At 43.3% G+C, this 57,486-nt stretch overlaps 2 protein-coding genes across 3 annotated transcripts; both read right to left on the bottom strand.

Annotated features, from left to right (window-relative positions):
• Nucleotides 1-868: 868 nt before the first annotated feature.
• On the bottom strand, nucleotides 869-49,451 carry PARP4 (poly(ADP-ribose) polymerase family member 4). 2 transcript variants are annotated; one of them, XM_081001731.1, is made up of 38 exons: nucleotides 48,685-49,451; nucleotides 44,846-44,985; nucleotides 44,245-44,473; nucleotides 42,600-42,693; nucleotides 41,953-42,025; nucleotides 41,670-41,777; nucleotides 40,610-40,759; nucleotides 40,007-40,144; nucleotides 39,316-39,486; nucleotides 37,984-38,135; nucleotides 37,062-37,199; nucleotides 36,081-36,179; nucleotides 34,819-35,011; nucleotides 33,976-34,120; nucleotides 33,234-33,358; nucleotides 31,080-31,211; nucleotides 30,867-30,953; nucleotides 29,435-29,599; nucleotides 29,140-29,186; nucleotides 26,832-26,913; nucleotides 25,507-25,644; nucleotides 24,337-24,535; nucleotides 23,582-23,652; nucleotides 22,334-22,521; nucleotides 20,932-21,031; nucleotides 19,587-19,757; nucleotides 18,330-18,410; nucleotides 17,225-17,305; nucleotides 14,333-14,428; nucleotides 12,069-12,200; nucleotides 11,816-11,881; nucleotides 10,610-10,720; nucleotides 9,357-9,581; nucleotides 6,573-7,244; nucleotides 6,147-6,251; nucleotides 5,044-5,146; nucleotides 3,774-3,903; nucleotides 869-1,857 (listed from the first exon to the last, which is right to left on the bottom strand). In XM_081001731.1, exons 2-38 carry the CDS (start codon nucleotides 44,975-44,977, stop codon nucleotides 1,683-1,685), a joined length of 5,304 nt encoding a protein of 1,767 aa, XP_080857857.1. In that variant the 5' UTR covers nucleotides 44,978-44,985; nucleotides 48,685-49,451; the 3' UTR covers nucleotides 869-1,682. The 2 variants fall into 2 exon arrangements, with proteins under 2 accessions (XP_080857857.1, XP_080857858.1); XM_081001732.1 differs by having other exon boundaries at nucleotides 11,831-11,881.
• Nucleotides 49,452-49,831: 380 nt separating this feature from the next.
• On the bottom strand, nucleotides 49,832-52,235 carry LOC308475126 (disintegrin and metalloproteinase domain-containing protein 21-like). Its single transcript, XM_081002048.1, has 2 exons — nucleotides 51,488-52,235; nucleotides 49,832-49,994 (listed from the first exon to the last, which is right to left on the bottom strand). Exons 1-2 carry the CDS (start codon nucleotides 52,091-52,093, stop codon nucleotides 49,896-49,898), a joined length of 705 nt encoding a protein of 234 aa, XP_080858174.1. The 5' UTR covers nucleotides 52,094-52,235; the 3' UTR covers nucleotides 49,832-49,895.
• Nucleotides 52,236-57,486: the final 5,251 nt, after the last annotated feature.

The following is a 57,486-nucleotide window of genomic DNA, read 5'->3' as shown; positions in this document are numbered from 1 at the left end:
GACTAGATAACCCTCGGGGACCCTCTACAATTATATATATGAGGCTTTTGAATGAAACCAAACCCAAGTGGATGTCCCCCGAGGGAGCAGTGCTGTAGCAGAATGACATCCGGTGGGATGGAGGAATCAGTGTAGGAGTCTTAAGGTGGGAGTGAAGTTGAAAAACGAACCTCCAGAGAAACAGGGCGAACCCAGTGTTTGTTAAAACAATCTTGGTGCCTTATATGGCATTTATATTTGTTTTTGCTCTGGTTTAGTATTAGGCTCCCCCCCCCCTTCATTGTACTAATATGTGTTTGTGGAGAAGCAGTATTTATAAAGTAATTGGGACCAGTAGGGGAGGCATTTAATACAATTAAACATGGCATCCAGCCATGTCTTAGTGGGATAGGCCTTGGAGGCAGTGGTATCACTATGAATTAAAAGCTGCAAGGAAAGGAGTCTAGTTCAAATGAAGGTTATCACCGATATTTCTTCATATATTTCCTAAAGAATGATGCAAACCTGACCACCAAACCATGTTAATTTGCAGCTAAGTGTTGAATCTAATGATGCCCATCCACAAACATCCTCTTCCGCCCGCATATTTATTTAATCTTTTATTCTTACACAAGAAGGTCTTGCCTCTCTTCATTGGACTGTACTGCATTTTGCACAATTAACCTATAGAGAAAGTGTCTATACTTCATAGGGTCTTATTTATGGCTAACACACATGACCTTTTCTGAAGTGTGGGACTATAGGAACATATGCACTGGGCCATTTCCCTTTTCCTCATTCCAGCATTGCTTTTCCTAGCTGAATCTTCACAAAAACAAAGTAGCAAATAAATTCCCATGATTTGCAGGTAGAAAAGAAGGCTGGATAGTTACTGAGCAGCTTAGCGTAGTTTATTTTCATCAGGTGCAATTATATTTGAAAAATTATCAGAATGGTTATTCACACAGAAAAAATATTTGTAGCTGGGTAGATGTATTGATTTAGTTCAGAAAATAACTGTTGGACTAATGTGTCTATAATGATTACTTATTAATTTTTAAAGAGAGTGTTTACAAATCCAAACTAAATGCAAACTATCCCAATACATTCTTACATCCACTCTGATAGCACTTTCTTTATCAGCTTATGGCTGAAGGAACCTTTTTCTGCTTTATACTTAGCTACCATGTTGCATTCATTCTTTTGCCAGCATTAACTACCAGAGGCAATAAGATTTGGGAACATTTTCATTGAATCTGTTACACTGATGGAAACCTGTTTAAAAAAATAAATACTACGCAGTCAATCTCCAAACAGTTTCCATTCCCACAAACTTGTTTAAGCTTCTGCCCCACTATTTGCTTGTCAATCTTTATATTTCACTTCCCCATAACTACCAGGTTCATCAGCTAAACTTTTGACATGAATAGTACTGAGCCTCCTGGTCAGAATATCTCCTAAAACAGAAAACCATTTTGTAAAACAAAATGAACCCCAACCCAAAATGAATACTGAGAAAACAGGTCATAATATTTACTGTATACTATTTTTTTGGTGTTTTATATTCTTGGTTACAATCTGGAGTATCAAAGTTCCATGATCAAATACATAGATAGAAAACCAAAAACTTAATCAGATAAAATCAACATATTATGATTAGAGACAAGCAAATAGATGATGATGCCATATTTCTGTTAGTCTGACTAGATATGAGGTGGGGAAACAACAGTGATGCCAATCCCAATCTCTTCAATATGCAGCAGCTTCTTCGTGGCAAAATCCCAGTCTTTCCCCAGATCAAGACGCTGGCAAATTGCTGGAAATTCTCGTTCAGTTCTCCTTGCCCACTCAACTGCTTTCTTTACAGGTTCAAATGCCCTGTGAACAGCGGAGAAAGGAGTGAATGAAATGATCGTGTCGAAATGAAACAGCAACTTGACCATAGTGTCAAGAGGGAAAAGACTTGTTCTGCTGCCCATAGAGGACAGGACTCTATCTCATGGGCCCTGTGACTACAATTGCATAGATTCTGGCTCCACATTAGGAAAAACCTATTAACAGACCAGTCTGAAAATGGAACCAATTGCCTAGTTGGCAGATTTTCCTTGGCAGAGGTTTTCAATTAGAGGTTGGATGCTCTAGCTCTGGATTCTTCACATCAAGGAGGGGGTTGAACTAGATGGCCTAGAAGACTCCCACCAACTTTACCAATTCTTCCTTCATTAAAACAAAGAGGGCATCTGAAATCAACATTGTACAGATTTGTACGCATGAAGGGCTCGGTGGTAGCAAAACACATGCCTTGCATGCAAAAGATCCCAGGTTTGATGCCTCACATCTCCAAATACAGCTGGAAAAGATTTCTGACAAACTCTGAAAAGCTCCTTATCAATCAGCTTAGAAAATACTGAGCTAGATGGACCAATGATCTGATCTGTGTAAGGCAGCTACTGACATTCCTAAGCCTCTTTTATTCCAGTGAAACAAAAGAAAAAAATCCTTCCAGTAGCACCTTAGAGACCAACTAAGTTTGTTATTGGTATGAGCTTTCGTGTGCATGCACACGTCTTCAGATACACACAAAAGCTCATACCAATAACAAACTTAGTTGGTCTCTAAGGTGCTACTGGAAGGAACTTTTTTATTTTGTTTCGACTGTGGGTACCTACCTGTAACTTATTCCAGTGAGATTTATGTGGAGGTTTCCAATGGATTGCGAGTACCCTTAACATAGCTGTACCACAAACTAATTACAACAAACTGTAATTCAGGAAAACCTAAGAAAAAAAAACTTGCTACAGCCTCCCTAACGATACAGGGGATGGGTATCTGTTGGGGGTTGGTGTCATTCATTCTCAGAAAGCAAGAACATTCTGTGTTGCTGTTATCTGTGAGAAGCTAGTTTCCAGAAGCTGCTAGCTTGGACAGCTACAAGGTCAAAGAAGGAGGTAATCTGGGCATGTGCAGCTTCTGGGGAGTGACGGTGAGAACTCTTTTAAGGAGTCTGATCTTAGCCATCAAACTGGCTGGATGTAATGAGACCTCTGCCTGGAAAGGCAGAAGCAATGAACTCTTTGTAAATAGTGTTTGTAACCTTCATGCTTTTTATGACTGGCAGTGAAACTACTTTTCTGTCTGAAGCTGGAAATCTGTGATATATTTGCGTCTTCTCTCTCTGAGCTCACCCTGGGTATCCTTCACCCTGGAAAGCTACGTTTCTCTGCTAATTGGGCCAGCTATGTGGGAAGCGCCGCTGGTCCCATTTTGAAGTTTTTACAACGGCATCAACCCAGGTAGAAGGTTTATCTCTAAAGTTAGCATTTGAAATGGATTTAGTTACAGACTGGGTGGTTAGAACCTCAGACTCTTGATGAACTTAGCCTTCTCCTAATGTTGGACTTGGTCAGTCCTCTTTTCCAAAGACTAAAGTTTCATATTAAACAAGTTATTATTATTTGAAATTCAAGTTACTGTTTAATATGTGTTTTACAACCAGAGGAGGGCAAATGGCAAATGGAGCACCAACCTGCCTGCCCTCAGCCAGTCGCCACCTTTCCTGCTTTACTTAAAGGCAGTCAAAGTGGCTCTACCTGTCAATGGTGCAGGATACATTTCTGGTCTCCCTGACTTCCACCTACAAGTCTCAATGGTCCCCAGCCCCCCGTGTTTACAACCTCAGTTTGCTTTGACTCAAGGAAGTCCTACTACTACAGATTAATGCCTACAACTGATTTAAACGCTTTAGCTTTTAGAGAAGAGTTGCCTGAAATGTTAAGTCTGCTTACAAAACATACCACGATAGGGGAGAGTCATTCAGTGTTGTTAAAGATCTGAAGACGAGGCCTTCCAGTTGCTTGAAACGTATAACCTGTAGCACCAGAAGTGTAGCAATCAACCGCAACAGCTTCTCTTTTCCTTTGGGGCCTGGATGAATAGAAACAAGCAGTAGCATTTAACTGTCTGTGTTTCATATTGAAGAATTAATTCTTAAAAGTACTCCTAACTAAAGTGTTAGTGCTGTTGTCAAGCAGACTGGTGGTACCCTGAATATCTAAAACTTGAGTATCAAAAGATTTTCCCCCTAAGAGTGCATGGATCCCCTCTGCCAGTTTGCATTTCTTAGTACAGAAAGTATTGATCTGATGTGTAGAGATATTTCCTATTCTAATTAATTCAAGAGGGTTCTGGAAGCTTCTCTGGTTGAAAGAAACAAGCAGAAAATTCATGATGTTTGGGTTATTCCTTCAGAGCAGCTGAGTACAGCTGGCTTAAACTGGTTCTGTTATCTCTTTCAGTCAAGGTCATGCTGACTATAATAACAAGGCCAGAAGGAGCCCGGGTTTCTCTTTCTATCTCTCTTCCTTCTGGTGTGGCGTTCTGTACATAATATGCTTAGTGTGGAGGTTTAGTCTTATTATAAGTCATTGTAAGTTTAAGTTAAGTCTGCTGCAACTGGATTTCTTATGGATAGTGCCAATCCTAATCCTGAATGTACTGGATTTGTGACCATTATGCTCATTTGCCTTCAGTAGCAGTAAAGTTCTGCTGGATGAAATATAATTGCCTCTGGTCTATTTTTGGGGAATCACGCAACATGTTTAAGTTTTTACTCTGCAAACTATACATTGGGAGTTCTGCTCTGGATCATATTGAGTAGAATTCCATGACACCCTCACTCCCAAATCCATTCCATTGAGCTTTTATTATAGCTGTAAATAGTATTTGTGAAAACCAGAATATCTAATTATATTAAAAAATAATTTGATTCCCACTGGATCATTTACTGTTGTTGAGTGGCAGGCCCACAGTTTGCTCATCTTGCCCTGCTGCAGAAGCGGAACTAAGTCTGTATACAGCCATAAAGCAAACATTAAAGCCTATTGTTTTCAGTGGAACCTAGGCATAGTATTTATACAGCTACCCATGTATAAATACTATGCCTAGGTTCCACTGAAAACAATAGGCTTTAAGTTAGTCATTACCGACTTTTCACAATGCTTTCAGTGGGAATAAGCATTTCAGAAGTTCGAGTACACTGTATAAAGGAAGTAAAATGGGATTTACCAAGTGAATTAATTCCCTTTTTTGCAAGTGAAACGTTGACAAAATAATCCACATCGAAATCCAGAAGAGTCCCAAGCTCAGGGATCAGCTGCCAAAAACCATCCTGGAAAACACATTCATAGAAAATAAAATGGGGGAAGAGGAGAATTGTTGTGTGAAAGCTATTCTTTTCTTTTTTTTAAGGAAAATAAACACATGTAATGAATGGCTCTATAAAAAAAGAAAGCAGGCAGCCTCTTCAACACAGGTGAGGCACAAATGGGCAAAAAAGGTAAGGTTTCTCATGTAACAGAAGTGGAAAATTTGTCTTCTGGATAGGGCTGCATTTCCCTGGGGGTAATCTGTTTAAGGCTGCACACCAGGAGTGGCAGGGCCAGAAGCAGAAATGGGGTGGGATGCCCCTTTTCTGTTTTTGCTTTCTCCCTGTTTTTGCCTTTCTTTCCATCTGCATGAAATTAGGCCAAATATTGTGTGCAGCCCTCAGGGTTTAGGTTGCCCACCTCAGTCATTAACATACGAAGAGACCGAAAGTTTCCTCCCTGGCTATACTTTGTGTTTTCTGTGATATCTTACTCTGAATTTCTTTCTGTTATTCTATGCTATGTTTCATTTTCATTTTAATGTCTAATTTGCTTGACGCCCGAAGAACCTGTGTATTGAGGCATCTAGGATATGCAAATACATAAATAAAATTCTGCTTCATTTGGGAATTTCTATACCACCCCATCAATGGTATCCTCTCTGGGCAGCTCACAAATGTAAATCAATAAAATATAAAGATAATCATAAAGCTGCAACAACAAACTCTATTTGTCAAAATGTCCCTTCCCCACAGTATCAGAGGGATAGGCCCTCTGTTTCTGCAAAATAATGGTAGAGTCATGGGCGTAACCAGGATTTTTTTGGGGGGGGCAGGACTTTTGTTAGGGGGGCAGAACCGACGTGATTGGTCAGTTAGTTAAGTACTTCTATTGTTTTACTTTATCTGGGGGGGGGGCAACTGCCCCCTTTGCTCCTCCTGGCTACACCCAAGGGTAAGCTCCATTTGTCTGTTTCCCCCCCTCTTTTCTTGCAACAGTTAGAGAAAAAAAGAAGGTGCATACCTGATCCTGGAGTTTAAAGAGTTGAGGCCAGGATACAACCCTTAGCGGCTTTTGTGCAGGAAATGATTGGCGCCTTTTCATTTTGTGCATCTCCAGGAGAGTATTCTTTAAAGAGAGAGACAGACAACAATGTAGAGTGAAAAATATCCCCCAGAGCTAGTCCTCAAGGGATGTGAATAATCACAACCTAACCCAGCACATCTAAAAGCCCTGCTCTCTAAGGGTAGGTGCTCCATCAAAAATAGTAGTATAGGCTAGAGAAGCAATAAGAACAGATAAGCATATATACTGTGTGTGTGTGTGTGTGTGTGTGTGTGTGTGTGTGTGTACACACACACACACACAAAATCACCCAACCTTCACCAGAATGTCCCAGGGTGGATTACAATTAACATACAGTTTTAAAAATAGTTAAAGACATCTTACCCCCTGCAAGCTATAGTGCATCTTGTGAGAAGCCTCAGAGGTTTCCTTTGAGCACTGCATTTCTGGCACTCTGCGAAGAGGGCTGACCGACTCCTGTGCACTTCCTTGCACAAATGCTTTTCCAGGTGCTAGAGAAAGCTTAAGAGCTTGCACTCTTTTAGGTGGAAGCGCTGGAAGTAGAAACGGATCCTTCTGTTGAAGCATATCAAATTCCCTCAAGCTAAAGCTTTGGGGGATTGCCTGTGAATCAAACGAACCAGTTGCGGGTGATCCAAAAGTAGAACCAAACGGACCAGTTGCAGGTGATCCAAAAATAGAACCAAATGGACCAGTTGCAGGTGATCCCAAAGCAAACATGTTGAGGCTGCCTCTAGGCAGAGGAGGTGGGGGAGCAGCAGCGGTGCTTATTGGAGCTTGGGGAATTGCCTGTGAACCCAAACTGGGACTGGAAATAGAACCAAACAGACCAGCTGCAGGTGATCCAAAAGCAGGTGAGCCAAAAGCAGAACCGATCAGACCAGTTGCAGGTGATCCAAACTTGTGGATGTTCCCATATAGAGGACTAGGAGGCGGTGGAGGAAGGGCGCTTATCGGAGCCCTATTTTGGATTCCAAAACCGAAGCCTAAGGAGCTACCCTCAAGCTTGCTGCCAGCAATAGGAGGAGAAGGCACCTATGGGGTAAAAGTTGTTATTTTAGACTCAGATTTGGTTCACACACATTCTGCTTTTCCTACATTAACTACCACAGCCTTGAAAAATCTGCTTCTGAAACCCCTCACACAAAACTCTTGTAATGTTAAGGTATGCCTCCCACCAAGTTGTACAACTGATTTAAAAAAAACCCCGAAATGTCTGCCTTGGGAGAACTTCCTCAAAGGACCTTTGGATTGTTGCGAGATTGCCGTCTAATGGGATTGCCTGGCAGCAGGGGTGTCTAACCAGTGGCTATGAGATGTCAGTAGACTCCAATTCCCACCACCCAGCATGGTAAACAGTAAAAAAATGATGGGACTTGTAACACAGCAACATCTGGAGGGCCATGTACAAGCCACCCTTGCCTTGGAGTATTCCCTGATCATAACTTGGGATTTAACAGAAGAATATTAGCATTTCCTAGTGGTTCAGCATCTTTACAAGAGTGAATTGTGAGAAGATAGTTTCTTAATCCTTCTTGAATGTTTGGGGTGGGAAAAGCAACCATTGCTTGGAAAAGGGGACACACCCAACTGTGTGTGTGTGTGTGTGTGTGTGTGTGTGTGTGTGTGTTTATGCATAACGGAAAGTTTTGCAAGGGGAAGAAGCAGAGTTAGCTGTGATCTGAAGGCAATTGGTGGTATCTCTCTCTGGGGACTGGATGCGAAGGGGTAGATCAGCTGCATGGCAGGACAGCATATACCAGTTGCCTTCACTTGTGTGCTCCACTTCTATATTTGTAAACAATCCAAATATTACAAAAATGCTGTAGGTATCCAAATAGCACGGCTGCCCCTGGAATTTCTCGCTGCTTGGGAAAGCGGTGTGCATTCCACATATGATCAGACTAGGAGGCTTTCAGAATTACCCACAAATCAGAGCTGGGATTGGGACGAGATACGTCAGCTAACGGCAATGCAGCTGCCGAACAGTGAGGGGAGAGAAATCGGGAGACTCTGTTCGTTGTTAAGTTTACTGGAGAAGAAATCTCATCTGCTAATTCAGACATGATGTCAGGTATGGAAGTATCACTCAACTATGAAGAAAAATCCATTCATTTAGACTCAAATATGGTTCACACACGTTATAAGGGATGCGGGTGGTGCTGTGGTCTAAACCACTGAGCCTCTTGTGCTTGCCGATCAGAAGGTTGGCGGTTTGAATCTGCACAACGGGGTGTGCAGATTCTCTTGTTGAGCTCCTGTTGCTCTGTCCCAGCTCCTGCCTACCTAGCAGTTTGAAAGCGCGCGAGTGAGCATAGATAAATAGGTACCGCTGCAGCGGGAAGGTAAACGCCGTTTCCATGTGCTCTGGCTTCCGTCATGGCACTCCATTCTGCCAGAAGCAGTTTAGTCATGCTGGCCACATGACCTGGAAAGCTGTCTGTGGACAAACGCTGACTCTCTCAGCGCCGCAACCCCATAGTCGCCTTTGACTAGACTTAACTGTCCAGTGGTCCTTTAGCTTTAACTAATGACACATGTTATGTTTTCCCTAAATTATCATTCAAAACCCTTGAAAATCTGTTTTTGAATCCCCTCAGTGTTTAGATGTGCCTCCCACTGAGTCATACAAGTGGTCAAAAAGTTCCTCAGAATTTTTGTCTGAAGAGAACTTCCTTAGAGGAATTTTAGAAACGCACACCAAATAATGTTAATATTTCTTGGAAGTTCAGCACAGCCAGTGGATGTGTCTTTTCTGAGAGCGCATTGTGAGGAAACAGTTTCTTGATCACCTTGGAATGTTTGAGATGGAGAAGCTATGAATGCCCAGAAACAACTCTGTGTGTGTGTGTGTGTGTGTGTGTGTGTGTGTGCGCGCGCGCGCAAAGGAAAAAGGGAAGCAGTTTTTGGTATCTTTCTCTGGGGACTGGATGTGAAGGAGTGGACTGGCTGTGTGGCAGGCATACACATGCTGGTTGCCTCTGTTTTGGCTCTACTATATGTGTAAACAAACCAAGTATTACAAAAGTATTCTAAATGCCCAGTGCTCTCTTCCTCCAAAAAAAGACACCTGTGTGAAGTAGTACTGACCCAGGGGAAGTGGTATGCTCTTAGCATATGCCCCGGCTAGGCAGGTTTGGGGATTACCTTCAAGTCAGAACTGAGAAAACAACCGCTCATGCCACCTGCTGGCGTGCCACCTGTAAATTCCTCCAGCACTGACATACTCAAATTCTCTGCCTCAGTACGTGGAACTGCTTTCTTAGGTTGCTTCTTAAGAAATGACATCCGCAGTGGAGGAGCAGCTGACATATATCCGCTCTCATCTTGAAATGCTTCAGGCACGTGGTCAGCCATGGAAACCACAGACTTCTGCGGAGTAAAATTTATTCTTTTAGTCTCACAGCTGGGAAAACACACATTGTTTTTATATATCATTATTCACAATGCTTCTGGAAATATAAACTATAGGCATCAAGCATTAAAAATCATTTTTACTTAAAGGGGAAAAAAACTATACTAGATCTGTAGTCAACCTAAACTGTAAACAATATAATCTGGGACTAAGCACTGAGTACTTTTATTGCTTTAATGCTAGTGCCACAGGAAGTTACTGATTCGTTAATTGATCGCATTCAGCAAAGTTACTTCTAAGTAAACATGAATGGATCACGACAATGGAGGAAGGCATTGTCGGATAATTAAGCTCTATACCAGAGCTTCCCAAACTTGGATCTCCAGCTGTTTTGGGACTACCTAGCAAGACTCAGTAGTCAGGGATGATGGGAACTGTAGTCTAAAAACAGCTGGAGACCTGAGTTTGAGAAACTCTGCTCTGTACTGTGCTGTGTAGAGCTACCATTTTAATTCAAGCTGACTTAGTGAAAACCTTACTTCTGGGCTAGCATGGATAAAATCTGTGTCCCCCCCCCCCCCCCAGAAATAACTACATCCTCACAAGTATTTGTCTCCGCTGATACAGATAGGCTTCTTAGGAAACAGAGGCAGCTCCTATGTTCCAAATAGTTGTGTGTACAACTTATGATTAACTGAAGCTTGCGAGTGTTTTCATGACACAGGTTTAACTGAAAAGTTTCATCTTGGAAAAAATGCTTTCTAGAAGTGAATCAATGAGGCCTTTGAGTTATGTTAGATTAGTTCTTAATCTTGTCTAATGAATACCAAGATTGTATCAATTATTACACTTATTAAAAGGGATTTTAATACTGAGTTCAATGGGACTCAAAGGTCAGAAGGTATAAGACTCCATCCTTAAACTTGTGCAATGAATTAAAAAAAATCTCAAAGTGTGCAACAGCTCTAATTAAAATGGCTGACCAATAAACTGCTTCATGTTTTTTCTTGTATTTTTTGCACCAATGTACCTCAGGTTCCCTTACCATTTTTCTCCTTTTCTTTTTTGTTTTCTCCACAAATTCTATTTCTTCCTTCTCAATAGCCACTTCTTCATAAACTCCAAGATCTTCTGCTAAATGAAAGCCAAGCATCGGCTATATATGAGTGGTGAGAGGTGGGGTGGTAGAATAGAAGAAAGCATAATTAGTAATGATTATTGTACTAGTAATAATAAAACATGTCAGGAGTATAGTTGGGATCAAGACTGTGATACACAGAGAAGTTTTTTTTTTAAAAAAAAAACTCCCCCCCCCGCCCCGTGCCATATCCCTGACAAAAAAAATGCCCTCAAATGTCAGTACAGTGGTACCTTGGTTCTCAAGCATAATCTGTTCTGGGAGTCCATTCGACTCCCGAAACCGTTCAAAAACCACGGCATGGCTTCTGATTGGCTGCAGGAGTTTCCTGCAGTCAAGCGGAAGCCACGTCAGACATTTGGCTTCCGAAAAATGTTTGCAATCCGGAACACTTACTTCTGGGTTTGTGGGAGCCTATTTGTTCGGGAGCCAAGCCGTTTGACAACCAAGGTACCACTGTAAAAGTTTTCCTCCCCGAGCAAACAGCAATTTCTTGGGAGTGGGGCACAATTCCTCCCACAGTGTGTCCCCTTCCCCACCTTTGAAAAGAGTTGTGGAGGATGAAGAGCTCTTAGAATTTGAAATGCAGAACAGTGTCTTCAACCCAGCCAATGTAGTGCAACCTATATATTTTGGATCATAACTTTCATCATCCCTGACCACTGGCCATGCTGACTGGGGCGGATGGGAGTTGAGAGTTCAAAACATCTGGAGGGCACCACATTGGCTACCACTGTTTTAATTTCACTAAATTACATTCCAATGTCTCAGTGTTCAAGACATTTGCAAAGGAAGATAAACAAAGGCAGAATAGGCAAATTAAACGGAATACTTCAGTTCGCTAAGTTAGTAAGAGGGAACTGACCCATCAGATGCGCCTTCCCCACTGAAGTATAGCTCTTGTTTTCGTCTAATGAAATGTCAAGGTTGTATCGAAGTATAATTACACTTATTAATATGGATTTTAATACTGAGTTCAATGCAATTCACAGGTCAGGACATGTAAGAGTCCAACCTTAACCTCATACAATTAAGCAAAGGCAACAACCTTAATTAAAATGGCTGGCCAACGTACAGTGCGGTTTCAAGTATTTTATCTTTTTGTCAACATACTTCACGGTCTATTACCTCCTCCTCAAGGCCTATTCCCTCCTCCTCAACGATGGAGGCTCTTGATGACTGGAACAAACACACACACACACACATATATAGAGGTGGTGGGGAATGAGATAAAATAGGGAAGAAAGCAAAATTAGTAATAATGAAAAGTGCATTTTACCATGCCAAGGACCACAGACCACTTCATGAGATGCATAAAGTGGAATGCATGAAGGGAGAAGAGGACCAGAAAGTGTTGGATACATACAAAACTTAGGGACTCGCAAGGAGCCGTCTGTCCTTTTGACTGATATTCCATGTAGGGTAAGATGTCTACATCCATCTTGGCTACAAGTTCCAAAACATCCAGAGTATCAGCAGTCTGGTCTTCATTTGTATCCTGAATATGGGGGGCGGGGGGGGGGGTAGAATAAAAAGCACCACAAAAATAAGTATAAAAAAGCAAGGTTATAAATTACGTAAAATAATGTGCATGCTTCAAGATACAAAAATGAACACTGGAATTAATCTGAACTGGGATGGGGAAGTCCTAAGAAAAACATAGAAACTTTAAGCCAGAGGTGGGGAACCTGTATACCTGAAGGAGCGTCTCCACTCCCATCGTTCAGCCTGGACATTGAGGTCCAGCTCTGAGGGCCTTCTGGCAGTTCCCTCACTGTGAGAAGTGAAGTTACAGGGAACCAGCAGAGGGCCTTCTTGGTAGCGGTGCCTGCCCTGTGGAATGCCCTCCCACCAGATGTCAAGGAAATAAACAACTATCTGACTTTTAGAAGACATCTGAAGGCAGCCCTGTTTAGGGAAGTTTTAAATGTTTGATTCTATTTTAAATATTCTGTTGGTAGTTGTCCAGAGTGGCTGGGGAAACCCAGCCAGACGGGCAGGGTATAAATACGTTGTTGTTGTTGTTGTTGAACTACCATACCTAACCATTGGCTATGCTGGATGAGCCTGATGGAAGTTGGAGTCTAACAACATCTAGAGGGCCGCAGGTTAGCCACCCCTGCTTTAAGCAGATTCAGCATGTTCTCCATCATGTGCCGCTCTGCTTGGCTGTAGGAAGCCCCCTCAGGCAATGTTTTCTTCAGTTTGCATTGGTCCATGCGTAACCCAGAGTGGAGCTCCTTTCAGGTGAAGGATGCCTCCTCACCCCACAGATGATGCGACATGCAAGTTTGGTGTTTCACACTCAGGCATAAATGATGTGAGCAGTCCCTCTGTGCAATGGGATGGAGCAGCCAGTTTATTATGTTACATCATCATCATCATCATCATCATCATCATTTATTTATACCCTGCCCATCTGGCTGGGTTTCACCAGCCACTCTGGGCGGTTCCCAACAGAATACTACAAATATGATAAAGCATCAAATATTAAAAACTTCCCTAAACAGGGCTGCCTTCAGGGCTGCCCACCACACCTTTGACGCACCATATGTTGCTGAACTATGGTCCCCATCAGCCACAGCAAGCATGGCCAATGGGAAGGGATGATGGGAGTTGTAGTTTAACAATATCTGGAGGGCCAAAGGTTTCCCACACCTGTGTTACATCACCTGGCCTGCCCCAATTTTGCAATGTGTCCAAGCCATGAGATTAACAATTATGCTACTTTGAACAATTGTTCAATGGCGAAATAATCATCTCAGTCAACAAGTTAAACTGGGTAACCAAGTACACTCCCCTGCTTGTTCTCCAGAATGGAGACCCGTTGAAAATGCAATGCATTTTACAGCTGTTCTGAGGAAAACAATGCCAAGGGAGAGAGGGAGAGAGAGAAGGGTAAGCAGAGAAGCAGAAGGAAGAATAGAACAAAGATAAAGCTGTTTTGAAAAAAAGGGAAGAAAATAAGTGAAGGTGAAAAACAAGTGAAATAGCATCTTTAGATTCCAGGGAGAAAAATAGTATTTAGACTAGACACGAAGGTTTTCAAGAGATGAGATGAAAGAAAAGCACTGATTCTGGGGAAGGCTTGAAGGGGATCTGGGTGGAGTCTCCTGAGCAGGAGTATAAAAGGATTCATGGATTACATGACCCAAGTGGTAAAAGGATACAACCCATCTTTGGGTGCTTCTTCTTCCCAGCATCTTCTATATTTCTGGTGCTTGGTAATAATAAATTCAGTCATTAATATTAGGTCAATAAGAAAACTTGCCGATCAGAAGGTCAGCGGTTCGAATCCCTGCGATGGGGTGAGCCCCTGTTGCTCGGTCCCAGTTCCTGCCAACCTAGCATTTCGAAAGCATGCCAGTGCAAATAGATAAATAGGTACTGCTCCAGTGGGAAGGTAAACGGCATTTCCGTGCGCTGCTCTGGTTTGCCAGAAGCGGCTTAGTCATGCTGGCCACATGACCCAGAAGCTGTACGCCGGCTCCCTCAGCCAGTCGGCGACTGGACCTAACAGTCAGGGGTCCCTTTACCTTTACCTTTAAGAGAACTGATGAAGTATGAACGGTGGGCCCAAGGATTAAGTGACAGCTCATGCGTACAAAGTACCTCAGTGAACACACGTACCCTTTTCTCAATTGCCACAAAACTTGTAAACTGGGTCACAATGGAGTTCTTCAGACTGAGCTCAATGATTTGGGACTTCAACAGCTGCTTCTTCATCTAAATAGGTAAGACACAGGCAGATTGTTATTTCAAAACAACACAGAGAGCTCTAATCAAAGCAGGTGAAGTATAGGGCTGAAAACAGTGAAGAGATGCTTCTCTAAATGGTGAACCAAATAAGCATTGGCAAACCACTCCCACAATAATAAGGTCAGTATAGCTATATTGTGACTGCTGAATATAAAAGCTGGCTACAAAAGCTGTGAGGTTTTATATTTGAGGGCATCTGTCTTGCTCCACATACAATGACCCCTAGTCCCCTCCTTGCCAGAAAGGGATTCCTTCCCTCCCCAAAGTGTAACTGAAAACAAAGCCGCATACTAATGCATTTATTCTTGGATACAATAAAGGAACTGGAGGCCCCTCGACTGTCCTCGGGTCCAGTATTGGACCACTTCAAACGGATATCCCCAGCCGATGTGGACAGACTCCTCCGAGCTGGAAAGCCCACCACCTGTCCTCTCGACCAGTGCCCATCTTGGCTGATTAGAGCGTGTCCAGACGAGGTGCGGGCCCTCCTGGGGGATATCATCAATTTGTCCCTTGGCACGGGGACATTCCCAGGGGAACTGAAGGAGGCAGTGGTGCGCCCGCTCTTAAAGAAAACATCATTAGATCCTTTAGATCTATCCAATTACCGTCCGGTTTCGAATCTTCCGTTCCTGGGTAAGGTGATTGAGAGAGTGGTTGCTGAACAGCTTGGTGGGTTTCTGGATGAAACATCGGCTCTGGATCCATTCCAGTCCGGCTTCCGTGCTGGTCATGGGACCGAGACGGCTCTGGTTGCCCTAACAGATGATCTTCGTAGACAGCTGGATCGAGGTGGGTCGGGGCTGCTGATTCTTCTAGATCTGTCAGCAGCTTTCGACATGGTCGATCACAAACTTCTGGACCACCGCCTTGCCGACTTGGGGATCCAGGGCACAGTCCTTCAATGGCTGCGCTCGTTTCTCTCTGGTCGGGGACAGAGGGTGGCGCTTGGGGGGGAATTGTCATCGCCCCACTCCTTGGTGTGTGGAGTGCCTCAGGGTGCGATACTCTCCCCGATGCTTTTCAACATCTTTATGCGCCCCCTCGCCCAGCTTGTCCGGAGTTTTGGGCTGGGTTGCCATCAGTATGCTGATGACACCCAACTCTATCTGTTGATGGATGGCCATCCTGACTCGGCCCCAGACACACTGACCAGATGTTTGGAAGCTGTGGCTGGATGGTTACATGGGAGCCGGTTGAAGCTAAATCCTTCGAAGACAGAGGTCCTCTGGCTGGGACAGGACGATATGGGATTGGGGGGGCAACTCCCATCTCTTGCGGGGGCGCAATTAGTGCCAGCATTGTCCGTTAAGAGTTTGGGTGTAATCTTCGACACCTCCCTTTCCATGGAAGCGCAGATTGCAGCTACAACAAAGGCGGCATTTTTCCATCTCCGCCAAGCTAAGCAGTTGGCTCCTTACCTCTCTCGCCCTGACCTAGCCACTGTGATCCACACGACGGTCACCTCCAGACTGGATTATTGTAACTCGCTCTACGTGGGGCTGCCCTTGAGACTGACCCAGAAACTCCAGCGGGTGCAGAATGCTGCAGCGAGACTCCTTACGGGGTCTTCGCTGCGAGATCACATTCACCCGGTGCTATACCAGCTGCACTGGCTCCCGGTGGAGTACAGGATCAGGTTTAAGGTGCTGGTTTTAACCTTTAAAGCCCTATACGGCCTAGGACCCTCGTACCTACGGGACCGCCTCTCCTGGTATGCCCCACAGAGAAACTTACGGTCTTCAAATAAAAACATCTTGAAGGTCCCAGGCCACAGAGAAGTTAGGCTGGACTCAACTAGAGCCAGGGCTTTTTCGGCCGTGGCTCCGATCTGGTGGAACACTCTGTCACAAGAGACCAGGGCCCTGCGGGAATTGAAATCTTTCCGCAGGGCCTGCAAGACAGAGCTGTTCCACCAGGCCTTTGGCCAGGGCACAGCCTGACTCCCTCCCTCGGCAATCTTTGCGGAGCTCTGGCCCAATGGTTGCCAGTGGCTTGAATTAATTAATTTTATAATGAATGATTTTAGAGTGTTGTTTGTGCTGTACTTTTGTACTGTTTTATTGTTGTTAGCCGCCCTGAGCCCGGCTTCGGCTGGGGAGGGCGGGATATAAATAAAAATTATTATTATTATTATTATTATTATTATTATTATTATTCTTGCCCAGGGGCCGAAACAGGAACAGGGATTTCAGGTCCTGGGCAGAGCAATCCTATAACCACATGACACCGGGACCCCACATATTCTTGGAACTTCAGATATGCCCATCTGAATCCATAGTACTGTACTGCTTTGACACATCATGGCTATGGATGTAAAAAGGCAGCAATTTCCATTCCAGCCAGTATCCACCACAATCAGTGCTGTTTCTGTTCCACTGCAGTTCCGTTTCCATCAAATACTACGCTATTTGTCTTGCTATCCATTATTTAACGCAAGTTATGTAGGTTACAGAAAGTACGCAACTATTTTTATCAACTTGCACAATAATCTTTTCATTTAAATCTTATATTCTTTAGAACTGATATTTTTGTAGTGTGCAGGTTTGTGTAGGTTTCATCAATTACAGTGCAATTCTATACACGCCTCTTCAGAAATAAGCCACGCTGCGTTCAATGGGATACGTATAATGTATATGATTGCGGCCCTAACCTCCTACAATTCATCAAAAGTCATATCTAAATGAGCAGCAGCTGTAACTAAAATGGCTGGCCAATAAATTGTTCCATGTTTTTCATTTTACTTTTTTTTTGGCAATGTACCTCATGTTCTGTTTCATCTTCATCAAGAATCCCTTGTTCATAATCTCGAATGAAGGCTCTTGCTGCAAGTTTGTGCAGCATCTATACAGATTGGGCAGTGGGGAAGGAGGCGGGGCGGGGGGGGAGAGAGAACCAAGAATTAGTAGCAGTAACAAAATACAGTATGTATATACAAAAAAACAAGTTTTTAAAATAATTATTACAATTTAAGCAACATTTAGGCTCCAATCCCATATGCACTTACCAGATACTTAGACCCACTGACCTAAAAGGAAGTTATGAGTAGACATTTATAGGATTACTACGCCCAGTCAGGATCAATACCATGATACATTGGGAAGGGTTTTATTTTTTTAAGGAAAAAAACCCTTTTCCTCCTGTGCCAAAATTGCCCACAGGGGTCAATTGCAGTTTCCCTCCCAGAGCAAACGGCAGCTTTTGGGGGAGGGGCACAATTTATCCAACATTTCAGAGGGGAGACCTGATTAGATGACTTTGATTGGACAAACACACCTGTTTCTGCCACCTGCAATAATAATATTTATATATCTATCTAGATAGGGACGCAGGTGGCGCTGTGGGTTAAACCACAGAGCCTAGGACTTGCCGATCAGAAGGTTGGTGGTTTGAATCCCCGCGATGGGGTGAGCTCCCGTTGCTCGGTCCCTGCTCCTGCCAACCTAGCAGTTCGAAAGCACGTCAAAGTGCAAGTAGATAAATAGGTACCGCTCCGGCGGGAAGGTAAATGGCGTTTCCGTGCGCTGCTCTGGTTTGCCAGAAGCAGCTTAGTCATGCTGGCCACATGACCTGGAAGCTGTACGCCGGCTCCCTCGGCCAATAAAGCGAGATGAGCGTCGCAATCCCAGAGTCAGTCACGACTGGACCTAATGGTCAGGGGTCCCTTTACCTTTTTATCTATCTAGATGGCAGGATAGGGGTGTGTGAGAAGGAAGGCGGGTTGCACAACAGCAGCAGCCACGCATGGGAGTGAGGAGGGATAAACACTGAGAGGGGGAAAGTGGTGGTTTAAAACAACAGCTTCAAAATCCCTTATTCCGACTTATTTTAGACCCTGGTGTAGCTTATGAGAGAAGCATGAGCTCACCGTGCCTGTTGTCTTCTGCAGCTCAGTTGTGGACACCACAGTCTGCAGCTCTTTGTCGTCTATTAGTGCATTTAAAGTGGCCTGAAAGAAAGAAGAACAAGCAGAAATATTCCTTTTGTTTTAATTAAATATGCTGAATATTCACTATTAAGGGTAACAGAATGTGCTGTGTTACTTTTTCATGCGAGTACAGTGACATAAATACAGCGTGCAGCATGATTGTTTAGTATCTCATAAAATGAATTACTCTTGTAGGTCTTAAGGACCACCTGACCCCTTATAGCCCTCCCCTATCACTGAGCCCCATGGCTCCAAAAGCCGGGCAGTCAGTGTTGCAGGTCCAAGACTACGGAACTCCCTCCTAGCCGAGATTAGACAGGCACCCTCAGGCACTAACACTTTCCTGTTCCAACAGATGCTTTAAACTAATGATTGGGTTTCTGCTTGGTTTTAGGATGGCCATTCATAGTTTTATTCTTCATACGGTTTGTTTTTAGGCACACCACCTGGAAATACTAATGATTCAGCGGCATATAGTGTGTGTTGGCATCCGCCTGCCTTGGGAGACAATGGAGGAGAGTGCCTTTGGAGGTGGAGCCAAACTGTTGGAAGGTTACAGAGCCTGCTGTGGCTGTAGACACCGATAGGGGAGAGACATGTTTTGTTGCATCTGGGGAAGATGAAGGAGATGCCTTAAATAACTAAATAATACATACTGCATATAATATATAAATGGTGGTTGCTAAAATGGGCATATTTGTCCAGCTGTGAATTTAAGACTTAATGGTCTTACAGGGGGGAAAGGGGAGTGTCCTTTTGAGATGATAATGTATCACCTGCATTAGCATGTGATGGGTGGCCTTTGAGGTCTCTTCCAACTCTACAATTCCACTCTAAAATATGGCTGGGCTGCTCAGCTGTGTTTGAGGTGCCTCCTGTTCGTGCCAAGTGGACAACTGCCCCAAAGTTGTGCCTTACAGTGCAACTGCATTTGTCATGCTTACTACTGCTATAGTATTGTTTTGCCTGCTCCACAATTCTTAGCAAAGTCATTTTCACTTCAGCAGAAAGGGACCGTTCTGGATCTACCCTTCAGCTTGTTTGTCGTTCTTGCATTTCTCCACTCTCACTTAAACTTTCCATGTGTGCCATTAGTTGGAACAAAAATTCCAAAGCACTTGCATGGAGCTAAAAGCATTTGCCAGTTGCTTGTACTACACAAGGTGGTGAGATTAGGTTGGCGACAAGCTTATTTACCTGAGTACAGTGAGAGATGAATCCATAGATCAGAAGTCGGTCGTGATTGAAGAGAGACTGTATCTGAGCAGGTGCGTACATTAGCTCAGGGGCATCAAAATCAAACTGCTGCCATTTGATGGAAACGGCATTGCACCCCAAAGAAGACATTCTTGATGTCTGACTCTTCATCTGGATGCAGAGAAGGAAAGAGAAAATTATTATTTGTTGCTTTTGTACAGGGTAAAAAAAAAGGACACAAGAATTATACAGCTACGCAGTTTTTTTGTACGACACTTCATCAGGCAGACAGGGGGCAGGCATATATTCACCTGAAATGCATGGCCTTTTGGCTTCCCTGTGCCCGAACCCACCCGCAACCTTCCCAAAATAAAAACTCCTATTCATGAAGCTGCCATCTGTGCATGTCCATCCATCTGCATATGTGCAATGGCTGCCTCAAACGTCCACACCATTCTTAAGTACAAAATGAATGCAGCTTTCGTTTTCCAGCCAGATTGAAGCTGGGTTGAGAAAGAATGCATTAAACAGCAGAATTTGTCAATAAACAACAGGCTTGTGGATTGTTTCTAATGTCATGTGAATGGGGGTCCAAAAATTAGCAGTGGGAGTGCACTGGATGCGGAATAAGTAGCAATGTGAAGATATTGGTCACTGGAATACAGATGCACCCCATCCGGTTTCTCTGCGGGGTAGCAATCTAAGCAAACTTTCTCCGTATAAATTGTCCTCTCAGAATAAAAAAGAAATGAGCACGGTATTTCTAGACTGGTTCACAGACAGCAGTGCATGTTGAAGCATTTGATATACCACAAACACAGGGACATTGGCCTCTTCTCTGAGCATGAAGTGCCTCAACAAGATTTCATCTATTTTCCACATAAGCCACAGGTTCCCTCATCTCAACATCGCAGTAAAACAAAAAAAATGAAAGCCTCCCCCAAATATTCCCACAGAGCATAGGTGCCAGGTCCCAGAGGCCCTGTGTGCCATGGCTCCCACAACATTTTAAGTGAGCGGGCCGGGAACATGCAAAGTTTGGCGCAGCCGCACGCACACCCCCCCCCAGCATGTGAGCTACATCATCACGCCCCCCGGCGTGTACCCACTACATCATTGCACCCAGATAGGGATGTGTGATGACGTAGCACACATGTGGCAGGGGCGTGATGATGTAGTGCACACACTACAGTGCCCCCCCCCGGTAAGGACACATGGCCCTGGGCACCCGCAGTAGTGGGGGGCAAGACAGCACCATTGCCACAGAGGAAGCTTACGAAAGCAATCTCACAAAAGGAGCTGGCCCCTCTGTGACTACAGAAAAAAGATATTAAAATATACTTGCCTTTCTCTCCCAGTTGTATTTGGATTTTGCATCAAAATATTCAAAGGCTCCAGCTCCATACTGGGCTAAAGATCTCAGCATGTGACGATTTGCTGCGGGGCTAATGCAATTTGTAAAGGTTTAAGTAAATGGCCAGTTTGAATGAGATGTGGAATTTGAAAGGGTGGGGAAACTGCAGGAAAATATCAGCCTGAAGAGACAACACTGAATATTTTGCTTAGTATATCCTGGACATTTGAAGCAACTAACTCCCTGCTTGCACTGGGTTGCGTTCTGGGTCATTGCGTTCTGTGTGCATTGGCGGAGCAAGTGTAAACCTGCCCTGTACTGCCCCCTTCCAGGGCCAGAAACAGTGTGCGCATCAGCCATTGCACATGCCTTGGTCCCACTCAAAATTGTTGTTCCCTCTACTTCAATTGAACCACATACCTTAAATAAGAAACCTTTGTCCTGCTTCTACTTGTAGCAGAAAGCTGGGCAAAGCTAGCCAAGAGATTTGGGAGGGCAGATAGCTCAGTAGCTGAGGACATACTTTGTGTGTATAAGGAACAAGTATGAAGATCACAGGTTCAGTCAAGCTAAGCTACCGTTGCTGCTCCTGGCTCGTAGTGCTTTGTCACTGCTAACCGTGCTCCACACCTGCACTCCCTGCCTTGCTCTGAGAAATGGAGGGGTCCTTCCTCAGAAAGAGGCAAGTCTGGGAGGAGTGGCTCAGCAGGGAGCCTGCACCTCCATCACTCTTCCAGAGTAGTTGGATATCTTTTAAAATTATTAATGGAAATCCCTTTAAACCCAAGTTGTATTTAAAATACTCTAAGGCCTAAGATGCAAATTCACCACCCCCCAGCCCCTGCCAATAGCCTCATTTTGCCTAATGAGTAGGTCATGAGTAGGTTATTTTGCCTAATGAGTAGGTCTGTCTCCACTCAAAAGGATCTCAAGGAAAACAGATGGTCGGAATGAACAATACTGAGCTAGATAAACCAAGGCTTTGACTTAGGATATGAAAGCTTCATATTTTAGCTTCTAAGGGGGGTGGGCCCTCAGGTACAACCTGGTTTCTCCCCACAAGTTTACACTGCCAAGTGACAAACCATATTATCAATTTGCTTACATTATTGTCCCTTTATCTTAACATTGATACAAAATGCAATTATGTTCCCAGATAATTATCCTTTACAGAAGAGAGCTCAAGGACACACATTATTTAAAATATGTGCAAACATTATAATAATAATTAAAAAAATCAGATACCTGACTACTGGCCTGAGCGCTACTGATGCCCCAAGTCTGCCAACCAAAGCAAATGACTCACTCTACCATCCTAAAAGCCTGGCATATTAAATACACTTTGTAATTTTCCCAGAGCACAAAACAAAGTGTTCAGTCAATTTGGACCTACCCCACTCCGCATGTGAATATTCTAGTGTGGTGTGTATTTTTCTTCAAAATCTGCAAGGTCGTGCCCTCGTTCTGAATATGTCCATCAGATATAAGAAGAATGTTGCGCCTGCTTTTAGAAGGGTACAGCAAACTCAGGTAATGCAAAACCTTCCATATATCGGAATTCCCCATTGAAGCTGTGGCAGACTAAGAAGGAGGAAGGTAACAAGAAAGGGTAATTTTAAAAAAGGTATTTATTTTCTAGTTGCAAAATTGTACACATATAAATCATAAAACATAACATGACATGACTAACGAAAAAATGGGGCACTAGGGGAGGATAAAATACTAAATGTTTTATTTTACAGTACATAATAAGGAGGCGGTTACAGTAAACCAGCAAAATGAGTTCACCAGTAAGTCAACTTGGAAAATACAAAGTGATATGCGTGAGCTAATGAGTAGTGCCTGCTTATCTATGCCATATTGAAATATATGTTGTGGGTATTTCTTGTCCATGTTTTATATATATATATACACAGAAAGGGTCATTTTAGACCCTTGTTTTTAACCAACTAGTAATCAGGTGCGGATAAGGGTGGTCAATTGCTCCACTCAAGTTTTACCCATCACACAGATATTGTGTGTGGCTGCAGTATTAGTTCAGGGTCGCATTTCACTTGTGGGAAACCACGCTGTAATTTGGGTGCAAATAAATTTTCTCAGTGTTGAAAGACATGAGCACACTGTTATTCACTGAAGATACAATCAGATGAAGCTGCTTTGCACCATCATGCCACCCGTCTACTGAGACTTGTAGCAGCAGAGAAATAAGGGAACTTCATAACCCGGCTGAAGCCAAGCCTAGCTGGAATGGGTCAGTATTGGGGTGAGAAACTGCCTGGGAACCCTGTGGATTTTTAAAAGCTTCATGTGTGTATTTTTTTTAATGTGCTTTTATTCAACATAATCCATAAAAGAGTGATACTGAAATGTGGGGAATGAAGGAATATGAAACTAACGGATAAGAGCCAACAACGGAGATCTTGTTACATGAGGGGAAACACTTTATTATTATATTTGGCAGATCACAAAAGACTTAAGTGCACAGATGGAATGAAGGAAGGAAGGAAGGAATGAAGGAATGAATGAATGAATAAATAAATAAATAAATTATTCATACCCCACCCATCTGGCTGGGTTTCCCCAGCCACTCTGGGCAGCTCCCAACAGAATATTTAAAATATGCTAAAACATATGCACTTACTATAATAAAGTTTTTCAGAGCTGCAAGATCCGCCATGTGGGGTTTAGGATTGAAAGGAAATTCTTCAAAACCTGTACAGGAAAACCAGAACAACACAGAATTTTATTAATAATGGAAGTTCTGTATTTTTGCAGTGGAACCCTATGCAAATCTATGCCAAAGTACGACTCACTGGGTTAAACGAAGGTTACTCCCAGGTATAGCAAAGAAATAGCATGCTGGCAGAGAAATCCAACATCAAGGTCCCTTTTTGTCAGGCTGTGGGAGTGTGCACTGTGCAGAGGTGTCCTTCCACTATGCTCTGCTGGCTGAGTTGGCTTCCTGCCAGGCACTGACCCTCTGCCAGCCGAAAATGCAAGGAGGCAGCTTGCTGGGCTATTTCTGCTGCCGGGCCAGTGGAAAGCCCTGATATGAGAAATTATCAGGAAAGGAAGAAAAGAGGGCAAGAGCTGCCCCAGGATTCCTGTCATTGGGTCTGATCTGGACCTGATCATTGTGCCAACCCTGAGCAGAGGGTGGGATTGCACCCTTAAGGTGCTAAATAAAACAATAAGCCACTTAGGGATGCCTCCCGATGAAAGAAATAATATGCATTTTAGACAACAGCATCAATCCAAATTGCAAATGTCTGCATAAAGCCAACAGATCAGCCCTGAGCCTTAGGGTGTTCAAAAATCACACACTGCATGGAGAATGAAATATACAAAGAGAGTGAAAGAGAGAAACATGTCATAGTTCAAGAGCTCTTTTCTTACTTGTGCCGAATCTGATAACGCTTATATTTCTCGTAGTAAAAGTACACAACTCTAGAGCATAGAGGGCAATCTGCTTGGCTTGCTGGAATGTCGAACCTCCCATGGAATTGGAGCAATCGAGGCAGATCACGGTTTCCCCGCTGGTGCTTAGAGGGTCAAGTGCCGATTCGAACTCCGGTTGAAACACAAGCATGCAGGCCTAAAAGGACAAAGATGGGCAACAGCGACGAAGCCTTAGTTCACCAGGGGTGTCAGGCAAATGTCCACAATGCCAAAACAAGAGAGAAAGGCACAGCCAGAAGTTGGAAAGGTCAGCAAACCTGTGTATTTGCTGGGATCCAGAAACTGGCAAAGGACCTGCCAGTCTTCTTTGCGTGCCACGAACAACATCATATTTTTTTAAAAAAGTAAACTGGCCAGATGCATACAAGATGCTTCAGGAAGGATTATTTAGTGGACCCAAGAGAGAGTACTGCACTGCTGCAGGGTAAGCACACCTGGAGGAGGAAGGCATAACTGGCAGTTGCGCCGAGCGGAGGGCTTGAATCAATGGTGGCTGTAACGCCAGGTGGGACCCTAAACAAGGATGGCAGCAGGGTCAGCCCCCGTGGGCTGGGCCGTAGCACGTGGGCCCCAACAGGGCTGTAGGTTCGAGCCCCATGCTGGGAAAAAGATTCCTGCATTGTAAGGGGGGTTGGACTAGAGATGGTCCCTTCCATCTCTACAATTTTATGATCTGCTTGGCTGTGCAGGGCCTGATCTTTGCTTATAACATGCAGGGTTAGAAGCAGGCATGGAGAGGAAATCTAACCCTCCCCCCCCCAAAAAAAAACCTATTGCGGTCTTGAGAAAAAGCCCTTTTCTAAAGCTGAGAGAAAATTCCCAACTGGGCCCTGTTAATTATCAGCTTCCCTCTTTTGCCAATGCTGCTTGCTTTTAAAAGAAATCTGCACATTAAATGAAAACTTAACATCATGTCTAGTTTGTTCTATAAGAACAGATGCTGATCTCTTTAATGATGCTCTAATGGGTGTTTTCTTTAGTTATTATTTTCACAGCTGTTACATTTTTATTGTTTTCTTTCAGTGTACTATAAGTAAACTGCCCCTGGAAGATTCATTCAAAGATGCAATCGAAAATATCTTAAAGAAAGAATAAAATAAGAGTTACCTCAGTCTCATTGCCCGGGTGCTTTTCTACCCACATTCTGGGCAAATGAACATCACCGATAAGGATTTCCATTGCAAAGCCACTAGTGTCCAAGAAACTGTTGTCAACAGTCCGAACCACAGCTTTACAGTCAGTGTTCTGAAAGTGGGAAGGGAGAGGAGAGAGAAGGGGGGGGGAACTCTGTTGTTGCAAAAAGGCCTGAATAATTTGCATCCTAATCTTTTGAGAGGTCCCCTTCCAATTTAGCTCCCCCACAAAAAAATATGATGTACAGTGGTACCTTGGTTTACAACCAGAAACCGTTCCAAAGGTCCATTTGTAAACCAAAACAGGTTGTAACCCAAGGTGCACTGTGGCGACCACATCCCCGGACGTTTAACGGTCTATTGATCCCTGTGCCACCACTGTGCTCGCTTCCCTGCTGCCACCAACCAGTTACTCTCTGGTAAAACACTGAGTCCAGTCAGTTGTTAAAAGTGAACCAAAAAAACAAGTTTATTTTACAAACATTAACAAGTTTATGGTTTCTCAGATAACATTCCTGTCAGTATCTTAACTTTAGTTTCTTTACCGGCCTATACCTTCCTAATACCTTCTGATTGATTATCTCAACTGTTTGACTGACACCTCTTAACAAATTTTCTCACTCTCTCACACCAGAATAGCCCAACCCACAGACTTATCTTCCCTCTCTAGTCTACGGTAACTCCAGACTGTCTTCTCAACCACTCTAACTCTAACTCATCTCTGTGCTTAAACCTTATACACAGTTAACTCTGCCCCTTGGGTTCCCATTGGTTAGTCATTTTACAATTAGTTAACCCTTTCCCTATGAACCCAGTATGATGTCACACACATAAGAGGGCAAACGCCACACGCACTTTCGCCAATGGGGCCTCCAAATTTTTTTTGTTCATAATCCAAAAAAATGGGTTGTAATCCAAAAAAAGGTTGCAAACCAGGACACGTACTTCTGGGTTTGACGTGTTTGTAATCCAAAACATATGCAGACCAAGACGTATGCAAACCAAGGTACCACTGTACTTGTGATGTTTGGGAGTGTGGGGTGGCAGGGGTTGTCTAATTCATGATTCCTTTGTAAAGCACCTTACAGCTGCACATCTAGAAAGGCACGGTATAATTATATCTGCCTCTCTCTATCTCTTTATCCACATTTCCACGTTGCAAGCTTGACTTCTGCACAAATATAGATTGTTCCTTTTAAAACAGGAGGTGCAATTCAGCTCACTTATTTTCCCCACCCCCACCCCCAATTACGAACTGCCCTGTCCTGAAAAACAGATGTACCAGGGAGATTTGCTTACCTTTATTTCAAGCTGATGTGTCCAGCTGCTAATGTGTTTAATTTCAAAGGGCATTTCAACTGACATTTCCAAAGAGAACCCACTGAGATAGAGAAACCATATGTTATACAATAGGTCAGGATTGGTGTGTGATACACACACACACACACACACACACACACACACACAAATATCCCATAAGGAACAACATAGCATGTTTTCTTTCATATTCACTAGATTTTACTGTAATCAAAGTGCTAATTAATCAAACTTCCACCTAGCAGAAAAACAGCTTTGTAGATGATACATAAATATGCTATTTCACTATGACTTGGATCCTAAGGTATATTAATGGAAAGTAAAGGACGTTTATGGAAGGTATATGGTATATGGAAGTGAGAGCTGGACCATAAAGAAGGCTGATCGCTGAAGAATTGATGCTTTTGAATTATGGTGCTGGAGGAGACTCTTGAGAGTCCCATGGACTGCAAGAAGATCAAACGCATCCATTTTTAAGGAAATCAGCCCTGAGTGCTCACTGGAAGCACAGATCGTGAAGCTGAGGCTCCAATACTTTGGCCACCTCATGAGAAGAGAAGACTTCCTGGAAAAGACCTTGATGTTGGGAAAGATGGAGTGCACAAGGAGAAGGGGACAACAGAGGACGAGATGGTTGGACAGTGTTCTCAAAGCTACAAACATGAGTCTGACCAAACTGCGGGAGACAGTGGAAGACAGAAGTGCCTGGCGTGCTCTGGTCCATGGGGTCACGAAGAGCCGGACACGACTAAACGACTAAACAACAACAACAATGGAAGATAAGATTTCTGTCCATTCCTCCTCACTGCAAATCTCCAGGAAAACCATCTCTAGAGGGCCGGGACCCTTCTGCACAGCAGGGGATAGGGCAGTGGAGGCAGCTGGGAGACGAGGGGAAATAACCGCAAATGAGGGTCTGAGGCTAGAATAAGCTCTGCCACAGTGGGGAGCAGAAATAGGCAGTCCATTTCGGACAGTCGCCCTTCAACTTGCAGAGGGAAGCAGGGTCAGAGAGAGTAGCTAACACACTTGTCCCCAAAGCTCCTCCTCACATGTTATATTCCCTGAAGAGGTCTTTTTACCCCATTTAAAGTATGGTTACCAGACGTTCCCGTTTCCCGGGGACAGTCCCCAGATTTACAAATCTGTCCCCGTCCCTGGAATGTCTTCGGATTTCATTTGATGTCCCCAGATTTATATTTTAAGTGTTGTAGATTTATTTGTAGGGAATGAATGTTGCATGATTGGTTCAATGGCACAAGACACATCATATGGGGACTTCTGGCGAGGCAAAATGGCGGGTGCCACAGCACCGAGCAGCTCCTGAAGCCAGCCAGAGCCAACTGCGCTACCAGGCTGGCTCCGGGCTGCTGAGACTGCCACTGCCGCCACCACCACCAAGGGGGAACCAGGGCATGTCAACGGGGGGAACCACTGACACCCCCCCTTGTGACCCAAATCGAGCCGGGAATGAGAGTGCCCGGCCACTGCCCAGTGGCGCTCTGGGGCAAGGAAAACCCCAGAGCCGATGCAGAGAGAAGGAGGAGAGGAGAAGAAGGAAGAGAGAGAAAGAGGAAGGAGAAAAAAGAGGGGAGCCCCGACCTTGCCGCGCCGCCACTGCTGCTGCTGCCGCCACTGAGGAGGAGAGGCAGGAGAGCACTGGGAGGGCAAGAACACGTGGCCAAGCCCAGACCCAACCTGAGTCTACTCCACGGCAGCTAGCGCTCCAAGAGAGCAGGCCGGGGCCCAGAGGAAGGCCGTGTGACAGAGGAAACCACAGAAGAGAAGATATTACTTCTTGCTTTAAATTTTTTTTAAAAAAATAATTTAATAACTTTTTTTCTCTTTTCAAAAAAAAAAGTGTCCCCGCATTCTTTGGAAAAAATCTGGTAACCTTAATTTAAAGATAAATTGATGAAATTGCTTAGAAAGCACAGAACATCTGTTTTTTCATGGCTATAAAAACCATAGAATTGTAGAGTTGGAAAAGACCTCAAGGGTCATCTAGTCCAACCCCCTGCAATGCACAAATCTCAACTAGAGCATCCATGACAGAAGGCCACCTGACCTCTGCTTAAAAATTTTCAAGGAAGGAGAGCCACCAACCTCCTGAGGGAGGCCGTTCCACTGTTGAATAGCTCTTACTGTCAGAAAGTGATGAAGAACAAATGCAAGTGAGGAAAAATAAATGCTTCATTCTGCAATATTGATTTTTAAAGAAAAAAACCCATGCATTTATTTAAAATACAGACAACTTTTAAAGGACACATTACAATTTTAGTCTACTTACCCTGGTTTTGTTCCAACTTGCCTAATGGAAACTTTCCTTACGGAGTCCTAGTTAACAAACAAAAACAATGAGGTCTGTATGGGTGCAATCAGGGCTTTTTCCGGCTGAAACCCACCATTAGGTGGGTGCCATAGCCATTATATAAGGGTGGCGTTCATGGCAAGTTCCAGCACCTCTCTTTCCAGAAAAACAGCACTGGGTGCAATTAAATATGAAATGGTGGAGAACGGCAACAATTGTGTTTACACCATTATAATGCAGGATTTCCTTCCTTCTGATGGAAAGAGGCCCTCACCTGTGTGTTCTCATTCAGCGCTTTGTCTTGTTGCCAAGGCGCCACAGCAGCCGGCAAGTGGAAGGCAAGGCATTCGTTCTCATAACTGAGCTCCGTGATGTAGGTGATTTTGATGAGGACTTTGGTTGAAGGAGGCAAGTTTCCCACAGAAACAGTGAAGATGTCCTACAGAAGGATATTTGAAATGCACACAGAAACAAATTGCCATTTACAAAACAATGACATGGCCTGCTTTCTTTTATAGCATACTGAAAACGTCCCAGACTAGTCTGTGACCCTGGAGGTGTTGCTGGGAACCCAGCAACTGGGGAGAGAGAGTCTCCCTCATGCCACACAGGGCTAATGGAAGAGGGAAAGGTAGTGTGGTTGGCAATAACCACAAATAATTGCTGGCTAGAAGGGCTTGACCACACTTCCCCTTGTTCCATGCCTAGAAAGCATGGGACTGAGTGGTTTTCCCCTTGCTCTGCTCCTTTTCCAATCTGGAGAAAACCCAAATAGCTGTTTGCTCTTCAACTAGGCCTTTGGCTGATTGAGATCCATTCCCCTTTCACATGCGTTGTGAGAGGGGAGATCCTTGGTTCGTTTTTGTTCTCATTGTTATGATGTATTTTGTATTTTTTTATACATACAGTGGTACCTCGGGTTAAGTACTTAATTCGTTCCGGACGTTCATTCTTAACCTGAAACTGTTCTAAACCTGAAGCACCACTTTAGCTAATGGGGCCTCCCGCTGCCGCCACGCGATTTCTGTTCTCATCCTGATGTAAAGTTCTTAACCCGAGGTACTATTTCTGGGTTAGTGGAGTCTAACCTGAAGCATCTGTAACCTGAAGCGTCTGTAACCTGAGGTACCACTGTATTGTATTCTTATGTCATGAGCTGTTCTGCTATCTATGACTGAAGGGTGGTATACAAATTTTTAATAATAAAAACAATAATAAGAATAATAAGCTTTCCCTGGGGGAAAGCAGGGGTGCAAGAGGAGGTGTGGCTAATAATAAATAATAATAAACATTTATTTGTATCCAGCCCTCCCCGGCCGAAACCGGGCTCAGGGAGGCTAACATCAAATATATAACATTGGTATAAAATCAAACAATAATTAAATTACATCCTAAAAATCAAGTCAGGATCAAATAATAAACTAAGCCCTAAGTGGAGTAAAAAAACAAAGTTTGCTACGGTGCCAGTCTCCTCCACCTTCACCTGCTGATTGACAGGTGTGTATGTGCGAGATACCTGCTATAGGATACATTTGGTTCTGGGCTTGTAGAGCCTTATCTGTATACACACGTTCAGAACATTTTTCATATGCAGGGCACAGCTTTCAAGGCAGAGCACCTTGCTTGGTTTCATCAGTAAAACAAACGAAGGCCAGTGTATGCTGATCTCTCATAAAGGCATAAGTAGTTTTTGTTACTACACCTACCGGTGCATCTTGATCCATCAAGTAAGCTCCATGTCCTTGACTGATGGCTTCTCTGTATTCTCTGTGTGCCTTCTCCTTTTCCTTAACCTGTTGAAATTATATAATAAATCATCCTGATTTTTTTTTAAAAATAGGTTCTTTCGAAAAGTCACATTTACTGCAGTCCCACCGTCACATATTTTGTCTCTTCTTCCCGTCCCTGAATCACCTTACCTTTCCTATTATATGCTTCCCTTTAATGAAAGCCTCAAATCCACATACAGCGGCTGTGTCGTCCAAAGGAAATACGTATTTTGCTTCAATGGGGCTGTCTGATTGATTTTCATAGACCTGGAACACCACAACCTGAAAGAAATACATGCATGTATTGCGGATAGATATGAGGTAAACACCAGGCCATGGATCCCAATAAAAACATTTTTTATGGAAGCACTTTCCTTCCCAAGATTAACATTTTAAATAACACCCTCTGGGAAATGTTTCATGTGCTTCTTCTTCTTCGGCGATCACTCGTAGCCGAGTAAGATTGTCTTCCATGAACACGGTCTTAACAGTGAGTCCCTAAGTAACTATAGAGGCCAATTCTGGATCCACATGCACATGTCCTTCCACAGTGGGGACATAGGTTTCCGGGTGGGAGTTGATCATGGTGAGGGTTTGCCAAACGTGCCTTCCTCTTAGCACGTTTCTCCCTTTCATCCCGAGTTCAAGCATCTTCAAAGTCCATGACACCTTTGGTAAAGACTGTTCTCCAACCGGAGTGCTCACAGACCAGTGTTTCCCAATTGTCAGTGTTTATATTACATTTTTAAAGATTTACCTTGAGAGAATCTTTAATTTCGTTTTGTTGACCACCAGAATTACACTTTCCATTTTTAAGTTCAGAATAGTTACTTTGGAGGATGATAATCAGGCATCCAAACAACATGACCAGTCAAATAAAGTTGACGTTGAAGAAACATTGCTTTGATACTGGTGATCTTTGCTTCTTCCAGTACACTGGCATTAGTTCACCTGTCTTCCCAAGTGATATGTTAATTTTTTTTGAGACACCATCGATGGAATCTTTCAAGGAGTTGGAGATGGCGTTTATAAGTGGTCCACGTTTCAGAAGCATACAGTAAGGTTGGTAGTACAATAGATTGTAAACAAGCATTTTGGTTTCCCTGTAAATGTCCTGGTCCTCAAACACTCTGTGCTTCAATCGGAAGAACGCTGCACTCGCAGAGTTCAGGCAGTGCTGGATTTCAGCATCAATGTCAGCCCTTGTGAAAAGATAACTGCCCAGTTAGGAGAAGTGATTGACACTTTCCAATTTTCTGAGTTCCAGGTATGCAGCACATACCCAGGTTTGGTTCCCTTTAGGAGGAGGTCATTGGGAGATTATTGATGTTTTGCAATACAGTATTTGTATTTATTTACAAATATACAAGTTGAGCAGACATAGAGGCAACACTTAAAACACTCCAACAGCAATCAAAGTCCACTGGGAAATATTTAATACCCAAAGAGCTCAAACGTGGTTCTGCTGTCTTTCTCAGCCTTTCTACAAACTCAAAATGTTGTCTGCTTCCTTTGCTGATATAAAAAGTAAAAAGGTAAAGGACCCCTGGACGGTTAAGTCCAGTCAAATTTGACTATGGGGTACGGTACTCATCTCACTATTCAGGCCAAGGGAGCCGGCATTTGTCCACAGACAGCTTTCTGGGTCATGTGGCCAACATGACTAAACTGCTTCTGGTGCAATAGAACACCGTGATGGAAGCCAGAGTGCACAGAAACACCGTTTAAATGTGCTATACCTTTGAAGAACATTCAAGATACATTATTTCCCCCAAATAATTCTGGGCACTGTAGTTCACCCCTCATAGAGTTACAGTTCCCAGCAACCCTTAATGAACTACAGTACCCAGAATTCTTTGAGGGAAAGAATGTGCTTCAAATGTGCTTTAAAGGTATAGTGTGTACACAGCCTTAATGGCAGCATCCTAGTCAGTATTGAGGGTTTCATTATTTCTTTGACATCCAGAAGGCCCACTACTTATTGATTCCCACCAGATTTTTAGTTGCTTCAGCACCTTAGGTATGGTGTGTAGGAAGAGACACATAAACAAAGAAACAAATAAATGTATTTGTGTTGCCCCTACTGTCCCGTGAAAAAAATCAAAGTTTTAATTAAAAAATTGAGAGTCTGCTGATATAACACACTTAACTCACTGAATATTTAAAAGCAATGTTAATCAGGGCTAGGATTTGTCTACAGATTTGTTTTACACTTTGTAAAAATAAATAAATAAACATAAAATAAAAACCCACAAGGAAATATTTAACATCCCTAGAAAAGAAATATGAATGCCTTGGCATTACCTCTGCTACGAAGTCTACTATTCGTCCCTTGATATGAAGACCTTTGAGAGGAATTGGGTTTCCAGATCTGTCCAGAAGACCAGCAGTCACATTATTCAGCAGATTTTTACTTGGCATTTGATAATCTAAAGAAATATTAAGAGGCAGGGTTGGGTGGGGGAGAGAGATGATTTATTGAAGGAAAACCCCCTTTATTGTAAAGGTTCAGAGTAATTTTCAGCATTAAAAGTGTAAAAAAAACGAAAACAAAAAACTCTCTGTAAGCAACTATCTTGCCTGGCCTTGATGGCAAATGTTAGTTCTGCTACTTAAAAGCAAGGAAAGAAGTAACAGAGAAACTAAATATGCTCATATGCACCTGTATTCATGTAATAAAAATGGAGAAAGAGAATAAAAGCATTAACAATTCCTGCTAGATCAGACCAAAAGTCCATGGGATAAGCAATCCTATGGCTTGGGTGTTTACACAAAAACTGGGGCACAACTTTTGTGTCTGGATTTTAGCTTTTTGAAATATGGAACAGAGAAAAGAAAAGTAGAGCATAGGTAGGATCTGTGTGGGAATAAAAGATGTGATCTTATGAAGGGAACAGGAGTCACCTTGGCCTCCTCATTCTTTCATGGGTTTTCCTTGGCATAATCTTTATAGCTCCACACCAAGGAAATGGGTTAGGCTTCAATTTCAAACTCCAATTGCAGAATACACCAAAGAAACAGACAATTTTAGGTAGGAATTTCTCACCTTCGGGCTGTGGCTGATGCTCTAGGGAAGGCGGCACATCCTGAATCTCAGGATGGAACTCCTTCACTTTGTCACCGGTGAGCGAAAACTTAACCACATATTTTATTTTGACCTGACTAGCTCTGTACACCACAAATTCGTCATCCTTATGAAAACAAAAGGAAACAAGAAGTAAACGTTAAGAGCTTTACAAGAGCAACTGATGCATTAGTGAGCGAAGCCGATATGTCGCCTCCTCACTTAGGAAGCTTTTGAAAGCAGGCAGCGGCAAAAGGTCAATTTAGCTAGAGAAAGTTCCACAGCAGCCACTTACAAGTCACTGAGGAACATACAAAAAAGGCAACAGACTTAGGTGGTAAGATGGATCGTGGAGAGGTATGTACAAGACACAGAGCTGAGGCCTAGAGTTGTATCCAACTGCATTCTACTCAAAATCTACCCGTTAAAATTAATGGCTCTCAGATGGTTGTGTCTATTTATTTCAGTGGGTCTACTCTGAGTAGGGATTACATCGAATACGACCCCTTGGGCTGGAGGGTTTATGTCAGGGATGTTTAGAAACTGGTGTGCTTTAGTTGTGATTTTGATTTTCCTCTTCCCTCCCAGTCCCTCTTCCCTTTTGTGTTGTGTTTTTTCCCCCTCTTTTTCTTTTAGATAGTTGGTACACACTGTCTCGTTTTGATTGCATGTAAGCTGCTCAGGGAGCCTTTTTGGCTGAAGAGCAGGGCACAAGTGCTCTAAATCAATAAACAATAAATATTTTCAGAGGCATAGCTTATCAAGGCATATTATGCCTTTAAAAGACAACAGTGGGCAACACCACAACATAGCTCGAACCGGTACCTTGAAGTCTCTTCCCTTTCTCAGTTTCCCCTTTTTCCTGGCAAGTCCATGCACGCTGTCATAGCCTGCCGGTGCTGCGGTTAACGAACTGTCCATGTGACCTGTTTCAAAACACTTTCCAAGGGCTACATCGCAAATCAGCAGTAACCGGGTTCCATCTGTTCTGTTTGGCCAAGAGTAGTTGATGCATGCACTGTTAAACAAAGAAGAAGAAGCTAGTTGGTTATACTCGGAGAAATATTTTAAGTACTTGCTTGAGTTTAACCAACAGAAAAAGGCATGCGAGGTTTGTGGCTCTTGCCACTTCAGCCCAAAAATGCACACATACCAAGCATTTAAAGCACATAACTTTCACCAAATAATCCTGGGAACCCTAGTTTACCCCTCACAGAGCTAGAATTCCCAGCACTTTTGACGAACTACAGTCCCCAGGATTCTTTGTGGAAGACACATGCTTTAAGTGTATGATGTGTATGTAGCCTATGTTTATTATGGTCCAGACCCTACAACAAACCCAAATGCCAACTCATCTGCAGGACTTTATAGTGCTAGTCACAACATCAAGGGTTCACTCATCAACGAACCTTCCAGTGTGGTACATATGCCATTCTGCATTCCACATAAGGCAAAATAATGGACGCAAATTTAATGTCACTGGTCTCACGCTGCCCCTCACAGAGCTGCAATTCCCAGCACCCTTAGCAAACTACAGTTCCCAGGAATCTCTAGGGGAAATCATGTGCTTTCAATGTTTGCTATGTATGCAGCCCAAGTCCAATACTCCACTCTGGTTCTCAAAAGGGATATCTCTGTGGGGAAAAGCATGTGAAGTGGCACTTAAGTTTACTCAGAAGCAAGAGGTCCAGAGGGTGGTATCATGAGGACGGGCCTTTTCTGCGGGAGCTCCCCATTTGCGGAATGGTCTCCTCAGGGAAAATCACCTGGCGCCTTCATTACATGTCTTTAGGAGAAATGAAAATGTTTCTCTTCAACAAGGGCCATTGGCTGATTAATATTCTATGCCCTTTTAAATGTGTTTGTTATTGGTTTGTGCTTGTTTTGTTATGTATTCTGTGTCCTCATTTTGTATTTTTATGTTGTGAACTGCCCTGTGATCCTCCGGTGAAGGGCGGTATTCAAATTTAATTAATTAATAGTAATAACAACAACAACAACAACAACAGGAGCAACACACATAGCACTCCCCACCAGGCAAGGCATGATAAGATCTCAACTGTTATTACTGCCAAAGAACTGCAGACCTTATGGAGTCGCTGAAATAGATGCCGCTGCCCAAGTGACCACAATCTGTTCTTTCCACGCCATGCTCTTCAACGACAATCTTTGGCAAGAGCAGTCCCCTAGAAAAGCAGAAGATTTACACAGTAAAGGTGGAGAATCTTTCTTTTTCGCTCGAGGGACGCATTCCCTCATAGGCTGCAAGGCAGTGGCAGGAAGGCCAGAGGCAAAAGACGACAGAGCTCTTGTATGTATTCGAGCCATGCAAAAACCGGGAGGTTTCTAAGCACATACCCAAATTTCTCCATCCTCTGTCCGGGCAAGCAAGAGGCATTGCCACAGTGCAAGGACACAATCTGGCAAGGCAAAAGCAGGAGGGTGCAGAGAAGGGATGGTGAGGAGTTTGGCTCAGTGAGGAGGGATGCGGCCTGGAGAAAGTTGCAAGGGCTAGAGAGACAGAGAACTGGAAAGCTGCACTCAGCCCCTAGGCCTCAGGTTCCCCACCTCTGAGGTAAAGCACCTTGACATACTGACACACAGTTTTTCTACACTAATAATATGTGTATCAATATTGGGAAAGGGAAGGGGGAAGGGATAAACAGACACAAAGGAGCCCAGGTTGTGTGGAGCTGTATGGATGAGGACTGTAGAGAGATGAGCTGCCCCACTCCACCAAACTTTCCCACTTACAGCTTGCAGACACACATTGCCTGCACAGGGGTGTCAGTAAACCACACTTCCCTCTTTGGACATTAATGGGAAGCTTTTGGGTTTGCTTCACAGCCTGCACAAACAGAAGAGGAAGCAGTAACAAGGGTGTGCATGTGGGTGCATGCGATTTGTGCATATCCTGACGTTAAGGTAGAACTGGACTGTCCAAATGCGGCCATTGTTATTGAAAGATAACCGAGCCTTTGGCCGAATGACTCTGTTGCCTTCTCGCCTCTCCTGCGCAGCAGAAAACCACCTGCAAAGCTGAGACAGACCATGACGCAAGTCGTTACCGGGAGAGGATTCCAACGAAGTTGTGAACAGATGAAGCATGATATAAAGACTGGACATTGCCAAGGTGGCTCTCGAAAGCTGCTACTTCCGTCATTCTGCCTACTCTATAGATCTCCAAAACTTCTACGGGATGTTCACTGCAAGAAAATTTAAAACGAATAGAATGTTCACAAAATGATTTCCCCCCCCAGTTTATGCCCCCAGATTTATTCTGGCCACAGAGTCACTAAATGAGATTGAGCATTTTGCCACATGCATTGAATATGCCCAAGGTTCTCCTTAGAGGAACATGTGATTTATACATGTTACATATTTCATGTCTCACAAGATTTCGTAGAGCAATAGTTCTCACCCAGAATGTTTGTGTGTTTCTGTCTGTCTGTATTTGTTTCCAGTAGTCCAATGATCTTCACGGTGGTCTGGTTCACACAAACAGTAATCCACGATTTATTAGTCAAAGCTTGATTTGTTTGAATGCACTAATCCAGTTTGTTGATGGTTTAATGAATGATGGTTTGTTTTAACTATGGTTTGGCTGATTAACTATGTTTTAGGGGGGCACCAAGACATTTGTCACGCAACCAAGGCATAAGATACTAGCCATCGCTTGTTTGCATGTCTGTGAGATGACTCACGGTTTGTTGTAAACCACGTCTTAGAGTTCTATACAAATTTAGTGAAGTTTAGTGTGAACAGACCTTTTCTCTGAAGTTAAACGCAGAGGCCTTTGAAGCCAGGCTCTTAGAGTAAGTGTGTTTTCCTATTAACATGGGTTTTTATAAATGTTTTGAATCTACCACCTATGTCAGTGTTTAAGAAAAGATTCTTTGAGGTCCTTCAAAATCATATTACGGCATTAAAAAATGATTACTGAATCTGGGTGGTACAACCCAGAAATTACACATCACAACTGAAACTCACCCAGTATACTGGTCCATCTTTTCTTCAATATCCTGAAACTCTTCTCCAAAGACAGGACATATCCTGCATCTCAGAGCTCGGTACTTGGAAAGGGACGGTGGGTTAGGAATTGACATGTTTGTTTCATGAACGTTCAGCATGTCCCTGATTAGCTATAAAAAAATAATATAGCAACATTCAGTGTTTGTATTTCCAAAACAAAGCTTTTATTTGTTTATTATAATTTACATTCTGCTCATTGTCTGTAGGCCCAAGAGCAGCTTACCTCAGAGGAAATATATGCAACAAATAATATTTTTTAAATCTGTTAAGACCAGGGATTGGGCGCCTCTGACCCTCAGGGCTAATGAACTCAAGTCAAAACTTGGAGGCAACTTATAGACACCACCAATCAGCAATACCTGCAAAGCCCTTCCCCAAAGTGCTGAGCAAGACAACACTTTGAAAGGGGCTTCAGAAGATCCCTGTGGGCAAAAGAGGCCACCTGTCAAACTTGTCCACTTCTGCATTTGGGGGTGGAAAAAACCAAATCATCAACTGAACAACCAAACACCCACAAAATAGTCAGCAAGCTTCATAGGACTCTTCTTCAACTGAGAAAATCCCCAGTGACAATACGGAGCAAATTTCAGAAATGTAAATTTCATAATTAAAATAGAAATTTTCATTTTGTGACTCATAAGATTGAATATATGGGATGGGATCATGGAACTCATGTGGCAAGGTTTTTTTTTGCAAATTTGTACTAGGCTTCCCCCAAATGATGCTTGGGCACCAAATATAGTGCCAGAACTGTTTCTGTGTGATGTACACACGTTTTCATATATGCTGTAAGCTGCCCAGAGTGGCTGGGGAAATCCAGTCAGATGGGCACGGTGTAAAAAAAAATATTATTATTACAAGCCAACAGGACCCTCCAAGAAATGCTCAAAGGAGCACCAGACAAACACCATTATGATGACATAAATGTTTTCCCTCTTGGCAAATACTTTCAAATCTGTGTTCTGGACCAAAGCCCACAGGAATTCTGGAGCATAAGAACTCTCTATTGTTCAAAGAGGATAGAATCATATTTTCTGCTCATTTGAGGGGTGAAATTTATTCCATCAGGCTTTTAAAATAAATTTTATAGTTTTACCACATTTTTAATTTTGCTGAGTCATCCATGCACCTCTTAGAGACAACTGTAATTAAGCAGTACATACATTTTTGAAATAATGCAATTAAACAAACATCTGAAGGGCTACAGGTTCCCCACCTGAGCACAACACACTCAAACTCTGGTTATACATAGGATACACTGAAAGCAAAGGTCAGATTCAACAACGTTACCTGACAGAGACTGTGCTTGGTAGATAACAACTTTCTGGTTACGTCATAATCCATAATTTTGTGAGGTATGATTTTATAAAACTCTGACATTATCTCCATTTTCTCTTTCGGAGATTCCAATTCATCCAGTGCCTTCCTTGCTCGGAGCAAAATACCTTCTGCTCTGCTCACCTTTTAATAAAATGTGGTATAAAAATGTGTTATTTTCTTTCTTGCCTTCTTCTTTTTTTTTAAAGACTCAGACAAATGTGAAGAGAGACAGACAAGGAGGGCTAAGGGTGCATATACATCCCATATATTTAAAGCACATTCCTGTCTGCCTCAAAGAATCCCGGGAATTGTAGTTTATTAAAGGTACTGAGAACTGTAGCTTGGTGGGGGTTACACTACAGTTTGCAGGATTGGGGGGGGCACAGCTACAAGGGATTCCACCACAAGAGAATTACTTCCACATAGCAGGACATGCACTTACGGAGACTGTAGCCAGAACAGAAAGGAAAGAGAGAGAGGTGCATCCCTTGCCTTCATAGAAATAAACCATTAACACGTTTAATGACAAACCTATCACAGCAACACTGGCTGTCACAATCCAGAAACAGAAAGTGCATTTGCCTGGCATTGTATTTCTGTTGGCGTTCGAGGGAATTAAAGGCTCTCAGTGAGCCAATGTCTGCAAGTGGGATTGCCTTACATCGTTGAGGCTGAGTTCGGTTACTGGTTTAGCCAGCAGCGGAGTCAGGTGTCCAAGTGCTTCAATCCAGATCAGTTCCACAAACTTGCTGACTGTTTCAGGCAAAGAGCTGGAATTTGTGGCTTCTGCTATAAGCACCTGCAAACATACCACTGTGATCAGTCCACCCAAAAGTGCTCAATGGTAAATAGCGGTTTAAAAACAGAGCTAACAGAGAACATGTCGTGAATTTCAATAACTGACATTTCTCTTCAGAATGGCATTAATATTTTTAAAAATAGGAACAGAAGCAGCCAAGCCTATGATTCTATGCATTAACCACATTCATATGCCACATTAAACCTTAACTATCAATAACTTTTGGTTTAGAATGAATGATTGCCATACTGATGCATGCTGCTCTTAAGGGCCTGTTTGGCTCCTTCCCCTCATGTGATTTTGCCACATCAGGGGGGAAGCAAATCAGAATCTGACTTTGTGTTGTTGTTGTTGTTCTTCTTATATATTTATTTATACTGTGCCTTTTTCCATGATGGGACTCAAGGCGACTTACAGAACTGCTAAAAACACAGAAAACTGAATCCTTAAAAAAATTACACTAACCTCTTGCAGCTTTTCTGAAGCTAGATATTCCACTTCATGGGGGAAATCTTCTTTGAACTGGTAATTCTCATTTTTCAGATTTGCAGTACAAAGCTCATAGACTATTCTAGCCTCTTCAGAAGTCCTTGCTGGTATAAATCGTTTCTTGAACTGAGAACAAAAGAGTGTCCCAATTCAAGTATTATTATTTTTTAAGGGGAGGGGGGAAGAGAATCACAAAAAGAGAGACATTTCTCATAAATTATCCTGGCATTGAGACAAACTTAAATTCTAGTTTTCCTTGTGCTGTGAGGCATCCAGCTGTGGGTTTGAGAAGACACACAAACCTGCTCCAAATGTGACTGCAAGCAGCGAACCCTGGGAATTGTTCTGCGACAGTTCTTAGGTCACAGGGTAGAAAAGGTGGCCCTATCGGCTGCTAGACAGGCTTATGCTCATGACTGGAAATGTCCCTCGTGCGAAATCCTGGAGACCCATTGCCAGTCAGTGTGGACAATACAGTGTTGGACAGGCCAATGATCTGACTTGGTATAAGGCGACATTTCCTAGCACAATTCAAACTGTTGGTGCTGAACGACCTCGGCCCTGTATACCTGAAGGAGCGCCTCCAACCTCATCATTCAACCTGGACACAGAGATTTGGCAGTTCCCTTCTAGCAGTTCTCTCACTGTGAGAAGTGAACCCACAGGGAAATCAGTTCAGAGGGGGCCTTCTCAGTAGTAGCACCCACCCTGTGGAACACCCTCCCATCAGTTGTCAAGGAGATGAGTAACTATATAACCTTTAGAAGACATCTGAAGGCAGCCCTGTACAGGGAAGCTTTTTAATGTGCAATGTTTTATTAGTGCTTTTATATACTTTGGAAGCCACCCAGAATAAAATAAAATTAACATTTATTATTATTATTATTATTACTACTAAAACAAAAGAAGGGGGAAAAGAAAATCCAGAAAATTAAGCAAGAGCATAACACAACGTACGAAACCTCTCTCATTCAAGAGCATTCACAACATCAAAGAAACAAACTAATGCATGATCATAACAACCACCCCAACTTACCTCTTTCCCATCCAACTGACTGTAGCGTGCGCTTATGCGGAAAGGATAATCACAGTGCTGCTGAGAGCACTGAAGTTCAACCACCACATACCTGCCAGGTGCCGTAACCTGGGGCGGGGAAAAAGGTGTTTAAGTGCATTTCTATTTGGTAGGCATTATCAGACTCATTTATTCGATTCAGTTTTTAACCTGACTAAACTAACCAAAGCAGCATAGCTTCACAAAATAATTAAAAAGTCATACAAAAGCCATTTAACACCATCAGCAATATTGAAGTTCTTACCTGTTCAAGGACATCATACTTTGCAACCACAAAGCCTTCAGGGAAATAAGGAACATTTTCATCATTATTTGATCTGGAACCAATAAAAAAAACAGCAACACCAGACTCTTTATTACTGAATGCAACTGAGGCTGCAGTCCATCCCACCAGGATTCCCTTCTGAGTAAACTGTAAGCCTACAATATTAAAGTCAGCCACCTAATGGAAACATATAAGAATTCTGAACTCTTTCAAAAGTCAGTGGTGAAGGCTTGCATAGGAACAAGAGTGTGATTGAGTTTTATTTTGCTTAAAAGTGCTAACAAACAAAGGCAGGTTTCTTTTTGCATTTTGCTTGCTTATTTAAATATGCCAACGGTTCCATATGAAAAGTATCTTAATACTGAGTAGTGTCGTGGTTAAAGTGTTTAACTAGGACCAGGATTAAAATCCCAACTCAGCCATGAAGCTCAGGAGGTGATCTTGGGCCAGCCACAAACCTGTTTGATCCTGCCAATTCTAAAAAAGAGCAGCTGTAGGGAACCTTGGAAGTTCTCCCTCCAAAGCATTTGCTCTACCCCTGAATGCTGAATCCCTCTCCAAAGGGAGAGAACGTCTGTTCTTCTTTAAGTGAGCAAAATAGAAGACAGAGAAGCCAAGAAAATTACCTCAGTTCACCCACATTGCTGTTGTCATGGGCCTTGCTGCTGTTCCATTCATTCTTTCCAGGAGTCCTCTTTTCTAGGTGGTCATCTCCGTAAACTATTTATTAAGACAGTAGTTATTTCCCTTATCCCACCAGCTGCTTTTTCAATTAGCATTCATGTATATGAACCACAACTAATAAATCTCAAAAATCAAGAAAGATAGTAAGAATTTGAAAGGCAGTTTTCGGTGAGGGATGATTTTGCTTCGCTTCAGCCCACCAAACCACCCTGTAGACAGCAAGCTGCTTGGTTTGTTCCCAGGCACCAACACACAGCTCGGATCCCATCTAATTTTAGGGTTTAACCAGATGTGGGCTGCCATTTTCCCTCACCACTGTCAATACACATTATCTTCCTGCAACAGTAGACAGATCCTGCCATTTGCAGTAAACCTACTCTCTCCCTTCTGCCCTCCAACGAGACACAACAGCTGTCCATGCCACTTCACAAACAAAGGAAAAGATTAGACCACTTTCTTATTTCCTTGGCTTTTCATCTGTATTGTGTTTGAGCCTATTGTCACTAGAGATATTAAATATTTATTTTATTAAATTTCTATACTGTCCTTCATCCAGGAATGACAGGGCGGTTTAAAATACAAGCGGTGGCCATTTTGCGTGTGTCCAATTGATGTGTGGCTGCTGATGCCTGGGTCCTTTTGGACCCAGAAGATGGCAGAACAGGGGCAGAAGTGGGGCAGGGCAGAACAGGGGTCAGCCAGACTGGAGGTGGAAGAGGGCAGGGCGGAGCAGGCTTATGCGCACTCCACTGCGCATGGGGACCGGAAACAGAACCCTGCGCAAAATGGTCACCGCCTGTATAAAAACACAAAAATACATAATGTAATAACAAAGAGAAGCACTATCCACGCACACACAGTTCAACAGGCCATATATTACAGAATTAGCTAAAGGCCTGGGAGGAGAGGAATGTTTCTGCCTGGTGCCTAATTGTTATCAGGGTACTCTTAGGAACAAAGAAAACAGCCTGACATCAAGGTACTTCCCTATTCCATCAAGCTCAGTGTTGCTTATACTGAATGACTCTCTAGGATTACTATTATTATCTATTGAATATATATACCGCCCTATACCTGGAGGTCTCAGGGAGGTTCACGGAATAAAATCAAGATATAAAACCACAAAATACCCAATAAAAATAAAAACAACAACCCAATAGCCCCCCCCCCAAAAAAAACACATTTTAAAAGGGCATAGGATTTAAATCAAATCTACTAAAGGCCTGGTTAAAAAGGAACATTTTTGCCTGGTGCCTAAAGGTGCATAATGAAGGTGCCAGGTGAACTTCCCTGGGGAGACCATTCCACAGACAGGGAGCCACTGCAGAGAAGGCCCGTTCTCATGTTGCCACCCTCCAATCATTCTAGCCTTACCTGGAAATGCCAGTGATGGAACTTGAGACCTTTTACACATAAAACATGCACTCTTACACTGAGCTATGGCCCCTGCCCAGCTTCAGCTTTCTATTTACTAGTACAGAACTTCTGCAACCCAAAATCCTTTTTTTGGCAATGTGAATAAGTTGAGCAAACAGAAACAAATTTACACAATCTTATTCTAGTTTAATAGACTTCAAAATGCTCTACCTCCAGAGGAGTGATCTGACAGCAACTCATCTTCTGAGGAGGACTCTAGTCCATGAGAATTTTCCCTCCATGACTGCTGGGCTTCGTAGTCATCAGCCTGTAAAAGTCTTCTTTCTTTAACTGAGTTCCATATGAAATCAGCACCTACAATGGGCAGCTGATATTTCTTGACGGCTTTCAGATGAATGGAGCTGAGTGCGTTAGCGTCGTCAGTGACTATGTGAGTACACTAAAATGTAATGAGGGGTTCAGTTTAGAAAATGAACTGTTCATACTAAGGAACATATTGTGGGTCTACACACAAAAAGAATCTTGAGGCAACAGTCACTACACTACCTACCAAGGCCATTACTCGGTGTCATACCAAACCCAAGTAATAGAGACATCCTCAGAATCCCCTCCCTGGCCCCCGTTGAGGCACATATCCTCCTAAGGCCACATATAAGCAAAATATATAAGATCCCATCAATAATGATCATCAATAATAGCATCAATAATGATCAATAAGATCCCTTCAATAACGCAGTAGCAGCCAGAGCATAAAGTGCTACATTGCTTTACACCTCTGTTTACAACAAAGAACTAACCATTTAAAACTTACCTCATGATTTAAAACAAATTTAATCTGCCCACCGTTTTCTTTAATGCAGCCATTCAGTCTGCTCTTTTCCAGAACGGATAATTTTTTCACTTTCACGAAGAATACGCAGTTTGCAAAAATTTTCACTGTCATCCTGCAAACTAATAATAATAATTTATTATTTACACCCTGCCCATCTGGCTGGGTTTCCCTAGCCACTCTGGGCGGCTCCCAACCGAATACTAAAAACACAGTACAGCGTTAAACATTAAAAACTTCCCTAAACAGGGCTGCCTTCAGATGTCTTTTAAAAGTAAGATAGTTGCTTATTGCCTTGACATCAGATGGGAGGGTATTCCACAGGGCAAGTGCCACTACCGAGAAGGCCCTCTGCCTGGTTCCCTGTAACCTCACCTCACGCAGTGAGGGAACTGCCAGAAGGTCCTCAGTGCTGGACCTCAGTGTCCCAGAATCTTTATATAGGTAAAGGAGGTATGGTTTTCAAGTTACCGAACAACACCCACAACACCCATTCATGACGAACCTGTCATTTCCTCTTAATCTGTTTCTAGGTCCCTATCCTCCATGACATCTTTATCATAGAAATTCTATATGGGAAACATTCAAACCTGACATTAATTAAAGCTTTTTACTAGTCCACATTAGTCTCCTGCTCTCCGAAGCATAATCTGATAATAGCCTGGTTTGCACAGGAAAAAGTCAACCCATCCCGAGGTCCTACTCAAAGGGAAGAAAAGAGGAGATACTCCTTCCCCCACTCTGCTTTTCTCATAATGTAAAAATCTGAAGATTTGAGTTCAGACCCTACAACAAACCCAGCTGTCAACTCTGTGCCCTAATCACAGAACCTAAATGCGTCAGCCACAACATCAAGGTCTTGTTCACCTGCTGGTATTCCAGTGTGATCTATACCAGCAAAGCCCTTCTGTGTTCTACTGAAGGCATAATAATAAATGGACACTAATTTAGTATTGCTGGTCACATGCTGTGGAACACTCTTCCAGCACAGATTCTGCAGGCATCTTCCTCACTGTGGACTTTCAGGAATCTCTCTAATACTTTATTACGCTGACAGGAATTTTCAGCCATTTAATATTATTTATTTTGATCAGCCACTCATTTAATGATTATCTGTATTGTTTTAATCGTGATATTTTATGATGTACAGAAATACTTTTGTAAACAAACAAACAAATGTACATGCAGTTGAAACCAGAATTTTCAAAAACTAATGGAAATATATTTAAACCTCCCAGGACACTGTTGACAAACGGCTATCGCTGCACGAAGGAACTGGAAAGGGGGAGCCCAGCATGAAATGGCTGAGTTACAACATTCAAGGAAGTTTAAATCTATCACCTGTGGCTTGAATCAAGATAATGGATGTCACCGAACCTATTTTACATGCCTTACCATAACTGTCATAGTAGATCATGTGTGCATTTCATTTCTCTCTCACTTCACTGCTTGCAACTAACCCCACCAGATATACCTGTCAGCTTAGGATAATGCCTCAGATATCTAATCACGTAGTAGATTCTGGTCTACGAAAAATTATGTAAGTGTGCTAGTCTTTGTGGTGCTAGAATACTTTTCGATGCTTGCACTGCAATCCAGCTAGTCCTCTGATAACTACAGTATATAACCATAGGTGGAAAGCAGGTTTTTCCCCTGGTAATGCAGTCCTACACATGTTGACTCAAAAGTAAACTACACCGAATTCAATGCAACTTACTTCCAGGTAAGCATATACAGGTGTGTGAGAGAATTCTGGGTGCTTCTTGTTTCTAGTACATATGCATATAAATGCATGCACTTTTACACAAAAGGCTCAATGCAGGACACAGACTACAGCAATTCACATACTACAGTTGCTAAGATACAGTTTTACACTGTGAGAGCACCAGTGAACAATTTTTCTAATATAACTAACCAAAAGAGCCATCCCCTTCAAAAACCGGTTTACAGGCTATTTTATAATGGAGTATAAAGTGCAGCTTTTTTCCAAGTACCTAGGCAGACAATTGGGCTGTAAGTAAAGTCCAAAATGGCCTATAATGAAATTGTCCCTAGATAATCTATCCTCATGTAGCTTCATGTAGCTCAAAGAAATACCTTGGATCTCAATGTGTGAGCACCAACCTTTATTTGTAGAAAAATATTATTTATTTTCTATCCTGCCCTTCCTCCTACAGCAGCAAACGAAACAGCAGAACGATACAAACATTAAATTTAGAACAAATTTCCTTGGAGCTAATTAGCTCCCAAAGTTTCTAGAAATAGCCCTGAACAAACTTATGCTGCAGTCTGCTCCCATAAGACTTAAACATTTCTGGTGTAAAACTGTCTATACGTCATTTACTGTACTTTAAATCAGGGATGGGAAACCTTTGGGCAGCTGAACTTCAGCTCCCATCAGCCCCAGCAAGCAGAGCTAATAACCAGGAATGATGGGGGTTGTAGTTCAGCAAGCCCACAGGCCAGCTACAACCGCATCACACCCACGTTTTTGAAATACATCTTACAAAGGAAGCAACATAAAGAGATGCATTTCTAAGCAGAAAGCAACACTCTGTCAATTTCTGAATTTTAATTTGTTTTACACTATTTTATTGTGGTTTTCAGTTTTTGTATGTTTTAAATTATGGTTGCACTTTTTCGTGCTGATTTTATTCTTGTAAACTGCTTTGAGGGTGTTGGGATATACAGTATATATACACAGTATATGAAAATGTAAAGGGACCCCTGACCATAAGGTCCAGTCATGACCGACTCTGGGGTTGCGGCGCTCATCTCGCTTTATTGGCCGAGGGAGCCGGTGTATAGCTTCCGGGTCATGTGGCCAGCATGACTAAGCCGCTTCTGGCGAACCAGAGCAGCGCACGGAAATGCTGTTTACCTTCCCGCCTGAGCGATACCTATTTATCTCCTTGCACTTTGACGTGCTTTCAAACTGCTAGGTTGGCAGGAGCAGGGGGCCGAGCAACGGGAGCTCACCCCGTCGCGGGGATTTGAACCGCCGACCTTCTGATCGGCAAGTCCTAGGCTCTATGGTTTAACCCACAGCGCCACCTGCGTCTCTCTCTCTCTCTCTCTCTGTGTGTGTATTGTTGTTGTTTAGTTGTTTAGTCGTTTAGTCGTGTCCGACTCTTCGTGACCCCATGGACTAGAGCACGCCAGGCACTCCTGTCTTCCACTGCCTCCCGCAGTTTGGTCAGTGTGTGTGTGTATATGCAGTATAATTTTTTTTAATGGAATACAGCTTACAGTAAAATTTTGGAGGAATAAGTTCTGCTGCAAAGTTAGGTATGGTGGGAGTTCTAGTTCAGCTACATGGTGAGCATGGGCAGGGGGGGCAGCTGCCCCCACTAAAAGTAGAAATTGTAGAAAGATTTTGACAGGGTTTTCTGAGCACTCGGGAGTCAAAAGGAAGTGATTTAAAACAACTGCTGTTGAGTGAGACTTTTCATTCCGAATCTGCTAGACAGAGCCAGAGAGAGGATGATGACAGATGGGTGCTCAGCCCCTCCTAACATAAATCCTGGCTACGCCCACGATCGGGAAGTCGGCAGGTTCCCTATCCCTGTGCTACCGCCTGACCCAAAGAGAAACGAAACAGAAGAAAATGCAACCCCGAGAGGGAAAACAGGACCCGTTCACAAAGCTGCCAGCGCCCTTATCCCTGTGCCTTTAATACAACTGCGGGACAAGGAGCAAAATCTCCGCGGGTGGGGCGTTTTTTCCTTTCCCCTTCCCTGCCCCCCCCCCGCCGGCCTGCAGCGAAAGCTCAATCGGTGCCTGATGCCATCCAACAACCAGTAAATAAAAGGCACAAGAACCTTGCCGGGCAGGAAAGTTGGCAACCCTTCCTCCTCTGTCAGACGGCACCGTTAACTGATCTGCTCCGCCTGGAAATCAAAAACGAGGACGAGGCAGGAAATCCGAAGAGCACCTTGCCTGCTTGCTGCCCGTCGCCCCAGCCCTGGCAGCAGCTCGCTTCCTGGTTCCGACAAGGCTCACGCCCCCGAGGTTGCGCCGGATACCAGGAGGGGCCGCTGCAACCTCGCTGCCGGAGGGGGAAAGCCGGCCTCCAATCAGGAGTCAGCACTGGACCGCATCAGCGAAGCAAAAGCAATGGAAGGGCCAGGATCTGAACTTGGATTAATGTTTTCATCGCTGCTGCGTCATGATGATAGCAGCAGCTGGAGCTTAAGGCTGTGTGGCGGGAGCCTCGGGCAGCTGACCAGGGCTGCACTGAAAGAGCTAATCACTTTGGGACAATCTGCTAAGGCAGAGATCAGAAGGCTCCCAACTGCCTCTTATTTAAGTGCTTAAGAAAAGCATGCAATTTTGCAAACTGGACATTATCAGCTTTATTGCCGGGCATTTGATTTACACCCGAATAAACAAGCCTTTGGGGCAGAATATCTGGACTTTTCAAGTTACGTGAGCGCTGTGTTTTTAGTATTTGCACAATCGGTGCTTAAACTCTGTTGTTTGTGATCGTTAAATATAATGGTAGGCTGTTTCATTTCAACATTAACATTTTGTGCTGTCACTGCTATCGCTTTCACTTTTGCAATGTTGTTTGCTGGACTAGTGTGAATTTACTATACAGTACAGTATATATCAGAGTCGTCCGCGACTAGACCTAACAGTCAGGGGTACCCTTACCTTTACTAGCATAATAACTGTGAAAATTAGAGGATTTCGGTATGATCCTATCCCTGTACAACTGAAGCATTTTAAAAAATACAATGGCTTAAATTGGTTTCTATAGGTATGGAGTCCTCCTGTTTAATTTGTGGATTTCATTCAGAGTGCATAGTCAATCATTTTACAGCACAGATTTTCTCCTGCCCCGCTCTAGGATAGAAAAAAAGAATTCTGTTAAAGCACAGAGACAGACCTAACATACAGCAAACGTTTTTTGTTTGTGGATGAATCAGTTATTTATGTATGATACAGACTGAATTAACAAGCAGGTTTCCTCAAAAAACAACACCTTTATTCAAAGCTTATGAATTCCACTATATGTTATATAACACTCTCAGATACAACACTCTACAAGCTTTTGTGATCTCTTGAGCTTTCTCCTCCAACGCCGATTCTGGCACTTAGTCTTCGAAGGTGGTTTCTCAGCACAATCCTGTAATACAAAGCCATACTAACACCAAGAGTTGCAACAGAAACAAATAATACGCTTCCTACAAAAGTTCCCATAACGATACCACTCCAGTCTTTTGAAGTTGGTCCACTTTCAATGCTGCCACCATAACCTTCCTTTAGGCAGTCAGGAGGGGCCCAGCCATAATTGCAATGGCAGTTCTTATGGTTGTTGCATATTCCCCTGTTATTGCACATTGAGACATTACAATCGTACTTCAAGAGGGACACGTTCTTGCATTCTGCATCAATACACATCATACCCGTGCCACAAGGAGTCCCGTCTTGCACTGCTCCAATATCACCTCTCCCCAGTGCTTTGTGGTAGTCTGTACTCCAGCACTCAGTATCACCAACAAATGTTTGAATTAGGGTGCTGTGTTCTGCCAAAGAAGGTAATCCACGAATATTATCACAATGGATTCGGCCACACAGAGTATTATCAGCATTACATTTAATATATCTACCACCCCTAAAACCACAGTTTCCAAAGCGATCACCTTGAGCATTCAGTATTTTGTAACAACTCTCTGCAGCAACTGTTGCATCCTTGCCAAAGATGGTTTTGCACTGCGCATTGTGAGTAGTACAATGACCATGATAGCAATAGGCACCATCACTGCATGGGGCACCATCTTGCACATAAACATCCTCAGGACACCGCTCTGAAGCCCCACTGCAGTACTCTGCAAGATCACAGACACTGATATTCCCTCTGCAAGTGTATCCGGCTGCACGGTACTGACACCTGACACAGCACTGTCCAGAAGCACAATTGGCACCTGGACGCAACATGCAATTAGGCTGGCAGCAGGGATCCAATTCACACTGAGTATTGGTACCACAATCACATTGCTCTCCTTCTTCCACTACTTTGTTCCCACAGATTTCAAACTTGTATATTTGATCAGGGTCTGGAGGAATGAACAAGCAAGCCTTGTTCCTGTTTGTGTAATACTGTTCATAACTGCAATTGCTAAACTTATCAGTGTTTGCCACAGTAGCATCCATAATGCATCTATGCCTATCACATTTACAATCTGCTGCATCATGTGTCAAACCAACAGTATGGCCTAATTCATGGGCAAATGTTACAGAGAGTAAGTTCAAATCTGAAAACCTTAATGTTTGGACAACGGATGCCCAACTAGCAGAACAAATAGTGTTTAAATACGTCAATCCAATACGATGTCCAAAATCTTTGTGCGTAAATAAGTGAGCAACATCATTCTTTAAATGTTTAAGTAACGTGTCCCGTCTCCATGTATTAAAAGCATGAAGTGCGGCCCCAATATTGTTACTAATTGTTATTAGGTCCCTTTCTGACCATATCTCCAGCCCCACAAGAGAGATCTGAAGACCAAGTGGCTCATAGAATTCATTTGCAGTATGGATGACGTAGAAAATAGCCAAAGCAGCATCAGTTTTGTTATTATTAAACTTAGCATATTGATCATGTGCCACCACAACTGCCACCTTTGCGAATCTGATGTGTGGCCACCAGCGTCCCGCCGGAGCACTTTGTACTACAACACGCTCTGCCTCCCGGATCATGGCCTCTTGATGACTTTGCTCTTTCTCCGTCAACCCGCACCTCATGCGCGTGACATCTTCGTCTACACTCAGCTGATACACCACATGTTGAAAGGTAGCAGATGCCTGAGCAGGGTGAATTTCAAACGTCTTGTTTTCTAATTGGAACACGCCCTTGAGTCCTCCTGAGCAAGTGGTGATGGTGGCTGAAGAGTTAGGATTGCCCTGTATGAAGCCACTATAGAAACAATCGTCCCTGATGAAAGGATAGTCAACCTGGAGGTTCCCCTCATTGTACGTGAAGATGGGAAAGTATTTAGGAACAATGCCCTTCTTCTGCCTGAGATGCACCACCTGGCTCTTCCCCTCAATCTGCAGTAGGTAGCTGACATCCTGGATTTCCTCTTGTCCATATCGGATGCTCAGTTTCCTTGGGATGGTCACCTCATAAGAGGCATACCTAAAGCCCTGTGGTGGTGTCTGGCCACTAGTCTCAGCCAGGAGATTCTTTAAAAGCATCACAAGTAGCCATGCCATAGGACCAGTCATCTTCCCAGAAAGATGGAGCAGGAACCATGAAGCATCAAATCTGGCACCTCATCTCGGAAAGGGAAGCCCTTTGTCAGGTTAGCAGATAGATGGGAGGGAGCCTGTATGCCATTTAAAAGAGGCAGAGGATTCTGAACATAGCAACAGTACAGTAAATAGATTCCCCTGTGGAATGTGGGTGGAGCTTGGAATATAAAAATGGAATAGAATGGCATAGGAAGGAAAAGGCTTCTGGGAGGTGGCTGGCTGACAGGGCAGCAGGAAGAAAAGTTAGAAAGAGTCTAATAGCACCTTATAGACTTAACAGTTTTTGCTTTGCCATATGATTTTGAGGACTTAGAAAGACCACCAGATGGATGGTGATTATGATCAGTTGTCAGGGTCATTTCAGTAATGCTCATATGCTACTGTGAAAAGGACACTTTGCATACATTTAAGCACTAATTGAATTATCACATACTAGCAATGGAATAGAAAAAAGTACATATGCCTTAAATTAAAGTACATACCTTAATTTTTTCATAATTTTCACCATGTGTACAAAATAGTGTTGAACACTATTGTCCTTGGGTCTGCTCAGCCCTGACTGCAAAGTCTGCTCTAAAATAAAGTCTTGAACCCTGCAGCACTCCTAAAGTACAACCTTCAGGAGTGATTTTCCCATTCTGGCTAGAGAGCTACTGGCCTACACCGTCATCTTGCTGCCAGTCAAGCTGTACACCTTTTCTGTGTAGCAGGGGCAACTTCTGACTCCTCTCTGTCTGACTCTCAGTCTCAGATCCTTCTCCTGATCCCCCCTGATCGCTCAAACCCTCTGCCTCTAGTCTAGCACATTGCAGCTCATCGCTTCTGCAGACTGCTCTGCAGTGTCCTACACCACAATCCAGGATCTAAGCCATGGTGGGCAGCTCCCACCACTCTTCCTCATCCAGTCCTTCCCTGACAAGGTGCCCCATGATATTCTTGCAAAGAAGCTGGTAAAATGCGGTCTTGACTATGCTACCACTCAGTGGATTTGTAACTGGCTGACTGACCGAACCCAAAGGGTGCTCATCAATGGTTCCTCTTCATCCTGGAGAAGAGTGACTAGTGGGGTGCCACAGGGTTCTGTCTTGGGCCCGGTCTTATTCAACATCTTTATCAACGACTTGGATGATGGACTCAAGGGCATCCTGATCAAATTTGCAGATGACACCAAACTGGGAGGGGTGGCTAACACCCCAGAGGACAGGAGCACACTTCAAAACGACCTTGACAGATTAGAGAACTGGGCAAAAACAAACAAGATGAATTTTAACAGGGAGAAATGTTAAGTATTGCACTTGGGCAAAAAAAATGAGAGGCACAAATACAAGATGGGGGACACCTGGCTTGAGAGCAGTACATGTGAAAAGGATCTAGGAGTCTTGGTTGACCACAAACTTGACATGAGCCAACAGTGCGACGCGGCAGCTAAAAAAGCCAATGCAATTCTGGGCTGCATCAATAGGAGTATAGCATCTAGATCAAGGGAAGTAATAGTGCCACAGTATTCTGCCCTGGTCAGACCTCACCTGGAGTACTGTGTCCAGTTCTGGGCACCACAGTTCAAGAAGGACACTGACAAACTGGAACGTGTCCAGAGGAGGGCAACCAAAATGGTCAAAGGCCTGGAAACGATGCCTTATGAGGAACGGCTAAGGGAGCTGGGCATGTTTAGCCTGGAGAAGAGGAGGTTAAGGGGTGATATGATAGCCATGTTCAAATATATAAAAGGATGTCACATAGAGGAGGGAGAAAGGTTGTTTTCTGCTGCTCCAGAGAAGAGGACACGGAGCAATGGATCCAAACTACAAGAAAGAAGATTCCACCTAAACATTAGGAAGAACTTTCTGACAGTAAGAGCTGTTCGACAGTGGAATTTGCTGCCAAGGAGTGTGGTGGAGTCTCCTTCTTTGGAGGTCTTTAAGCAGAGGCTTGGCAACCATATGTCAGGAGTGCTCTGATGGTGTTTCCTGCTTGGCAGGGGGTTGGACTCGATGGCCCTTGTGGTCTCTTCCAACTCTATGATTCTATGATTCTATTCTATGACATTGTGCCATTTTGAACCAAGATGGCAGACCAAATTAACCCTAATTATTAAATAGTAGCTCCCCTCCCAAAAGAATTTATTTAGGGCTAGGTCAAATGCTCTTCAGGTCAGGCTGGAATACTGGGCTGGTATGGATGGATGCATGCATGCACAGCCAGCCCACAATTTCACAAATTGCACTATACATTATTTTCTTTTTTTGTCCATTGACTTCCCGGGCAATGCTGGGCACTCCCTGCTAGTACCTAATGTTTGCTAGAGCTTATTCTAAATTAAGTGCACACCTTACAAACATGCTAGGAACGGTTAGGACATTTTTCACTCATTTATTTACTTTGGCAATGAACGAAGAGAAACAGGATTCTGAGTGGGCAAAGGGTGAAGACTAGGGGACTGTTTCCAGGCACAATCTGGTTTGTTGCACTAGTAACCTCAGATATTATGATCCAGTATGTGGGGACCCCTATATAAAGGCATGGGGGGATGTTGTTGCCTTACCATCTCTCTGTGCCCCCCTGCTGTGGAAGCTTGTGCCATTAATCCGAATCTTTAAATGTGCCACAACACCCATTCTGTTTTTGGTTAATTCACATTCCTGAAGGTTGCTCAGAAAAATTATGATTGATGATCAAGCCTAGTTGCTAGTGCACACCCTCCTCTCAACAACTACAGCTTGGTGGAGATGTGGTCTCTATTTATTTAATAAGGGAGGGGTATTGAATAGCACAGTAGTAGGAACCAGCTGAAGGTGGGCATCTAGAAAAGATCCCAAACATTACACAATCACCACAGAACAAAACGGGGAAGGGGGGGAAAGGGTCGATGGAAATTTATTTTAAGGTTACATGATAGCGTTACTACCACTGTCTCCGCTTGCTGGATACATCACCTTGTCGTGGTGAGTGGGCTTGCATGTTCCTATGACCCCTGTGAACGAAGCCGTCGGGAATATCGTACTCCCAGCAGGGTCACCCAAGGCGGTAAGGTCAAAGGGAAGGAGCTAGACAAAGAATGATCCAAGAAGTCCTCAACGGCAGAACAGGTGGATGATAACAAGTGGTATGTTACAACGGCTGTGAAGGCGGATGAAGGCTGCAGCAGATGGGAATCTACCAGTTTGTCGTGATTACTTTGTGCCATTGGAACAGAGCCCTACTGCGAAGATTGTGCTTTGCAGAAGCTTACGAAAAACTAGGTCTATCACTCAACATCCAAAAAAACAAAGTGATGCACCAACAAGTACAAAATAACCCCTCTGCAGCGCCACAACTCCAACTCAATGGTGTAACGTTGGAAAATGTCAATCACTCAAGCAAATTAAAAAGAGAAAAGAACAGAATACAATTAACAAAATTATTGTGAATGGTGAAGAGATAGCCAATCCGAAAGAAATTAGAAAAGGATTCTTGGACTTTTATAGGCAACTATATAGAAATAAGGAAAGGAATAATATGAAGAAAATAGAAAGATTCTTAAAAGACAAAAAGGTGCAGAAGATCCCGACAGAACAAAAAGACCAGCTGAATACCCCAATAGAAGTTGAAGAGATCGAAGAGGTTATAAAAGAACTGAAGAGGGGAAAGGCCCCGGGACCAGATGGATTTACATCAGGATACTACAAAGAAATGAGAAATGTTTTGATGATACCATTGAAAGAAGTTATGAATAATATCCTAAAAGCAAGAGAGATCCCAGAAACGTGGAAAGAAGCATTTATTACATTGATTCCAAAACTGTTGGTTTGCAAGCCCCCTCCATAGAGGCTGGCCCCTCTCACTGTCCTCGGAGCTTGCTTACCGGTAACCTCCTCTGGCTGATATCTCGGACAGACCAGGGAGATTTTGATAGGCGACATTTTCCCAAGTGTGGGTAAAATGCACAACCCCTCCCTCCTGCTTCCACAGGGGAAAGAAAAGTAGTCAGAAATCTATTTACATGATGTTTATTTCTGACATTACAGCACTAGAGAAAAACATGTCCTTTCAGTTCAGTTCTTCCACCACGTCTGACAAACTTCCTGAACATGCGCAGTCGGAAGGTTTCAAATTACACTCTTCACAAAGACTAATCCAGCCTGTGAACGTCCGGGGAAATTCTTCTTTCCCACAGATAGGCGCATCATGTGATGTCAACAATCTGGGTGTCTGCAGCTGTGATGTTTCCATATACTGACATCCTCCCCCATATGAATCATTGTTAGCTGCGGACAAAGCTTGATCCAGAGAAGAAAACAAACAGTTGTTATACATATAACAATCCCCCGTTGTTTCAGTTCCACCCTTGGAACTACCCGCCACTGGTTTCACCAATGTAACTCTCTGGTTGTCTGTTTTACAAGGAATGAGTGCATCTGCATTACCTTGGTTAGGAAATGTTGTGTTACTCTCGGCAACTCCCTGTTGTGTCTTTGTCTCTGACTTAGACATACCCTTAACCTGGTTTTTGTTGTCAACAATAGTAACACATGCAACAGCTGAACTAGCAAACTCTTGAGAATATCTCTTGGGTGGTACGCCCTTTGTGACTCTCTCAGACCTGCGTATGAGGTGCTGATCCTCTTTGCTGACTGGTTCAGTCTCAGGACTTTTCAGAGAACCAGTTCCAATAGTAAACAGTGGTTCATCCTTAACCTGTGAAGAGCTAGCTTTCGTGTGTGAACCTCTCTCAATGACCGTGTCAACAGAACTCTCTGAGCTTTCTGTGTCACTTTCAGTATCACTATAATCAGAATAATCAAATTCATCATCTGAATCATCAGCAGTGGGAAATGTGTGAAAAATTACTCTCTCCTGTCCAGGAGCACTTTCTAGAAATTTTGTGAGAATCACCTGACCAGATTCAGACAAAATTACTCTGCAGAGACCCTTTTCATAACCCACAAAAATGCCTCTGGCATTCTTCACCCCATCTGGAGTTTCCGTCCTGATTTGAGATCCAAAAACCTTAAAATGCGCGACAGAAGGTTTTCTGTGGAACAGCCTCTCAAAAGGAGAACATTTCATACCCTTTGAAACCTTTCTCACCCAAGTGTAACAAAAACATGATAAAGATTCAGCCCAATACTCATGTGGCAAGTGTGAACTCAGCAATTGTGCCTTCATGCCATTTTGCAACACTCTGTTCACTTTTACACACACAGTTTTGTTCCATCATACGATAATACCAGTTTCTTCTTAGCAATTTGAGAAATACTCAGCAAATTGTACTTTAAATCTGGAACAAAATAAACATTGTTTATAGTCAAGTTCAGGCTTTCTAGATACACTGTTCCGATCCCGGTTGCTTCCATTTCCTGACCATTAGCCAGTTTCACAGTGAAGCG

This window comes from Podarcis pityusensis, assembly GCF_964106645.2.
Source record: "Podarcis pityusensis genome assembly, chromosome: 4".
NCBI classification, from domain to species: Eukaryota; Metazoa; Chordata; class Lepidosauria; order Squamata; family Lacertidae; genus Podarcis; species Podarcis pityusensis.
This window is presented reverse-complemented; position numbering and strand designations above follow the sequence as displayed.

Excerpts from the sequence above, each read along its gene's own strand:
- PARP4 (XM_081001731.1), bottom strand. The coding sequence starts at position 44,977 with ATGACAGTGAAAATTTTTGCAAACTGCGTATTCTTCGTGAAAGTGAAA. Across the intron at positions 24,536-25,506 it reads ACCCGGGCAATGAGACTGAG|GCCTGCATGCTTGTGTTTCA; the intron begins GTAACTCTTATT and ends TTGTCCTTTTAG. Across the intron at positions 5,147-6,146 it reads TCTTTAAACTCCAGGATCAG|GATGGTTTTTGGCAGCTGAT; the intron begins GTATGCACCTTC and ends TGTGTTTTCCAG.
- LOC308475126 (XM_081002048.1), bottom strand. The coding sequence starts at position 52,093 with ATGACTGGTCCTATGGCATGGCTACTTGTGATGCTTTTAAAGAATCTC. Across the intron at positions 49,995-51,487 it reads CACACATCAGATTCGCAAAG|GATTGTGCTGAGAAACCACC; the intron begins GTGGCAGTTGTG and ends TTTGTATTACAG.